This window comes from Lactuca virosa, chromosome 8 (assembly GCF_052849685.1).
Source record: "Lactuca virosa cultivar CGN04683 chromosome 8, Lactuca_virosa_CGN04683_v6, whole genome shotgun sequence".
NCBI classification, from domain to species: domain Eukaryota; kingdom Viridiplantae; phylum Streptophyta; class Magnoliopsida; order Asterales; family Asteraceae; genus Lactuca; species Lactuca virosa.
Window position 1 is genome coordinate 78,312,991 of NC_136433.1, and position 72,089 is coordinate 78,385,079.

The following is a 72,089-nucleotide window of genomic DNA, read 5'->3' on the forward strand; positions in this document are numbered from 1 at the left end:
CATGGTATATTCCTTGGCTTTTGCTCTTGAACATCCATTTTCCTAATTCACACTGCATTTTGCATCATAAAATTGTCACGTAAACTTTTATTTTCTATAGATCTCAGTGATCTTTTAATAAAATTAAATAAAAAATGAGTATTCACTATTCAGTAATATATTAAACCTCGACTATTCCAACCACACCGGCTTCTTCGAAGCACTCCCGTGAAGCAGCTTCTTCGACGGATTCATCGAGCTCCCAACCTCCCTGAAGTTGTCGTTATCGAGAGTGTCAGAATTTTTTATTATGGCAGAGAAAAGAAAAAATATAATAAAAAAAAAAACTTTTGAATAGTCTTCCGTTAATATTTATTCAAATCAAGTGGCTTTCGCTTTCTCTTTATATTTTGTATATGGTTTAAATATAAACTTATATAAAAAGAATTCACTAAATACCTTGGGAAACATCATAGCATGGCCTTTCTGCGAGCTGATAACGAGGACTTCAAGTTCACCATTTTCATTTTTATACCTATACGGAATACACCTGCAATAATTTTATAAAATATATATTAAATTATACTATCATAAATCTAATATGAGTTTAGCAGTTATAAATTGATTATTTCTTTTTCATTTGCATCTTTGTTCGAAACCCATGTTTCAATACACGAGATTTCTATTATTAATATTTATTTTTACTACTATTATTTTTTGAATTTTACGAGACTGATAAAAATACGAAATGCAAGTGAGTTTGAGTAGACAAATAAACACTAAAAACGTAAAATACCCGACAACAAGTCGACGACCCATGTCATAACGTTGCAATTCACGTCCGGATCTTGAAACTAAACACATCATCTTCAACTTTCAGTTTTTCGTGCTACTTGCGTTGAAGCGAAAAAATGATTTGAGGAGAAAAAAAAACAGTAAACTTGTGTATATATTTTGTTTGTTTGTTTTTTTTTTTTTTTTTTTTTTTTTAAATTTGAGTGGATAAGAGAGAGTTATGAAGGAGGAATGGAGGGTGTTGGGGGTTTATATAGGAAGAGGAAGGTGGGTAGTGATGTAAAAATGGAATATTTGAAGATGGTGGGCGGATGTCGTAATCAGAAAACACCTACGGGACACGGTTGCGTTACTGTAAATGGAATATTTTACAAACACATACGCACACACTAAACATTTACTCATGTTCCAACTGTATCATTTACACCTACAAAAATAACTATAATAGCCATTATTTTAAAGTTTTTTTTTATAAAATAACGAAAAAAATTAGAAAAACGACCAAAATAGCCAATAATTTTTAAAATCATATCTATGAAAATCTATGTGGTTTGCGAAAATATGTATTTCATTTTGAAAAAAGCAAAACCAAGTAGTTTTGTCATCTGGTAAAAATGACGTCACCTACGAAAAAATGACTTTATCTACAAAAAACTGTCAAAATAATGTATTTTCTAAAAAAATATGTATTGTCTTGTCATGTTACCTATGAAAATCAACAAGTCTTCATGATTCGATTCAACTTAGGTAAATATACTTTTAGAAACTATTTGCCTTTATTTAAGGATATATAATTACTTTTAAGCGTTAAATGATAATAATGCTTTTTTTTACAGGGGTAACATGGTGATCTTACACCATTTGCTAAGAGCACACTTCGTAAGAGGATGCAGAAGTGTCAAGCCTAACATGCAAGAGATGTCTATAGCTTCAACTATGAAGTTACAAATTCTTTGCAAACTACATTTGTACATCTTGTTCGCATGATTTATGGATGTAGAAAATGGGAAAAAAAAATGGTGTACTGTGTGGGCACATGGTAACAACGATGAGATCATTAACATGCCAAATATCTACCAATTTATTAACTATAACTTGATGTCGTGTATTGAGCAATATATCAAACTAAAACGGTGTATCCTCTACCACCTCCTGCTCCACAGGAATTACCAAACGATGTATTGGTGGTGTTACCCCCTTTTATAACTTCAATATTTACATGTCTTTCTTAAGTATATGTGTAATTTTATATGTTATCAACTAATATAGTATCTAACTAATGTGATCTATATAAAAAAAATTCTAAACATTGCAAACCATCCTAACTTGTAGCTTACAAAAATGAATTCCCAATATCCAAATACCAAATGTGATATGTCCATGGATAGCCCTTGTTATATATAACACAATGAGACTTTTTACCTCAAACAAAAGGAGGCGAGGCACATCTGTTATGAAGTAGAAGTTGAGAGTAAGAAAGATACTTGGCTAAGGTGAGTAAATCTGAGTATGTATCCTTATCAAATATATTTTGATAAATGTTTTGGTATAACTTATACTATAAATGTATATTACTTTCTATGTGGCCTCTTTGGTATACTTGTGCATTGCATTAAATGCTTATTTTAAAAATTTTATGCTTAGAAAATGGAAAGATTGGTTTACGTCTTGTTTAATCATTCTAATTGTGCATATAATGTTATGATGTATCGTTTTGAGAGTTCCAGTAACTTTACAGGATTAAAATTCTACAGTTTAATGGATATAATATTTTAGAGAAACTTGTGTCACATTAAGTTGTCTAAAGTCCTAACTAAATTGGTATAATGTTGATGAATAAATGTAAAGTCCTTTTTGGGTTGCCCTCACAACCAGAAAATGACTTGGATTGATCAAGGGGGAGAGATAAATGATTTGTTAATTTATTATATGAATAATAAATTAATTAGAAATAGATGGAATTAGTTAATTATTAATCAGAATTAATCTGGAATTAATTCAGGATTAATTAGAATTAATAATTATGCAAGGGGTGAATTGTAATTGCTCAATAGTTGAACAAAATAAACAATTCTAGAACCTTCATGAATATGGACGGTTTTAAGGAGTTTCTAAGGGTTTCTGCAAGGCTCCTGGTAGCAGATAAGGGAAAGATTTGAATTGAAATTAAATCTATTATTTAATCATTCAAATCTGACTTTTTCTTGAAGTTACTTAAACTATAAATAGGACCCTTAGAGCACTTAATTTCATGGCTTTTTCATACCTAAAGTTGGAGAACGAAATTCTCCTCATGCTCTCCCTTCTCTCCTCTAATCTTAGGGTTTCTTGAGTTTTGGGTGTGAACCATTAGAGGTTGTCATACTTTCGGAGCTAGTTTTTCAAGGAGACGACAAAGGGTATTTGATTAGCTTGTTTCGAATCAAGCAAAAGGTATATAGTTCTATTTATGAATTTGATTCATTGGGTTTATAGTTTTTGTTGCATAAGTATGTTTTTATTAATTGAGAAAAGACATAGATCCTTTTAGGTTTCATGTACCCTTAAGAGTTAAGTAAATTTTTGCATGTACAATGTAATTGTAACCTAAAAACCCCTTCAACTTGGTGGTCATTAAAGAAGCAATTTCAAGAGTTAAGCACAATATGTATGGATGAAATTTGCAACTCCATTGCATGGGAAGTATGTTGATAGTCACATGTCTTCTCTAAATGTTACTGCTAAGATTTTTTTCCTTGTTCATGACCTATTTGGTCATTTTTTACTTTTCATACTAAATAAATAGAAACGAATTGAAGTAGGTAGCTTCTACTATGAGAGGAACCTTATTTGGGAGTAGAGAACTTGGGTTAGGAATTAGAAGCACATGTACTTCATTGTTTTTTTATATGATTGTAGCTAACCTAAAATATTATGTTTAGAAATGACATGAAATAGTTTTGAGAGTTATGATAAATGTTTTGAATTGATTTTGAGAATTATAAGAACAGTTTAAATGTATTAGGAATTATGACCTAGGAATTGGGTTATTGAAATTATCGAATTCCATTCCATAGTGTAATTGTTGGATTAAGGTCTCTAACATCATAACTAAATTTGTATAAACTTGCAAATAGAAGCAAAGTCTTTTTTTGGTTGTCCTCATAACTATAAATAGCTAGAAATGATATTAGGAGAGAGAAACAGAGAGATGGGGAGAGAGAGATAGATAGATAGATAGAGATAGAGATAGAGAGAGAGAGAGAGAGAGAGAGAGAGAAATGATTTGTTAATATATTATGTGATTAATATATTAATTGGAAATAGATAATTGATCTGTTAATTTGTTATGTGATTAATAAATTAACATGAGATCAATAGTTAAATAATTAATTGATTAATTAATGAGAAATCAATAAGAATTAATTAATTTTTAATCAGAATTAATCTAAAATAAATTTGTGATTAATTTGAATTAATTAAAGGTGCAATTGATGAATTGTAATTGTTCAATACTTAAACAAAAGAAGTAATTATATAACCATCCATGGTATGGACGGTTTTGGTTTGATTCCTAGTGTTTCTGGAAGCCTCCTGGATGCAAATAAGGAAATGATTTGAATTGGGATTAAAAATATTATTTAATTAATTCAAATATGACTTTGCATGCAGGTTACCTAAACTATAAATAGGACCCCGGGACCAACACATTTCGTTTATACTTTTATCTACAACCTTAGGAACGAAATTTTTATCTCTCCTTTCTCTCTCTCTCTCTCTCTCTCTCTCTCTCTCTCTCCTCTTCATTCTAGGGTTTTGGGTGTGAGCCATTAGAGACATCATACTTTTGATGCTTGCTTTCTAAAGACACAAAGGAAAGGATCAAAAATTTAATTGCTATAATAAATCTAAAGGTATGTAAACCCTAATTCATGAATTTTGATTTTCATAGAGTTCCTTTAGGGTTCTTGAAGTTCATAGTATGTTGCTATCAGTTAGAGAAAACATAGATCATTTATAGGTCGCATGTGAACTTAAGTGTTAAGATTTTCCGCTTTACATGTTTTTGATAACCTATAAAACCCATGAGTTGTATCAGAGCTATTGTTTCTATTGACTAGTAGTGCATGAGATGAATTGGTCTTGATTAGTGTTTATCGAAAATAAACCCTTGTTATTTTAAATTCCAACTTTTGCTAGGGTTTCTTGAAACCCTAGCCTCCTTGCCCTTGTTTTCGAAAATACCTTAGGGTTTCATTAGGGTTTCAAGTTTCCTTAATTATTATTTTAGATGGATTAAATTTTGAATAACTAAAACTTGGTAGCCCTAACCCTAAATTTCAAAAATTAAAAGGATAGGGATTAAATTTGAATTAATTAATTCATAGTATAATTAAAGATAATTGTTTAATTACTAAATGTTTTAATTAATTTTATTAATTGTAATAAAAAAGATAAAGATAAATCATAATTGGTATAAAAATTAATTAAATAAATGTCTAATTCAGATAATTAATATTTAAACCTTGTGTTTTGAAAAGTTTACAATACACCTTTATATATATATATATATATATATATATATATATATATATATATATATATATATATATATATATATATATATATATTATTAAACATTATGTAACATCCCAAAAATTTCTTTTTAAAGCATTAATAAAACCATAAGTATTAAATAATTTCAACCATAACTAAAGGATTATAACACAACAGAGTATCATTTCAAAACACTTGTTCGTTTTATCAGAGTAAACATCCCAGGCTAAAACTCCCTTGGTGTGTGTGTCATGCGATCACCCCGAGCTCTTCCCTCCGCTACCGGAAGTACTTGAAACCAAAACTGAAAACCGTAAGCACGAAGCTTAGTGAGTTCTCCAACCTACCGCATACCATATACGCATAACCATGAATACATAACCACATACTGGGCCCCCGCCCGCTGCATCGGGCCTTGCCCGGCATCGGGCCCCGCCCGGCATCAGGCCCCGCCTGGCATCGAGCCCCGCTCGGTATACAGATATGTCTCCCTTAGGCCCCGCTTGACCCCCTGCCCTCACCCGCTGCACACATACATACAATCAAAAAACATATTAGAACATACATAAACATACTCCAACTGCACCCTGATCTAAGGCCTCGCCTAACTTGGGCCCCACCCATGGTCTGCTACTGAAGTAGTGGAACCCCATCCATACTCCTACTAGTAGTGAGGTACCGGCCCCCGCCCACACTCACATCCTTCCTATCACGGGCCTCGCCCCTACTCTGCTAATATCGAGATATGGAACCCCATCCATACTCAGCTAGTGATGAAATACGGGACTTCGCCCACATTCACCTCCCTACCAGGCACATACAAGTATCACGTAGACAAACAAGTATAATCTAACATATATCATAAGAATCTTCCTCGGGATTGCCCCGTCATCGTACCCCCTGTCCGGAGACATACTATTATCTTTGGGCTTACCCCGACACGTGCAAGAATCACAAAGACCTCTAGATTCCTATCATTCCGCGGGCCTCGTCCGGCATCAGGTCGTAACCCGGAACATATAACAATAAATGCCTAGGGCTAACCACCGGGTCTTTCTTCTATACATAACCATAAACATAAACATAATGGGACGACATTCTGGCCGTAGACCCATGCACACAGTGAGGAGACTCACCTCGCACTGCTGAAGACTAGCTGAACACTTCTGACTGCCAACCGACAACTTCTGAACTGCTGATACTTCGGCTTCCGGAACTATCAATACCCAAAATAACATTTAGACCACAATACTCTCAAAAGTCAAACTTGGTCAAAGTCATTGGTCAGAGTCAACGCTCCAAGTTGACTCAACTCGTCGAGTTGCCCCACCAACTCGTCGAGTCCCACAATCCACACAAAACTCTGGACTTCGATCCTACTCGTCGAGTTCTCTGTGAACTCGTCGAGTGCACCTTCAACACATCGGGACCCTCCTTCATCTGACTCGCCGAGTCCACCTTCATAAATTAAGGAGATTGCCTTGGACTCGCCGATTTCCTCCTTGAACTCGTCGAGTACGATGATCTCCAGGTCCACTATGAACCCAGACTGGCTGAGTCCCTTACCAACTCAACTCACACCTTCTAACAGAATGGTTTTGGGGAAAGAACAGCCTGACTCGCCGAGTCCCACAAGTGACTCGCCGAGTCCCTCTATGTCCAATTCTATTCAGATGATTTCAGTCAGGCACAAAGCATCCAGGACCCAGATCTAACCTTCTAGGGTCGAAATAACACGCAAAGCTACTGCCTTTACATCCAAGCATGGCTCTTTTTTTCTCAAAAGGCCAAAACAACCTCTCAAACTTTGCATGGGGAGTTCTAATGGCATAAAGTTTCCACCTTTATGCCTTAACTGCCCATAATACTCTCAGATCTGAAAGGATCTTGCTTGGGGACCTCCAAATCCCACAAACACCCATTCAAGGACCAAAATCTTCATAAAAGGGACTATAAAGAGATCTAATAAATCAAAAGCCAAGATGAAGACTTGATTACCAAGAAATGCAGCCACTGGAGTGTATCCTCTGGATCTACTTCCTCCTTCTTGATCCTCCAACTTCCTTCTTCTCCTTCTTCCTCTTCAAGAGCACACAAATCACACAAAGGTGGCTCAACCACTCACAAGATGCACTAGGGTTTCGTAGATGAGGGTTTGGGGTCTGGAGGCTGAAGATGAGGCTGAGGGAATGAGAATATGTTGCTTAAATAGGGCACCAAGTCCTAAAATTAGGGTTTCCCAACCCAGGCCAGACTCGCCGAGTCAGTTCCCCGACTCGCCGAGTCGGCCACTTAATCCGCGACACGGAACCCGCTCCTACTCGTCGAGTTCCTCCCTGGACTCGACGAGTAGACCTCTTGACTTGGGGTTTTTCTTCCCTTTTTGACCTTCTAAATTCGGGGTGTTACAACTCTCCCCCACTTAAACTAAACTTCGTCCTCGAAGTCCGCTCCGGCTCACAACCCCGCATCCACTCTCGGCATTCCTAATCGCCACATACCTGGCCTGCTTGGAACAACCCTTGAGCATATCATCCTGATATGATCCAAACACTCTAACCTTCGAGTACAACACTCTTACTCAACCGGTAACCCTACCGGTTCTTCCCGAGCACTTACACTTGACGTACATGGGGTTCACCTTTTACCCTGCGCTGTTATCGGCCTTCCCAAGGAGAGTTTCCAAAAGCATCAAACCCTTCCAAACTCCATCAAGGATAAACCTTTTGCTGGAACTGCAATCGCGGCCACTTCCCATGTCGGCCGTCACACCATTACCCACTGAATGATTCACTTACGATGCTCCAATACCGGGAGCTCAACCCAACGTGTGAATCAGATAATCCTTCGAGTAAGGATTCATCTCTGAAACGGTTAAGACTCAGACAAGAGCTGCGCAACAGAGTCAAATCAATCACTCTGAGATTATTTAATTCCGCCGTGAGCGACTTAGCATATCCTGATCAGCTCACTGCTCTACGCACAAAATCCCTTATCATCACTCCTGCCTGAAATCCTACTGACTCTCATTCGCCTTCCGGATGAACCGAGACCACCCTGGTCCCAACTGATCTACCATTACCCGAAATACCGGTCCCCTGCCGATTACCGAACGCAAGAATAATCCCTCAGTCGCTCTCAGCGACTTCTGAAGATACTACGACTACCTGAACTGCTCTACCAACCTTGCCACTCTGGCTCTAGGAGATCTGGGATCCTCGATCCCCTACCTTAACCCTAAGGTCTCTACCAGGTCCCACCTGCTGCTATAAGTACACGGGCCTCGCCCACAGGTCTCACCCAAACTATACTTCGGAGCGGCCTCTCCCGCAGGTCTCACCTACCCAGGGCTATGCAGGCCCACTCCTCCTCTAATCTCAACTTGCTATCCTTTCCTAACTCTTATTATGCTAAATCGGAAATATGGGCCCCCGACCACACTCCGCGAACTAGGAGGTACGGGCCCCCGCCCGCACTCCTCTAACCAAGCTGTTAATGAATGCTACGGCTTACCGGCAGTCTTACAACACTTCCCTCACTGACTTGCTGCTGGGGAATGCTGCGGCTATCCTGTAGTCTTATATCCTGACTATCTCGCACCTTACCGGAAGATCTTCGACCTGGTTTCCCAAACCAGTCATCGACTAATCGCGATTACACGAACTCAAGGTTGGAAAGTTTCCCCAAACTCACTATTCCCGTGCTCCTCAATCCAAGCAGCCACTTGAGCTGCTTTCTTCCTCACCAAGACTTCGAACCCACTCCAGTCTTGCACTTACTTCTGCCCTTGGCCACTCTGGTGTCTCTGCCCTACTTCGATTCAACTAGTTCCTCACAGCTCACAGCTTGGGAGAATTCCCAGTTCTCCCTATCATCCTCCGGCTACTCTATAGTCAACCCACAATTAACATAGCTGTTGATCTTTCCGATCTATTCCCAAATGATACCTTCCCCGAAAACTAGCAAGACACTACCGAGTCCCTCACATACATACTACAGTCACTGCATCCTAAGTAACCTGCTCTAAAGGAGACAACCTCCAACTATCATTCTAAAATCCAGGGTATGCAGATGGCATATAACTCAATCACAAGCAGGCCACACAAATTCCGAAATATCATTACCAATATTGATGCAGAACCATAACAATAGCATCATAAAATAAGCTGATTGAGAAATGAAAGATACGCACCTGACACATCGGGCTGCTCACGCCTCCTCTAAAACCAACTGATATGCCCTGCTCCTCGCTGCAGGCGCCTCCGCCCGGCCCTGACGGCCGTCGGTGATCCTCAAGGTTGCAGGGGCAGGTGCTATCACCTGTCCTTCTGAATGCAAACTCGGACATTGGGCCTTCTTGTGGCCCCTCTAACTATAATCAAAACATATCATGTCAGGTCCCTGGGTGGTGGTAGCAGTACAATCCCTGCTAAAATGACCGATCCGGCCACACTTGAAGCAACCATAATCACCACCGCTGCCACTCCTACACGCACCCTCGTGCGTCCTGCCGCACTTGCCATAAAGGCCCCGGTCCTAAGGACCTCTCAATCTAGAATCTGATATGTTGGGCCTCTTGCCCGATCCCATAGATATCTGAATCTCTGCCAACTTACTCTTTTTTTGTCTCAAGATCAATCTCTCTCTCTCTCTCTCTCTCTCTCTCTATCTATCTCTCTCTAGCCTGAGCGATCATATCTTCCAGCGTCTTGCAGCTGGACCGACTTACAAACTGACTGATGTCACTCCTCAACATCTCGTGGTACCGAGCCTTCTTCATTTCCTCGTCCGCCACATACTGCGGAACAAGAAGTGCCCTCTCCCTGAACTTGGCGGTGATTTCCGCCACTGTCTCTGTAGTCTGTCGCAGATCCTGGAACTCTCGGGCTAACTGTTGCACCTCAATCATCGGCACAAACTTGGCCTTGAACCTGGCCGAGAAATCGCTTCATGTCATCGCGTCCAATGTAGAATCATCCCCAATAGCATGACCAACCTCCTCCCACCAATCCCGCTCTCTGTCCTTCAGAAGACAGGAGGCAAGTCAAACCTTGTCCCCCTCGGGACACCGGCTAGAACGAAAAGCGTTGGCGACATCAGCCAACCATCTGCTGCTAGCAATGGGGTCCCTAGCCCCATGGTAATCTGGAGCTCCACAAGCTCTGAACTCCTGAAATGTCAATGTACGTGCTCCCATCATGGCCATCATCTCAGTGCGGAAGGCTCCAAGCCTCTCATCCAAAATCTCCAGTATGCCCTCCTTGACCGTGCCAAAGATCACAGGAGTTTGGTCTAGAATACTGCGCATAATCTCAGCTGATACAAACTCCCTCATCCGCTCCTCGAGTTGCTCAGTCCCTGAACCTGAGCCTGATCCCTCTCCGACACCTGACCCATACACTGGTCTCTCACGCAACGTCGCCATGCTGAAAACATACCATAACAATCATCAAAATACACATCACTGCTGAGGGATCACACACACTACAAGTTCCCTGGTTTTATCTCGGACCCTCTTGAATCGAGTACGGATCCTCTCCTTTCAATAGTACGGGCCCATACTACCTTCCACATCTATCCGTACTTTCCTCAAGAGTTGCCACGACTCCACCAAGTCCCTTTCGCCACTACTGCTGCTCCCCAACACTAAACTCGTCCTAGGTCTACCCTAGGGAAATCTCCGACCCAACCAAATCCTCAGCTGCTGAAGGTCTCCTCGTAATGCCAAGTAGCCATCACCTGAACACCATCACATGTACGGAGGCTCGGATAATCCTTCGAGTAAGGGACTCATCCCTACAACGGTTAGGACTTAAACAAGATCTGCGCAATAGGGTCAAATCCAGCACTCTAAGATTATTCCACCCTGATTACATGTGACTTAACGTATTCACCTAATGGCTAACTCCCATCACTCAGAGTCCCACAAAGCATGGAGCAAGCAACATTAAGACAAAAGGAAAATCTAACCATAACATATTCAAGCAATCATATTCACATATCAAGAATCTTGTACTAGCATTCGATGCTAAGCTCATATAATCAGGCAGAACCTAAACATGCTATCCTACTGCTATCTAACCAATACTAGCATGCAGTTCAACAAACACATATAATAGGCATATAAGGCATCCTCCTAGATCCTTATCCCTAAATCTAGCATGTTGATCACATAATCATATCATAACTTAAACTTGTATGGGTAATTTGGGAGAACTTACTTGAGCCCGACTGATTGCATGCACCACACCCGTTTCTCTTTTTTAAAGTTCTTATTCCTTTTTCGAGATCCTTTTTTTTCAAAGTTCTCTCTCTCTTTTTATAAAAACAATTTTCCTTTGAAAATTTCCTTACCAAGCCCTCAGTTTGAGTTCAGTCACACCTGAGAGTGTGCCCGAATCCCTCAAACCAAGGCTCTGATACCAACTTGTAACATCCCAAAAATCATGACCAAAAATTTCTTTTTAAAGCAATAATAAAACCATAAGTATTAAATCATTTCAACCATAACTAAAGGATTATAACACAACAGAGTATCATTTCAAAACAATTGTTCGTTTTATCAGAGTAAACATCCCTGGCTAAAACTCCTTTGGTGTGTGTGCCATGCAATCACCCCGAGCTCTTCCCTCCGCTACCGGAAGTACCTAAAACCGAAACTGAAAACCGTAAGCATGAAGCTTAGTGAGTTCCCCAACCTACCGCATACCATATACGCATAACCATGAATACATAACCACATACTGGGCCCCCGCCCGCTGCATCGGGCCTCACCCGGCATCAGGCCCCGCCAGGCATCAGGCCCCGCCTGGCATCGAGCCCTGCTCGGTATACATATCTGTCCCCCTTAGGCCCCGCCTGACCCCCGTGCCTCGCCCGCTACACACATACATACAATCAAATAACATATTAGAACATACATAAACATACTCCAACTGCACCCTGATCTAAGGCCTCGCCTAACTTGGGCCCCGCCCTTGGTATGCTACTGAAGTAGTGGAACCCCATCCATACTCCTACTAGTAGTGAGGTACGGGCCCCCGCCCACACTCACATCCTTCCTATCACGGGCCTCACCCCTACTTTGTTAATATCGAGATATGGAACCCCATCCATACTCAGCTAGTCATGAAATACGGGACCTCGCCCACACTCACCTCCCTACCAGGCACAAACAAGTATCACGTAGACAACAAGTATAATCTAACATATATCATAAGACTCTTCCTCAGGATTGCCCCGGCATCGGACCCCCTGTCCGGAGACATACTATTAAATTAGGGTTTCCCAACCCAGGCCAGACTCGCTGAGTCAGTTCCCCGACTCGCTGAGTCGGCCACTTAATCCGCGACACGGAACCCGCTCCTACTCGTCGAGTTCCTCCCTGGACTCGACGAGTAGACCTCTTGACTTGGGGTTTTTCCTTCCCTTTCTTGACCTTCTAAATTCAGGTGTTACACGTTAATTACTATATGTATAAGATAAAGTCAGTCGAATCGCTAGTAAGCCTCATTCACGAAGTCATGCAATAAGAGGGTATAAGGAAACAACCTATAAAATGACTGTTGAACGGATTCCTTTTCACCCACCGCTCTCCTATGTGATGGAGGGTTGTTAGCTGAACGGGTTCGATAGGAAATACTCAGATAAAAGGTATAATCTATAAAGTACTAGAACCTTCTTTTAAAATCTCACTCTAGTTACTTTAGAAAAATGTGAAACTGTATGCTAGTCCATGAAAACGCACATCATTTCTTTATGAGTCGTTAGTGGAGCGTGCATGGTTAACCAACACACTAATGTGGGACTATAAAGTTGAAATGATGGCACAACTTGAAAATCAATGTTGTTGAAGGAGCATGTATGGTTAACCGGCACATCAATGTGAGATTATAAATGACCTTGAGGTTGTCAATCAGGTTTGCATGGTTATTCACATCTCGTTTGTGATCCTCGGCATCCCAGTCACAAAAGTGAGAGCATGATCCGAGATTAAACATGTCATTGATAAGATTCAATGAATCTCAAAAAATATAGGAGTTTTATAAGATTGAAATTGGTAAAAGCCTTTCCTACCTAAAATAGATTCGCTATTTAATTATGACATCCCTCTTCAAAGTTTGAATAAAAAATATGGATCCTAGCCTTAATTTAAATTTTGGGTTAATAATTAAGGATTAAAATCAAATAACTTGAATTCTTTATTTTCCCACTTTTAGATGTCTTGTGAAGATAGAAAATGGTTTTCCTCGTTCTTATGGAAATGGTTTTCCTCAATCTTCTGGAGATCGTCTTCCACATTCAAGTAAAGGTGAAATTCTCTTCCCTTCCTTAGGTAATGGTGAAACTAGACATCATCTCTCTTCAACTCTTCCACCTCCTCGTATGACTCCCCCAACTTCACGTTTTCCTCAAGTTGAAAGATATGAAGCTACTCAAGCCCTATTAGCATGTAAACAAAAAGATGGAAATTATGTGTGTGCACATGTTCTGAAAATGAAATCATACATTGACAAACTAAGAAGAATGGGTATTGAATTTCTAAAGGAGCAAGCCAATAATTTGATTCTTATCTCGCTTCCTAAGTCATATGGTTAGTTTGTTGGAAACGTTCATATGAGGAATCTCAATGTGACCCTAAGTCGCTAACTGATCTAACCGAGATATTCATAAATGTAGAAGCATAAATGCTTAAGAGTACAACTAAAGCAGAAATGCTTGAAGGATCTAATCCCAAGAATTCATTGGATGTTGACAATGGTAAGCAAGCAAATGTTTCTCTTCCCAGTGAAAAGGGATCGGCCAATGTAAAACAGTTTGATCGTATGGTAAAGAGAAAGGTTTATTATGAGATCGTTCCATGTGTTGATCCCAATGGGTCTATTTGTTTCTACTGCCAATTAAAGGGACATTGGAAATGAAGCTGCCCAAAATACCTGAAAGATCTTAGAGATAGTAAAGTGAAGTTGTATGACTCTACTTCAGGTACATCCATTATCCGAATCCATTATTTTAAAAGTTCATATTCATAGACTCCTAATACATAATGTGATGATCAAATTTTGATGGTATTGCGGGATCTAAGAGAAATAAGGAAACTTGAGTAGAGTAAGATAAATCTGATCGTAAGAGATAGACTTTTGTCACATAGCTCGATGGTCATGATTTTAAGCTGGTACTAAGGAGTTAGGATAATTTAATAGATTGTTATTCAAAGATGTCTGGAAATATAGTTTTTCATTTTATGCATTGTAAGGACAAGTTCTATTTTTCGTTTTATTTCAAATAAAAGGTGAATTTTTGGATTTCTTAGTTGCCTCATTTTATTTCTTTGCAATGGCATAAATGAGTATGTTAATTATATTTATAGTAATAGAAATATTAATAGTGGATATTAAATCTTCTAAAACGTGCTTGTGGTATTGTCATATTTGACCAAGTGAAAGGAAATCTCGTCACCAAGTTTCAATTGGATAGAAACTTGGGGTCATGCAATTCGAATTGGACGATTCATGAGAGTCTTGTTCGTTGGAAAAATTATGACTAATTAATTGTTCACATATTTATGTGAGGCAAGTAAAGGACTAATGGACCTAGTACATGTTGATATCGACTCTTCAGGTCCAGCACAAACTACGATAACTCTGTTCGTCATGATTTATTGATTCTTCAGTAGCAGAAAGAATAGAAGAATATATCAGGTAGAAAGATAAAAAAAAATCTCTAATCGGAAAGGAAATGAGAGTACTTTAGTATCATGTTTTATGATCGTCTTAGTGATTGTGGAAATAAATCATAACTGATAACACCTCGTAATATGTGGAGTAAGAGTGCTTTCTCACTCAAGAATAATAAGAATTAGAGTTATGATGTTTTTCGACAGTCGAGAAAAAAATATTAACTGAATCCAATTCTGAAGAGTGTTATCATGTTGGGAATCTGCATGGACGTTTGCATATTTGTTTTAGCACATCAAGGAATGTTTCTTGAGAGAAAACTTATATGTCAAGAAGTCAATGGGAGTCGTATTGATCATGAGAGTTTCAAGAGTCAACCGACAATGACCCTTTTAGTTATCACTATCGTGCAACCTGAGGTTGAAAACCTGTTGTGTTTATTGACACATGCTTCTTACTGTGCACTTCCAGTTAAGTCGGTAATGCTTATGCGTTCTATTTTTTCATTTAACTTCAAAAGTAAAACATGTTGGTTTGTGAAGGTACATTGATCAATACGAGTGAGCTACTAATAACGGAAGCTCTTGTGGGCTTTGAGCTACCAGAAAGCAACAAATGAAGAATAAAAAATTTCAGTCCATGAAAGAGACCTAAATGCGATTTTGGTTTGTCCTAATCTTGTCTTATGACTGTAGGTTGAAAATAAAAGTTCTACATGGATGGTAACGTATGCACCTTCGAATCTTGGTGGCAATAGGTTTTGCTCTAATTCATGAAAATGGTTATCAGGAAACATTTTTGCTTGTAGATTTGAAGGATCTGATAAAGATCAATAAAAATATTGGTTGTATTAATTACATTCTCAAATTCACAATATGATTACGGCATCCCTCTTCATATTTTCAATTGTGAGGAATGGCAAGGAATTGTTTAAACATTCAAGAGATATGTTTATCACGTCTTGAAAGGGTCTGAGCACATACATTATCTAGATAAAGTGCATAAGCTTAAGAAGTCTAATTAAAGGCTTGAAAAAGCATCGTGAAATAGGAATCTCCGCTTCCATGAGAAAGTCAAAGGGTATTGATTTCTAGAAGTCCAGTTGATTTCTGAGTACATGTCTAACCTAGTGGGAGCATAATTGTTATGTTGGTATTGCATGTTGACAATACTATTAATAGAGAACAATGTCTCTACTTTGCAAGTTGTAAAAGTTGGAAACTGTTTTGCTATAGTGGAAATAAGGGAGACGACACTCATACTTCATTACGAATCTAAAGGTTTAGATCGTATGGCTTAATAGAACTTAGTCAAAATCATATATGAATAGTGTGTTGAAATGTTTCAATATAGAAGATACCATATGGAAATATTATAGCAAGAGATTAAACAGATAACAAATCCTTATAAGATATAAGTCGATTCCCGTATGCTTCGGATATAGGATCAATTACATATGCTATAATATTCGCTTATTCTAATTTTTCAAATGCTCTGAGCATTGTGAGAAAAAGGACTAGAATTTTAAGTGACTAGAGTTATTAAACAAACTGTCAAGAACATTTTGAGGTTTACTGAAGATTGGTTGCTTGTGGACAGTTACAAGTATATTATTTTTTGGAAGGACTAGAATTTTAATAATATGAGTTGACAATGTAATGTCAGAATATGGAAATGATTCCATAATAGGAGATAGCTATATGGAAATGTTTTCATAATAAGAGTTGGTTATAAAAAACTACATGTGAGTTTGAAACTTTAATGCAAAAGAAGTGTTCAATGAGTGTGCCTTGAATTTGAGACTTCGTAACCATGGAATTTTTCTGAGTAACAAGTTCCCGTGGAAAATTCTAAAATATCGATGGCTCGCTTTCTATGACTTTAGAACCTCAACATCTCATAAGGACAATGCATGTAAAGAAGAGATTCCACTACATCTTAGATAGCGATGAGAATTTGGAATTGTAAAATGAGCATCATTGGAGTAATGTCTAGTAGCTCTGTTCACAAATGAGGAACCATATAGAGGTATAGTATGCATGTTCATAACATGACATGACAAATGTTATTTTATCCAAGTGGTTGGTTGATTACACAAAACGATCTACAATGAATAAATTCATAATTATTATGGTGATTGAATAATAGATATTTATTTATATTCAAAGGTTTTATACCATAGTCTATTAGTGTATTGTTGTGTTTCAATTTGCATGTTTACTTCCTAAATAATTATATTATTCAAAATTTCGTAGTCGTTCATACTTTTAGAAGTAAGTAGTGAATTAAGACTAGCATGAATTGTTTGGATATTAGACATTGCATAGGGATTGCTGTAATATTCATGAGTACTTAGAAAATGGGATTTTTGAGTATTGAATAAACTCACGCTTAGAGATTACTTCATGGATTTAATCAAAACTAATTCTAAGATGATAATATTTACTATTCTTAAAGCAGAGATATATAGTTCATAGTTTACAAATCATTTGTGATTTGTCTTACTCAAACACATCTCGTAACTGCATGTTATAAAAGGTTATTCCATGTATGATTTGGTGAGTAAAAAGTATGACTATATAGTCATTGTAATTTGTTCCTTTTTCCTAAATAAGGAAAAACGATAACTTTGGGCCCCTCAGTGATTTGAGTTGATCTATAAGAACCAAGTCTGGTCCGGACTAAATTAATGTGTTAGATTTTGTAGTCTGAATTTGATCATTAAATCGGAGACCGGGAAACAAACAAATGAACCTAAGGTTGATCATTTAATGCATGACTTTTTTCATACGATATCTTGAAGAACGAAGGAATAGCTTATCTCTTATCTTAGGGTCGATGTTTGTTTTGAATCAGACTTCGACAGTGGCTTTGGAAAACACTCTTTGTTGTGTGGTTATACTTGTAATTTTAGTTATAGACTTATCCAAGTAGGAGACTGTTGGATTAAGGTGTCTAAGCTCATAAATAAATTGGTATAAACTTGAAAATAGAAGCAGAGTCCTTTTTGAGTTGTTCTCATAACCAGAAATACTTAGAAATGATATATATATATATATATATATATATATATATATATATGAGTAAATTACACGAATGGTCCCTATGGTTTGGGGTAATATCCACATTTGGTCCCTCACTTATTTTTTTAACTCGGAAGGTCCCTACTGTTTGTTTTTGTTGCACGCTTGGTCCCTGTCTTACCTAAAAAGACTATTTTGCCCTTGATTTTTTAATTTATTTAAATAAACACACCCCCAACCCCACTTCCACCACACATTACCTTACTTTATCTATCCCACCTTATTTAAATAAATTAAAAAAATCAAGGGAAAAATAGTCTTTTTAGGTAAAACAGGGACCAAGCGCGCAACAAAAACAAACAGTAGGGACCTTCCGAGTTAAAAAAATAAGTTAGGGACCAAATGTGCAAATTACCCCAAACCATAGGGACCATTCGTGTAATTTACTCTCTCTCTCTCTCTCTCTCTCTATATATATATATATATATATATATATATATATATATATATATATATATATATATATATAGAGAGAGAGAGAGAGAGAGAGAGAGAGAGAGAGAGATATATGATTCGTTAATATATTATGTGATTAATATATTAATTGGAAATAGATAATTGACCTGTTAATTTGTAATGTGATTAATAAATTAACATGAGATCAATAGTTAAATAATTGATTTACTAACTAATAAATTGATGAGAAATCAATAAGAATTAATTAATTGTTAATCATAATTAATCTGAAATTATTTTGGGATTAATCAGAATTAATTAAAGGTGCAAGGGGTGTATTGTAATTGTTCAATAGTTAAAAAAAGAATCAATTCTAGAACATTCATGGTATGGACGGTTTTGGATTGATTTCTAGGGTTTCTAGAAGCCTCCTGGATGCATATATGGAAATGATTTGAATTGGGATTAAATCTATTATTTAATTAGTTCAAATCTGTCTTTGCCTGAAAGTTACCTAAATTATAAATACCACCCCAAGACCAACAAATTTCGTTCATACATTTACCTACAAGCTTTGGAATGGAATTTCTATCCCTCTCCTCTTCATTCTAGGGTTTCCAGGGTTTTGGGTGTGAGTCATTAGAGGTATCATACTTTTGATGGTTACTTTCTAAAAACATAAAGGAAAGGATCAAAGATTTATTAGATATAATAAATCTATAGGTATGTAAACCCTAATTCATGAATTTCGATTTTCATAAGTTCCTTTAAGGGCCTTGAAGTTCATAGTATCTTGCTATCAGCTAGAGAAAACATAGATCATTTATAGGTTGCATGTGAACTTAAGTGTTAAGATTTTATACTTTGCATGTTTTTTATAACCTATAAAACCCATCACTAATTTCGGGTTTATTTATTAGGCATTCTTAGTGACTAACACATTATATTAATGTGTACATAGATTAGAAGATATTTCACATTAAAGATTAGCTTGGAAATTTAGAAACACAAATGTGTAGTAGTTTATTCTAAACTTTTGTTATGATATCTATGTGAACACTCTCATATTCAAAACTTTAGAGCTTGAAGTTATTACTTGAGTTTTTAGGACGAAATTATGCAACTACGAAAACACAAATATGTAGTCGTTCATTCTAAACTTTTGTTATGATATATAGTTGTCTCTCGTACTTAAAACTTACGAGCTTGAAGTTATTACTTGAGTTTTTCCGAGAAAATTATGCAACTATGCTTTCAAAAAAAGTCAAATGTTTTTAAAAGATATTGTTATTTCTTTTAGCCTGTATGCAGGGTGTTTCAGATTATCCTTATCAGAAATCATGTATGTGAAACGCCTACCATTATAGACATTTTTATGAGATGAGGTATGAAAATGAATTTTGTGGTAGGATTTATTATAATAGAAAAAGGAACCAAGGCTTTTTATATAGTGTCTTTACCGTATTAAAGTCCCCAAGTAATATAAATTAAGCATTAGAGTCAGAATTGATGTGAATTTCCAAGGAAGTACATAATCTTTTTTCCTATTAGGGTATTGGGGTCCATAAACATTTAAGAAACAATATAATTTCCCAGTTGGTGTCCATGTGCCTTTTCTTGCCAAAAAAACATTGCTTTTGACTAATTACTCTACTTTGAAATGGTTTGGATCCTACATGGAATACAACTTGCTTAATAGTCTAACTAGGTCTACCACCTTGCATTGGAAGGATGAAGAGCTCGAGATTTGACAAAACATCTTGCAACCTCAATTGATTTTGTTTCTAGAAGCCCGATAAAGATCATGTGATGTTTGCAGCTTATCTACTTTACATATATTCTTTTAACAACACGGATAATTCCATGAATATTAAGGGTCAACACATTCATTGGTCCACAATATAAACATCATTCCTTCTAACCATTTTCTTAATATGGTCTTCTTTACAATTTACTTTCAAAACCAATCTCTTTACCTATTTTGATGGTCTTTGAGATTTCTTTAAAATGGTACTCGAATAAGTAGCAAATGAAGAAGGATCATGGGACAAGTCGTACTGAGGCTTTATGTGATTGTCCAAGGATTTAGTTGGGCAAGGATGATTACCAATGGTAGTTTTGAGGTAGGAGAATAGGGGAAACTAAATTATTAACGATGGTTATGATTTGTCTACCATTGGTTTCCTCAATAAATGAGTCATGATCCTCAATAAATGAGTGATGATCATCTGAAGAAAGGGAAGTTGGTTTGGATGTTATTTTGTTTAGCTTAAGTGGCATGGTGGGCCATGAGAACTTGGAATCTGATTAAATTTGGGGATGGCCCAATAAATATGGACCATCGGGATATGTCGTTTACCTTTCAACCCAACAACTATAATTTGGTTATATGTTGTTACGTCTTGTGGTATTAGTTATTTACTATTGCAACTTATCATTATCATCATGAAAAGTGTAGTTACACTTTGCAAATTAATCCTCTAGATTTGTTGATGAATTTTCATGAAATGACGATGACCTTTCAATATCATCAACATTCTAACGGGATCTGACCGTAGAATTTTCTGGTGACTGATGATGTCTAAAGACTTATATCCTCATTCATCTTCAAATTTACCAATATCATAATTTTTTTCACCGGATTTCCATAATGGTCTTCTTCACGATGAGAAGTAGATGCGTAGAAGTTATTCGTGGCAAGGACTAGGTTAAGTATTTTAGGTTAAAAAACATCATTTATTACATTAATCTAGTATGTAGTATTATCAACCATGATTTTGATCGATGTGATGATCATTCTGGAGAAGTGGTGATTACGACCCTTTCAAAATCCATATTAGCTTTATATGTTTCACTCTTTTAGAATGATAACCATGGCCCAAGTCTCGGTGATCAATGGAAATGTTATTTCACACCACTTATCCCGAGGGACTCCATAAAAGATCAACGAGGTAAATTTTTCATAAAAATTAGCTTCTTTGGGCAATGGGATAGAGTCTTAAACCATGGTTTCCATAATTTTCCAACGTGAGTTAGAAATGAATTCTTTTCATCTTCATTTTTTAATCTAATTATCATTTTCTGAACCCATTCCGAAGATGGCATATTTCAATCACGGTGAAGCCTGCAACTTCCTTAAATTATTTTACATTCATGAGTGCTTGGAAACTTTCAGGTTAACCCACTAATGTTCTTAGTGAATTCCATAGTTTCTAGCGATGAAAGTAATGTAGGCTTGGGTTCCTATGTTTTGTCTGTGTTGGATAGAGTAATGCACTCACATCTTGAACTTAGGTCCAACATTCGTTCTATGAACTTGTTTGTGAGTAGCTGATGCCAACTTCCTAGGCTCTTGGGGTAAGGGTAAACCAAAATTCTTCTTATCATACTTGGCAATATTTGACCTTAAAATGAGTCGATTCATATATTGTTTAGATTTTTCTCAAACATTGTATCTCACTATCTTGTACCTTAAGAAATATTGTGAACCTAACTCTCTTATATAGAACATGCAACTTATTAGCAATGTAGACGTCCACCACACTTTCGTAAGCTTAAAGGTATTCCATAGTACTCTTTCATACCATGTATCTGGATAGTTTTAGAACAAGAACTCAATAGTTTTGCGATTGATAGAGTGATATGTGCATGTGCTTCTTTTCCATCGCTTTTGTTGTCTTCGATCTTCTTCTTCATGTCTCCTTGTTTTCTATGCCTCTTTCTTGAATAGTACTTTTTTGTTAAAAATTTAGCACCACCATCATACCAAGCCCGTGTTATATTGTTAGGGAGTTAGTTAGCCGATAGATGATAGTTGAAAGATATAAGGTGTAACTATATTTAGGGTTGAAGGTTATAACTTTTATTTATATATAAATGTTTGGCAAAGTAGCTATAAGATTTTGAAAGATATAAACTTACATAAAATGAAATATACATAGATTTTTTTAATGGCACTATAGTAATTTTGTTAGAATATGTATAAACTTTTGTTTAAAACTTACTTAAAGTAATTAATATTATAAACTTTTTGTTCTAAAATAAAATAGTTAAGTTCAAACATACAAACCAAGATGGAATAAAATAATATAAAAATTACAGTCTTATTAGAACAAAAAAGAATAAGATACGAATTATAGTCTTTTTCACCTAAAATTTGAAAAAAAAATAGGATAAAAAGTTGGTTCTCGCTGTTTTCACGTGTGCAAAAGAGGATGTTTTCACATGTGCAAAAGACATGTATGTTAAGTTGTGTAGTATGATATGCTCTTTGACATCATTGTCGTTACTGTGACTTAGCATTGGTGTTTTACAAAGGTTATGCGGTGACAATCGTGGCACTCAAAGCACATGTATGTGGTGCTCGAGCCAGTGTATGCAGTGCTCGGTTTTAAGGTGTGCAGTGTACACAGACTAAAAGGCATGCCAATATGGTGACGACTTGCGCTTATGGGCCATAACTCATTTATTATTATAAATAGATATTTATGTACCTTTTGTAACCTAAATGCAAAAAAATATGTATTACAAATGTAATTTCTACAAATCTAATACAATCACTATCTCCGGTTGTTAATAAGCACACTTATTTTGATGGTATAAACCACATTAGTTCTTGTATTCTAATTTTTATCCGCATCAATATTGTATGTATTTATCACATCTTATTCCTAAATATATGTTTTTTATATACTCATCAAACATAGCTCTAGATAATTACCGTTAATTTTTGCCCCTTACGGTTAGAGGTGGAAAAAATTGACACGAAACGAAACCGGACACGAACTCGACATGAAATAAACGGGTTTGGGTAAGATGTTTCAACTTGTTTAAATAAACAGGTTGACACGACTCGACACGGAAATTAAACATGTAAGGTTAGAGTTGATAATTTTAACTCGAATATGACTCGAAAATGAATCGTCTATTTATATGCAAGTTTTTTGAATTCTTTAAATAAACTAGAAAGATACAAAACCAAAATAATAAGTAAAAGAAAACATTTGGATTGAGTCGTTTCGTAATTTTGAAATGACTTAGACGTCTAGATCAAGACTTCATTTTCAGTTATTCGTTCTCTCCCAAACTACACAGTTCCTTTGACCACTCTCTCATCCTCATGATCTTGTCTTCCACCTCCACAACTTCTACTCTTTCAATTTTGTCATCTGAACTTGCTATGACATCATCTATTCTGCCTCTAAACTATTAGTTTTTCATATCCGTCTACCCAACTCATACTCTTTCAACATGCTCAATCTTTTAACCTCACATTACACGACATATTTCAAGGTATACCCCTAATACGAAACCCAACACGAAAATAAACGAGTTGACACGACACGACACGTTAAATGGATCGGGTTAGAGTCAAACACTTTCAACTCGTTTAGTGTTCGACACGACACGATTGTCACCTTACTTACGGTATAATAAAAGCAACCTAACTAATTTTTGGTCAAAAGATTTTTTTTGCACTAGTTATGATGATAATATATCAAGTACTTTTTAATTATTTGGATGGGCGTTTGTTATGATATTTGCTGCAAAATTTGAGTTCTAATAATTAATAATTACACATGAAGTATATGAAGACCTTGATTCCATTCCGAATAGGGACTAGGGTAAAGACGATAACTACATTACTTATCTTTTCAAACCTTTTGTCCTTGTGCAGCTTATTTTATTTTAATTATATTGTCGCCCTTAAAAAAAAGTTGCTTTTTGAAAAACAGGTTATTGCAACAATACTGCTTTTTGTTATCCTAATAAGATTTTGGGTTTTATTTTGTATTCGGTTTTATGATTGGACCTTTTCGCTAGGAAACCCTAAATAGCTTGTCTATATATTATGTCTTTCCTTTTCATTGTATTTGTACTTCTCTTTGATAATAATATGAAACCATAGCCGTTATATGTATTTCACTTGTTAGTTTACATGGTATCAGAGCTCGGTTGATTATCTGTAGTTTTTCGTTTTTTGGGGGCGAGTACTGTTCATCGGGGTTACTATTCACTGGAATTATTGTTCATCGGAGTTACTGTTCATCAATTACTGTTCATCGGCGATACTATTCACTGCGATTACTGTTCATCGGAGTTACTGTTCATCGATACTGTTCATCGCGATTACTGTTCATCGGCGTACTGTTCATCGGCGTTATTGTTCACCGACGCTACTGTTCACGGGTACTGTTCATCACGGCTACTATTCACGGTTACTGTTCATCACACTATTCATCGGTACTGTTCACGTGCACTGTTCATTGACACCATTTGCAATTTTGGGGTATGCCTTTTTTTGCTCGTTTCTGTATTTGGTTTGGTTTGATTTGTTCGTTTTTCGGTTTTGAGGGTTTCAGTTTCTTCTAGCTTTGTTAATTTCGAGATCTTTATCGTTTTTTGCTGCTACTCGTATTTACTATTTGACTGATATTGAAATATGGCCCCAAGAGATGATTCTCTTTAGTCCATTAATATTCAACTTGATGGCAAAAACTATGCCTATTGGACTTATGTTATAAAAAATTTCTTGCGGGGCAAGACTATGTGGGGGATTGTTACAGGTAACAAGAAGAAACCAACAAACGAGAAGATCGCTAATTATGAAACCTTACTAGATTCATGGGAGACTGATAACTCCAAGATCATTACTTGGATTAATAATTCTGTCATCCAGACTATTGGTACTCAGTTGGCGAAGTATGACACGGCAAAGGAGGTTTGGGATCACTTGGCTAGGTTGTATACTCAGTCTAACTTTACAAAGCAGTATCAGTCAGAGTTTGATATTCGAGCCCTCCAACAGAACAATCTTAGTGTTCAGGAATTTTATGCAGCTATGTCGGATTTGTGGGATCAGTTAGCTCTTACAGAACCTGATGTGTTGAAGGCTTTTAAGCCTTATATTGATAGAAGGGAATAGCAACGTTTGGTTCAGTTCTTGATGGCATTACGTTCAGATTTTGAAGGTCTGCGTGGATCAATCTTGCATCGTACACCTCTTCCCACTATTGATTCGGTTGTTCACGAGTTGATTGCTGAAGAAACTCGTATCAAGTCCCATGCTGACAAATCTCCCAAGACAACCACTCCTGTTGTCTTTGTTGTTTCACAACGACCCCAATCTTCAAACCAAAATCGTCCCAGAGTTGCATTTGATGAGTGTGCTTTCTGTAAGAAGAAGAACCATTGGAAGGCAAATTGTCCTTTGCTGACAAGCAAGGGAAATCAGCGGCAACAACAAACAAGATCACCAGCACACTCTCAGTCTTCACAGCAGAACAAGTCTTCTGGACAGTCACGTCCCTCTTTTTCATCTTTTAGGCCACCACAGTACGCTGCTGCTACACCTTCTGTTGAGAATGAAACAGATTTCACACCACCATCAGCCTTGGATCCACAGATTGTTGAGCAGTTCAGACAGTTCTTAGCTACCAATCCAACTGCCATGTCAGCTTCCATGTCTTATTCAGGTCTGTCTTCATCCAACACGTCAGGTATTCCTTCATCCTTGTGGATATTGGATTCTGGTGCATCTCATCACATGTCACCACATTTTTCATCTTTTGCTTCATTATCTTCTCGTACACCTGTCTCTGTTATGTCTGCTAGTGCTACACCCATGTCAGTACAGGGTGTTGGTTCTATTGTCACTCCTTATATATCTTTAACAGATGTGTATTACATTCCTACACTTGCTATTGAATCTTGCATCCGTCAGTCAGTTGTGTAAATCTGGTTGTTGGGTCTTCTTTTCTGATTCATTCTGCTGTGTACAGGACATTCGGTCTCGGTGGGTGATTGGGATAGGTCGTAGACTTGGGGAGCTTTATGTCTTGGAGCAGCTACATGTTGCTGATGTTGCTGCATCTAGTGTCAATTTGTCGTCTTTTCGTTTAAATCCTTCATCGTCTCCTTTTTATCTTTGGCATTCTCGTTTGGGACATGTTTCAGCGTCTCGTTTACAGTTTTTGGTTTCCACTGGTGTGTTAGGCTCTTTGAAATTTGATGATATTTCTGATTGTTGTGGTTGTAAACTGAGAAAATTTTCTGCTTTACCGTTTAATAAAAGTGTCACTCGTTCTGTTGCTCCCTTTGATATTGTGCATTCTGATGTGTGGGGTCCCTCTCCGATAACCTCCAAGTCAGGAGCTAACTATTATGTTTCATTCATTGATGATTACACTCATTATACGTGGGTTTATTTTATGAAGCGCAGGTCTGACTTTTTCACCATATATAGTGAATTTAGAGCTCTTGTCAAGACTCAACACTCTACTATCATAAAATGTTTTCGGTGTGATCTGGGAGGAGAATTTACCTCCAATGATTTTAAACAATTATTGGCATCTGATGGCACTATACATCAATCATCTTGTACAGACACTCCTCAACAGAATGGTGTTGCAGAAAGAAAACATCGACATCTCCTAGAAACTGCTAGATCCTTACTACTCTCTGCTCAAGTTCCCAATATGTTTTGGGGAGAAGCTGTTCATACCGCTACTTATGTTATTAATCGCATTCCTACTGCGTACACTTCGGGGAAGTCTCCTTATGAAATGTTGTTTGGACAACTCCCAGATTATTCTTCATTACGAGTGTTTGGGTGTACATGTTTTGTCTTGAAGCCTCATGTAGAGAGAGATAAGTTGTCTTCATAATCAGCTCTTTGTGTTTTTCTGGGATATGGTATTGGTCAGAAAGGTTATCGGTGCTATGATCCTTCAAATCAGAAACTGTATGTATCTCGCAATGTCACCTTTTTGGAGCATATTCCATTCTATAGCATTCCTGTTCAGTCACATGATGCAACCCGAGAGGAGCTTCGTACTATTGATCCGTTTAGCATTGACATTGATGATCCACCACATGTCACTGATCCACCACTTGCTGTTGATCCACCACATGTGGCTGATCCAGCACCTATCGTTGATCCTCTGCCTGCAAATCATCAAGACCCCCCTCCATCGAGACCTTATCGTAATAAGAAGTCCACAAAGCTTCCTGAATTTGTCTATTCCTCTTACTCACCGGCTTTTGCCTCTTTTATTGCTAATGTACATCGTCTCTCTGAGCCAACATCCTATAAAGAGGCCATTTCTGATCCCCTTTGGCAGACCGTTATGGCTGAGGAACTTGCAGCTCTTTATCAGACTCATACATGGGATCTGGTTCCGCTTCCACCTGGAAAACACACGATTGGTTGTCGTTGGGTTTATAAAATCAAAACAAAGTCTGATGGATCCGTTGAGCGTTATAAAGCCAGACTTGTTGCGAAAGGGTACGCGCAAAAGTATGGTATAGATTATGAGGAGACGTTTGCTCCTGTTGCAAAAATGACGACTGTTCGCACCTTGATTGCAATTTCTTCCATTCGCCAATGGAAGATTTATCAAATGGATGTCAAGAATGCTTTCTTGAATGGTGATCTTCATGAAGAAGTATACATGTCTCCTCCCCCTGGTATTGCTCACCGACCAGGTGAAGTTTGTCGACTTCGGAAGGCTCTATATGGCCTCAAACAAGCCCCTCGTGCTTGGTTTGAGAAATTTTCTACGGTGATTACTTCTCTTGGTTTTCAACCAAGTAACCATGATTCGGCTCTATTTAGTCGATGTACGAATGCAGGTCGGATTATTCTTTCCTTATATGTCGATGACATGATTATTACTGGTGATGATCATGATGGTATAGAGTCTTTAAAGCGTGATTTGGCTCACCGTTTTGCTATGAAAGACTTGGGATTACTTCATTATTTCTTGGGTATTGAAGTTGCTCAATCTCCAAAGGGTTATCTTTTATCTCAAACGAAGTATATTTCAGATTTGTTTGAACGTGCACGACTCACGGATAATCGAACAGTTGATACGCCTATAGAGAGTAATGCAAAGTACTCTCCAACTGATGGTGTCCCATTATCAGATCCAAGTCTTTATCGTACCATTGTTGGGAGTTTGGTTTACCTGACTGTCACTAGACCGGATATTGCTCATGCAGTTCATGTGGTTAGCCAGTTTGTCACTGCTCCTACTACTGTTCATTGGGGAGTTGTGTCACACCCCGGGACCGATGGCGGAAACGTTCCGGGGCGGAGGACGTCATGTGTAGTATCACAACCAATGCGCATAGTAAGCATAGTAAACACAACCATTACATTACATAGAAATGATTACATTCGTTTGAAAACAAAGTACTACAAGTTTCATAGATACATTAGTTAGAACAAAAGTAGAGACGAGACTTCTATACGCTCCGTCTTCTCCAAAAAGTTAGCAGGAGTACCTGTCTAATGAGAACCTGAGAATACAAGCAGTTTTAAAATATCAGCATAAAGCTGGTGAGTTCATAAGCGTATTTTGTTAAGGAAAAATCGTTTATTTAATCCAGTGATAAATAATTCATTTCCTTTTGTAAAGATTTACTGTAATATCGAAAAGCCATCGTTGCTGAGTTATGAAATACATAGGCATGTTTTTCCCAGAAAATCCCATATTTTCTAACATGTAAGTTGATTTGAATAAGATATGAAAACCATAAGTTATGACCCTGGAATTTACCATCCAGTACGAAAGTAGGTAGTTTTAATACATAAAACTATAAGTTTAGAACCCTGGAATACCATCCAGTACGAATGTAGGTAGTTTTAGTACACAGAACTATAAGTTTAGAACCCTGGAATACCATCCAGTACGAAGGTGGGTAGTTTTAATACATAAAACTATAGATTAGATCCCTGGAATACCATCCAGTACGTAGTAGGTAGTTTTAATACATAAAACTATAGTTGAAATAAAGCAAGAAAATCCGTGACCCAATTGGTTTGTTTAATACATATTGTGAGCCGTATAACCATACTGATATGACCCGTGACCTCCTTGACGTTCTTCAGGCGTCGTTCGATTTCCAAAATTTGTCACCCCAGGCGTGCCCGCCTAACTGTAGCTAGCAGTTTAGGTGTGGGATTGTCAGTCCCGAATAGATCTATCCACAAATTTCACGTTCTCCCTCCAGGAGACTCTGGTTATACTTCCGGAGAGGATTTATTGGTATCCCGAAGGATATAATGAAGACAAGTCTCACAAGCTAGTATTTACTATTTGACGGATGATTTAATCGTTTTCGAATTTTCGAATTTGTTTGGAACATAGTAGAGTATAAATAATTAAATACAACATAATTATTTAGCATGATACTCTAGATTAGACATGGATAAACTAAATCAGATATAGTTTATGTTTTTGACTTTGCATGAAATCGAATTCGTATGACAAGTGATAAAGATCCCAAATTATTCCCATAATAATTTGCACAGTTTGATAAGTTTTTCCCATTTAGATTGGAAAGGTTTGTTAAGTTTCATACAGTTTTAGGAAAACTATGTAATTATATTTAGAAAGTATCCCTTATGCTCTGCATATTACAAGAGGGATAAGGTATCATAAGTTCATCGGAGAATCGTATAATTACATCAGTTTTTAAGTTATGAAAACCTTTATGATTTTGCTTGTATTCCCCCCCTGAAAACATGAAAAACGTGGAAAAGGTGTAGGGGTATTAACTCACCTGACGAGAATGTGCTGAGTAGGATGCTAGAAGACAACTTAGGACTTGAACACACGCAAAGGTCCTAAGTAATATGAGGTGATACACAATTGTATCCAATTAGTTATTATACTACTAATTAAACAAGTAGACACACTCAATGCAAGAAAACACTTGGTTCCAAGTGTTAGGAATGATACGGGTTGCATTTAAGGAGTGTATGACCTAGTTAGGAGGGTTTACTCTTCAAGTGTAAATCCTTGGGGGAGTTTACGGTTTCTAGACCACATCCCCCATGAGTTTACGGCCGTAAACTCATGGGTGTGGTGGTTTGAGTGATCCAAGGTCTCATCTTGCACATAGGAAGGATCTAGGGTTGATTCGAGGGCTTAGGAAATGATCGGGACATGAAATGACCTAGGAATTAGGGTTTACGGTTCTTGGACCACCCTTGGGGAGTTTACGGTCGTAAACACATGGGTTTACGACCGTAAACCCATCCTTGTCCATGATTGTCCATTTTGCAAGTGTTTTGGTGGTTTGTAGGCCATTCATGCAAGTTCTAGACTCATATACAAGCCATGCAAGGTGTTTAGGGCATTAAAACACCCTTTGTAGGTGTTTACGGTTTTTGGGAGATGTTCCCAAACCGTAAACTCATGTTTACACTTCTTTGGACATGTTTTAGGGTTCTAAGATCATTCTAGCAAGTTTCAAGGCCATTAGACATGCATTGGAGGGGTTAAGGGGCATCAAAACCCCATTAAAGGGTGTTTACAGTTCTTGAACCTTCAAGAACCGTAAACTCATGTTCATCCTCAAAAAGACATGATTTTGTGGTTCAAACTCCATGCATGTAAGTATCTAAGCCTTAGAAGAGGTTTGGAAGGGTTTTGGGGCTTCAAAACCCCCATTGAAGGAGTTTACGGTTTTGGGAGGCTCCCCAAACCGTAAACACGAGTTTTTGATGGTTCTTGGGTAGTTTAAACATAGATTTGAATGCATGTTAGGATAAGCAACTAGTTAGGAAGGATCACTTACCAATTTGGAGCTTGAAAGTGAAGATTCTTGAGAGAGATCCGATTTTAGAGAGAGAGAGTAGAGAGAGAGAGTAGAGAGAGAAAGTTCAAGGTGGGAAAAAGGCTCAAAAGTGCCCACTCAACCTTTATATATGTCTAGAGTTAGTGGCCCGGTGGGAATACACCCAATACCGACATTAAACGGAGCTAAATATTTTACCCGGGTAAATAACCATTACCCGACTTAGTCGTAATTTAGAAATTTTCAAAAAGATTATTTAGAGTGTTTTCACTCAATTAATATTTCGTTTCGACACATACGAAATTATAATAATAATTCTAATTGAATTATTTAATTTGAAAGTTAACGGAAAACCCAAAATAAAATAAATTTTATTAACGGCATGGGTTACGTTAACGGACTATCTTTCGGGTTGTCACATTATCCCCCCGTTAGAGGAAATTTCGTCCCGAAATTTAGAATTTAGATACAAATCATGGAATTGGAAAGAGATGCGGGTATTTCGTTTTCATCGAGTCTTCGCGTTCCCAAGTGAATTCGGGACCCCGCTTCGCATTCCAGCGAACCTTCACTATCGGGATGCGGCTTTGTTTCGTTCGTTTGATCTCTCTATCTATGATTTCGATGGGTTCTTCCACAAAGTTTAGATTTTCGTTGATTTCGATCTCATGAAGAGGAATCACAAGGGTCTCATCAGAAAGACACTTTTTAAGGTTTGAGACGTGGAAGACAGGATGGATGTTGCTAAGTTCGTGAGGTAATTGGAGTTTGTAAGCTACGGGACCAATCCTGGCTAGGATTTCGAAAGGTCCTATGTACCTTGGGTTAAGTTTTCCGCGCTTTCCAAAGCGTATCATGCCCTTCCAGGGTGAGACTTTCAACAAGACACGGTCTCCAACCTGGAATTCCAAGGGTTTTCTTCGTTTATCGGTGTAGCTCTTTTGTCTGTCTCGGGAGGCCTTAAGTCATTCTCGGATTTGTACGATCTTTTTGGTGGTTTCGCGGATGATTTCTGGACCAGTGAGAGTGTTGTCAGGGACTTGTCCCTTGACTAGCTGCGTGTCGCCCACCTCAGCCCATCACAGAGGGGATCTGCACTTGCGGCCATAGAGGGCTTCGAAAGGCGCAGCCTTGATGCTGGTATGGTAGCTATTGTTATAAGAAAATTCAACCAATGGAAGATGAGTGTCCCAACATGCGCCAAAATCGATGACGCAGGCTCTCAACATATCTTCCAAGGTTTGGATGGTTCTCTCACTCTGTCCATCTGTTTGAGGATGGTAAGTTGTGCTCATATCTAACTTAGTTCCAAGAGCCTTCTGTAGTGACTGCCAGAACCTCGAAGTGAACCTGCTATCCCGATCAAAAATAATGGACACAGGTACACCGTGCAGTCGGACTACCTCTTGGATGTAGATTCGCGTGAGTCTCTCCATTTTGAAGTTTTCCTTGATGGGAAGGAAGTGAGCGGATTTGGTCAGTCGGTCGGCAATTACCCAAATGGTGTCGTACCCACTCGGAGATTTGGGTAATTTGGTAATGAAATCCATGGTAATCCTCTCCCACTTCCATTCAGGTATTTCGGGTTGATGAAGTAGACCGGAGGGTTTTCGATATTCGACCTTCACCTTGGCGCAAGTCAGGCACTTGCCCACGAAGGTAGGGATTTCGGCCTTCATATTTGGCCACCAGTACAGTTTCTTGAGATCCAGGTACATCTTATCCGAACCTGGGTGTACGGAGTATTTAGTATTATGAGCTTCGTTCATGACAACCTACCTGAAACCTCCGAACTTTGGGATCCAGATTCGGTCCATGAAACAATAGACTCCGTCACTTTTGATCTCGAGATTTTTATCCATCCCTCTCAGGGCTTCGCCTGGCATGTTCTCTGGTCTTAAGGCTTCCAGCTGAGCCTCTTTGATTTGCACGGATAAATGGGAATGGATAGTCATGGTCAATGCCTTCATTCTACGACCTGAGTACTCTTTACGGCTGAGGGCATCTGCCACCACATTGGCCTTGCCGGGATGGTAGCGGATTTCACACTCGTAGTCGTTGAGCAGTTCAACCCATCGTCGTTGTCTCATGTTCAGCTCCTTTTGGTCGAGGATGTGCTGTAAACTTTTATGGTCAGTGAAGATGGTGCACTTAGTTCCGTAGAGATAATGTCTCCATATTTTCAATGCGAAGACCACTGCTCCCAATTCTAGGTCGTGCGTCGTGTAGTTGGCTTCATGAGCTTTCAGTTGTCTCGAGGCATAAGCAATGACTTTTCCCCGTTTCATGAGCACACAACCTAGGCCCTGATTGGATGCATCACAGTAGACAACGAAGTCTTCCGTCCCATCGGGAGGGGACATGATAGGTGCGCTGCACAAGGCTCGCTTCAGTGTTTGGAACGCAGTATCTTGCTTTTCATTCCAACAAAAGGGTACACCTTTCTGAGTTAGAGTGGTTAAGGGTTTAGAAATTCTGGAGAAATTTTGGATAAATCTGCGATAGTAGCCAGCGAGACCCAAGAATTGCCGGATTTCGGTGGGTGTCTTCGGTGCCGACCAGTTCTCTATCGCTTTGATTTTGGACGGGTCCACGTGTATGCCTTCCTCGCTTACCACGTGACCAAGGAAGGTTATTTTCCGAATTCAAAATTCGCACTTGGAGAATTTCGCGTACAGTTTCTCCAGTCTAAGAGTTTCCAACACTAACCTCAAGTGTTGTTTGTGATCCTCTTCGCTTTTGGAATAGACTAGTATGTCGTCGATGAACACGATAACAAACTTGTCCAAAAAGGGACGACACACCCGGTTCATCAAATCCATGAACACTGTCGGTGCGTTGGTTAGACCGAAGGGCATAACTACGAATTCGTAATGACCATATCGAGTCCGAAAGGCTGTTTTGGGAACGTCACCCTCATGGACTCGTAGCTGATGGTACCCTGATCTTAAATGTATCTTCGAAAAGTAGCTAGCTCCTTGAAGTTGATCGAAGAGGTCGTCTATTCGAGGAAGAGGATAACGGTTTTTGATTGTGAGCTTATTCAGCTCCCGATAATCGATACACATTCGAAAAGATCCATCTTTTTTTTTCACAAACAGGATCGGGGCTCCCCATGGCAAGGAACTCGGTCTGATGAATCCTTTACTGAGCAGCTCATTGAGCTGACTAGATAACTCCTGCATTTCTGCCGGAGCTAATCGATAAGGAGATTTGGCTACGGGGGTAGCTCCGGGGATTAAGTCTATACGAAACTCAACTTGGCGTTCAGGAGGGATTCCTGGGAGATCTTCTGGAAAGACATCGGGAAAGTTGCAGACTTCGGAGATGCTCTCGAGGTCTTTAACTTCCTGCCTTTCGTTAACGACATGGGCTAAGAATGCATAACACTCCTTCCACAGGAGTTTCTGAGCTTTGGTGCACGAAATGATGCGAAGGTTTGAACTGAGTTTATCCCCGTAAATTACGAGAGTTTCATCCGAAGGAAGATTGAGACGGATAGCTTTTTCGAAACAAAGGATATCTGCATGATTGGGGCTCAACCAATCCATGCCAATGATGACATCAAAGCTTTTTATGGAGACTGGCATAAGGTCAATGAGAAATGAACGGTCGTTTAAGGACAGGGTACAACCTACGTATATCTCGTTAGTGCTCTCTTTCTCACCGTTAGCCATTTCGACGGTAAACTTTTCGGTTAATGGTTGAGGATTGTGTTTAAGAAGGTGTTTGAATGCGTGACTAACAAAACTCTTTTCAGCACCAGAATCGAAAAGAATGCATGCATATGAGTTGTCGAGGAGGAACGTACCCGTGACAACGGTGGGGTCAGCGACTGCCTCCTCTTGTCCCATGGATAGAACTCTCCCGGTGTTGTTGGTTGTTGCTGCTTTGGGGAAGTCCCTTTTGAAATGCCCAACCTCCCCACAGTTGTAGCAGGCTCGACCAACACCTGCTCCGGAGGTTTGAGTAGTTTGCTGAACTGGCTTTCTGCAGTCTCGAGCCAGATGGCCCTTTTTACCATAATTGTTACAGTGCTTTTCACGACAGGGCCCGGAAGCACGATGGTGGTAACTGCACTTATCGCACCAGGGAAGAGTACCGGTGTATGCACTAGTAGGGGTTTGGGTTGCAGGAGCGGCGGCAGGAGTTGTAGCAGCGTGAACTGCCACAGTTTGCTGTTTCTTCGAGGGTCCTTGCGAGCCCTGACCCTTTCGCTTGTTCCAGAATTTCTTCTTATTTTCACTACTCCCTTTAGCCGGCTCAGGAGTGGCTATCACTTCTTCGGGCTCGTCGCTATGATCAATCAGGGTTTGCGCCAAACACTTAGCGCTGTCGAAGGTTTTTGGCTTTGCCGCCAAAACATTTCCCTTGGTTGGCTGGGTCAGCCCCCAAATGAATCGTTCGATCTTTTTGCTTTCCGGGGATATCATTCCCGGACAAAGGAGTGCTAGGTCTTCAAACCTGGAAGTGTAGGAAGCAATGTCGGAACCCTTCATCTTCAGAGTCCAGAGTTCGTGTTCGAGTTTCTGTACCTCGCCCCGTGGGCAGTACTGGGCAACCATAAGTTCCTTTAGTTTGTCCCAACCCATGGCATTTGCCACCGGTAGGGTTAAGGACTTGATCCGGCCATTCCACCAGGTTAATGCCTTATTGAGGAAAGTGCAAGCGGCGTATTTCACTTTGTTGGCTTCGGAGACTGCGCAAATTTCGAATATGGACTCAATCTTTTCGAACCATTGAGTCAGAGCAATAACACCTCCCTTGCCATCGAAAGATGTGGGTTTTGCGTTCATGAAATCTTTATAAGAGCATTCTTTCTGGTGTCCCTGACCACCTTCCTGAAATTGAGGATGCATACCACCTCCCTGACCACCAGATCCACCGGGATTCATTTGTGACATCGCAGCAGCCACGGCAGCAGTAACAGCTACCTGAAACACGACAGGATCAAATTGGGGAGGAGGTGGTGGTGGTGGAGTGTCGTTGTTCCTCCTGATAGGTTTCTTTCGGGGAGGCATCTTGATCTGAAATGACCAAGAAAGAGGAGGATGGAATTTAGAGATATGAGACAAGGATATATCTCATAATAATTATTAGAGTGTTCTACTAAGCGATAGGACAGAAAGGTTACTTAAAGTAAGCAAACTATCGCTAAGGAAGGAATGAGTAGCAACACTTGGAACGGATTTCCATGAGGTATTTGGTTCGGACTAAAATACTCCCATAGTATTTTATGTTGAATGGATATTAGGTGAGTTTTAGAACTGCCGTACAGCACAGTCACTCCCAAGCACATGTTGGCCGTGTCTCGAATGAATATAGTTGATCAGGCTATATTGACCCTAGACATGACTACATAACTGCCCAGGTTTAACCACAGTGTACAACACCCAATTACTTATGTTTTGTTCTCTTCGCGATACGGATTCCGGTACTCGGGTATACTTGTATACTTTTATAAAAATACTTATATTTTAAAAGCATACTTTTAGTTTAGAGCACTTAGGCCCCTTAGTGTTTATAGTTGTATACCATGTAAGGTTCGGTATACTTAGTTCACTATAAACAAGGGCTCTGATACCAATCTGTCACACCCCGGGACCGATGGCGGAAACGTTCCGGGGCGGAGGACGTCATGTGTAGTATCAATACCAATGCGCATAGTAAGCATAGTAAACACAACCATTACATTACATAGAAATGATTACATTCGTTTGAAAACAAAGTACTACAAGTTTCATAGATACATTAGTTAGAACAAAAGTAGAGACGAGACTTCTATACGCTCCGTCTTCTCCAAAAAGTTAGCAGGAGTACCTGTCTAATGAGAACCTGAGAATACAAGCAGTTTTAAAATATCAGCATAAAGCTGGTGAGTTCATAAGCGTATTTTGTTAAGGAAAAATCGTTTATTTAATCCAGTGATAAATAATTCATTTCCTTTTGTAAAGATTTACTGTAATATCGAAAAGCCATCGTTGCTGAGTTATGAAATACATAGGCATGTTTTTCCCAGAAAATCCCATATTTTCTAACATGTAAGTTGATTTGAATAAGATATGAAAACCATAAGTTATGACCCTGGAATTTACCATCCAGTACGAAAGTAGGTAGTTTTAATACATAAAACTATAAGTTTAGAACCCTGGAATACCATCCAGTACGAATGTAGGTAGTTTTAGTACACATAACTATAAGTTTAGAACCCTGGAATACCATCCAGTACGAAGGTGGGTAGTTTTAATACATAAAACTATAGATTAGATCCCTGGAATACCATCCAGTACGTAGTAGGTAGTTTTAATACATAAAACTATAGTTGAAATAAAGCAAGAAAATCCGTGACCCAATTGGTTTGTTTAATACATATTGTGAGCCGTATAACCATACTGATATGACCCGTGACCTCCTTGACGTTCTTCAGGCGTCGTTCGATTTCCAAAATTTGTCACCCCAGGCGTGCCCGCCTAACTGTAGCTAGCAGTTTAGGTGTGGGATTGTCAGTCCCGAATAGATCTATCCACAAATTTCACGTTCTCCCTCCAGGAGACTCTGGTTATACTTCCGGAGAGGATTTATTGGTATCCCGAAGGATATAATGAAGACAAGTCTCACAAGCTAGTATTTACTATTTGACGGATGATTTAATCGTTTTCGAATTTTCGAATTTGTTTGGAACATAGTAGAGTATAAATAATTAAATACAACATAATTATTTAGCATGATACTCTAGATTAGACATGGATAAACTAAATCAGATATAGTTTATGTTTTTGACTTTGCATGAAATCGAATTCGTATGACAAGTGATAAAGATCCCAAATTATTCCCATAATAATTTGCACAGTTTGATAAGTTTTTCCCATTTAGATTGGAAAGGTTTGTTAAGTTTCATACAGTTTTAGGAAAACTATGTAATTATATTTAGAAAGTATCCCTTATGCTCTGCATATTACAAGAGGGATAAGGTATCATAAGTTCATCGGAGAATTGTATAATTACATCAGTTTTTAAGTTATGAAAACCTTTATGATTTTGCTTGTATTCCCCCCCTGAAAACATGAAAATCGTGGAAAAGGTGTAGGGGTATTAACTCACCTGACGAGAATGTGCTGAGTAGGATGCTAGAAGACAACTTAGGACTTGAACACACGCAAAGGTCCTAAGTAATATGAGGTGATACACAATTGTATCCAATTAGTTATTATACTACTAATTAAACAAGTAGACACACTCAATGCAAGAAAACACTTGGTTCCAAGTGTTAGGAATGATACGGGTTGCATTTAAGGAGTGTATGACCTAGTTAGGTAGGGTTTACTCTTCAAGTGTAAACCCTTGGGGGAGTTTACGGTTTCTAGACCACCTCCCCCATGAGTTTACGGCCGTAAACTCATGGGTGTGGTGGTTTGAGTGATCCAAGGTCTCATCTTGCACATAGGAAGGATCTAGGGTTGATTCGAGGGCTTAGGAAGTGATCGGGACATGAAATGACCTAGGAATTAGGGTTTACGGTTCTTGGACCACCCTTGGGGAGTTTACGGTCGTAAACACATGGGTTTACGGCCGTAAACCCATCCTTGTCCATGATTGTCCATTTTCCAAGTGTTTTGGTGGTTTGTAGGCCATTCATGCAAGTTCTAGACTCATATACAAGCCATACAAGGTGTTTAGGGCATTAAAACACCCTTTGTAGGTGTTTACGGTTTTTGGGAGATGTTCCCAAACCGTAAACTCATGTTTAAACTTCTTTGGACGTGTTTTAGGGTTCTAAGATCATTCTAGCAAGTTTCAAGGCCATTAGACATGCATTGGAGGGGTTAAGGGGCATCAAAACCCCATTAAAGGGTGTTTACGGTTCTTGAACCTTCAAGAACCGTAAACTCATGTTCATCCTCAAAAAGACATGATTTTGTGGTTCAAACTCCATGCATGTAAGTATCTAAGCCTTAGAAGAGGTTTGGAAGGGTTTTGGGGCTTCAAAACCCCCATTGAAGGAGTTTACGGTTTTGGGAGGCTCCCCAAACCGTAAACACGAGTTTTTGATGGTTCTTGGGTAGTTTAAACATAGATTTGAATGCATGTTAGGATAAGCAACTAGTTAGGAAGGATCACTTACCAATTTGGAGCTTGAAAGTGAAGATTCTTGAGAGAGATCCGATTTTAGAGAGAGAGAGTAGAGAGAGAGAGTAGAGAGAGAAAGTTCAAGGTGGGAAAAAGGCTCAAAAGTGCCCACTCAACCTTTATATATGTCTAGAGTTAGTGGCCCGGTGGGAATACACCCAATACCGACATTAAACGGAGCTAAATATTTTACCCGGGTAAATAACCATTACCCGACTTAGTCGTAATTTAGAAATTTTCAAAAAGATTATTTAGAGTGTTTTCACTCAATTAATATTTCGTTTCGACACATACGAAATTATAATAATAATTCTAATTGAATTATTTAATTTGAAAGTTAACGGAAAACCCAAAATAAAATAAATTTTATTAACGGCATGGGTTACGTTAACGGACTATCTTTCGGGTTGTCACAAGCTGTTCTTCGTATTTTGAGATATTTACGTGGTACTCAGTTCCGCACTCTTATGTTTCCTTCTTCATCCTCTCTTGAGTTGCGTGCCTATAGTGATGCAAATTGGGATAGTGATATTTATGATCGTAAGTCCACTACTGGGTATTGTGTTTTTCTTGGAGATTCATTGATATCATGGAAAAGCAAGAAACAAGATGTTGTTTCTCGATCTTCTACAGAATATGAATATCGAGCCATGGCTATCGCCACTTGTGAGATTGTTTGGTTGAGATGGCTTCTTGCAGATATGGGCGTTCACATCTCTCAGCCTACCCCTTTGTATTGTGATAACGAGAGTGCGATAATGATTGCCAAGAATTCAGTGTTTCATGAGCGCACAAAGCACATTGAGATTGACTGTCATTTCACACGTCATCATCTCCAGAAGGGCACTATCTCCCTTCCTTATGTTCCTTCCTCTTTGCAGATTGCTGATATTCTTACGAAGTTGTTGACTGCTCCTCGATTCCATTTTCTGTCTGACAAACTCTCAATGCTTATTGCTGTTGCATTGTGAGTTTGAAGGGGGATGTTAGCCTAATAAGATTTTGGGATTTATTTTGTATTGGATTTTATGATTGGGCCTTTTCGCTAGGAAACCCTAATTAGCTTGTCTATATATTATGTCTTTCCTTTTTATTGTATTTGTACTTCTCTTTGATAAAAATATGAAACCCTAGCCGTTATATGTATTTCACTTGTTAGTTTACACTTTTAAGTTGAGTCATAACTCATAAGTGTTATCAAAACCTAATTGTCCATAATTTTGATTATTTTGGTGTAACTAATCAAAAGAATTTCGTATATGTTCTTAATAAACATCAAAATATCATATTTGTCCGCCATAATCTCTTATATATGTTGGTGATTTTATATCACTAACGTTATTTAAGTGTAATGAGGTTAATTTGTTGATCAATGTCACTTTGACAATTATTGAACAAATCGGTATGGTGCGGAGTGCACATTTGTGTAATATTGTCTTTGTTGAAAGTACACTGCTATTTAGGGGCGAAGCCCCTGAACCGACAGGGGTCCTGGGGCAGCACCCCTGGGAGCGGGGTCCAAGGGGCGGCAGCCCCTGGCGGGGTCGAAGGGGCAGAGCCCCTGGCTGGTTTATGACGTTTTGGCAGTTTTAGCACATAAAACTGTCATGCGGCAGTTTGAAGACAGAAAGTTTTTCTGGTTATATGATCATATTCGAAATTTGTGGTTGGTACACTTCTTCTTCATAACATCTTGAACATTCTCTCTTCTGTTTTCTTAATTTTCTAAGTCTTATCCGATTAGAGATTGGGAGTACCACTAAAATACTTTAATCTGAAGGCGTTTAACACGATTCTCAGAATTTTCAACCCTTTCTGTACCCAAAATTTCTAACAATATACACCCCTCGTAAGCTTTCAAAATATCAATTTGCCCAAATCTTTTTTTTAAAGATTTTTAAACATTTTTATAATATTTTAAATCATTTTTTATCAAATAACTATTATACCCTTCTTATAAAGCTAACTATTTTTCATCCTTGTAGTTTGAAAGAGGGTAAGATCGAATGTCTATTAATTTTTAATTATCAATATGAAAAGTTAAAAATTTGCTTTCCTATCGTTAATGAATTTTAAAATTTTGATTTAAATAAAATGCATTACATATCAGCTGTTTAAACCATATTTCGACATTTCAAATTTATGACAATTTCTTGATCCATAACTCAACAGGCAGCATCACATACATAAATATGAAACTTGATAGTTAGAATCTGATGGTTACTAACCATTCATTTTTTTCCCTAAAACCAAGGTCCTAAACAGAAATAAGACTCCCACCAACCGGTTTAGAACCATTCTCGTATACGCACCTTGCAATTGTTAAATCCATGTATTTATTGTTTTAACTGATTAACTGACTAATCGAAGACAATCAATCCTATGTTACATTTTCGAATTCGTTTTAAGTAGAATATCAGACCAAAAAGATATTCATGAGCCCGTATTCCTACCTTACGACATATACCTCTCATGTTATTTTAATAAATTTATATCATGAAAATGCCTACTATACTTTAAAATTTGCTTTCCTATCGTTAATGAATTTTAAAATTTTGATTTAAATAAAATGCATTACATATAAGCTGTTTAAACCATATTTCGACATTTCAAATTTATGACCATTTCTTGATCCATAACTCAACAGGCAGCATCACATACATAAATATGAAACTTGATAGTTAGAATCTGATGGTTACTAACCATTCATTTTTTTCCCTAAAACCAAGGTCCTAAACAGAAATAAGACTCCCACCAACCGGTTTAGAACCATTCTCGTATACGTACCTTGCAATTGTTAAATGCATCGATTTATTGTTTTAACTGATTAACTAACTAATCGAAGACAATCAATCATATGTTACATTTTCGAATTCGTTTTAAGTAGAATATCAGACCAAAAAGATATTCATCAGCCCGTATTCCTACCTTACGACATATACCTCTCATGTTTTATTTTAATAAATTTATATCATGAAAATGCCTACTATACTTCGGAGCTAATCCAAGCGATTCTCATCAGTCAATCAGATAGATTCATACACAGGGTAGTAGTATGTGAAATTAATAATAATAATAATAATAATAATAATAAAGATATGTTTAAATTAACAAAAAAAAAAACAATTCAATTCCAAGCCTTCTTTTGGATTAGCTATTGATTGGATGGAAAACTTGTCTTTTGTAATCCTTTAATGTGTTTTTTGTTCTGGTTTTTGCTAGTTTTTAACGTGTCGCTCTTAAAAAGAAAGAAAAAAAAGGGTATTATGAATATTTTAGACTTCAAAATGATTTTAAATTACAATAAATGACTATAAAAATATTAAAAATAAAATTTAGACAAATATGATATTTTGAAAGATTGCGGTCGAGTTTGTAATACAAAGATTTTTCATTAGTTTTTGTTATATCATATTTAAAGAATTTTCTAATAATTTTATAAAATGTATAGTTATGTGTTGCAAACTAAAACTTTCATTAAACAAAAATACCATATATCTTGTATGTGATGGAACGTGACTTCTATTATCAAACGACAGTTCCCGTCATTGTCCTTGACTGGAATATATATTGATACCAATTCAATTTGCGGTATTGGCCCGATATGTCAATGCACGTGGTACGTTTTAACAGTTCCAATTTGAACTTGTCCTAAAAGGTAATGTACGTAATTTACAACTCTTATGTTGTAATATGCATGAATCGAAACCAAACGTGACTCATTCAACTTTCAAAGTATTTAGCCAAAACGAAACGTGACTCAATAAAATTTCAATTTAGCTCAGATTTTGTTTTTGAAGTTGTAATTACAAATTCAAATACAAAATAGAAATAGAAATAGAAAACGGGATATGCACGGATATATTGATTGGTGAGATTGCAAAACTTTGACTCTTGTCGTTAGTTGGATACGACAAACCGTCAAACCGAAGCCAAGTTCTTTATTTTTTTGTTGCTTCTCCACAAAGTCTTTTCTCTATATATTTCTTTAATGGAAGTTTAGTTATAAATTCATTAATTAGTTAATTCATTATCTAACAATATTACATTAAATGTTATTATTTTCATCTAAAATTCATTTTGTCTAATTATTTTCATCTGAAAATTTACAGTAATTTATGTGATGAATTTTATGTTTATTGAAAAAGATAATTCTTTAGGCAACTTTTAAGTTGGTAATTAGTGTCACTTAGAGCATCAAGATATGAAGAATAATAATGTGTGGTTTGGAATTTATGATCCGAATAAATAACCTGGCCGAAACAAAATGAAGAAAACTCAAATGATGTTTTCAAATGGATAAATGTTTGGAGTAGACTAAGGGTAGTTGGGCCTGCATGCAACCGTACATTAATTTACTTGTATATGAGTTCAACCCTATAGTTGTTAGGGTTTTACAGTTATAAGTACTTTTGAAATTGTTGAGTAATAAAAGGATTCTCATGTTCATGTTCGTGGACGTAGATCGCATCGACTGAACCATGTTAATTCATTGTGTTGTTTTATTGTTTTATTTCACTTTCTTGACAAGTAATATCAGAGTTACGGTTATATGAGCAAATGGATATGTAGGTTTAAGGTATGTTGTCTTAAAAGGTCGATGTAGAGAAGTTTAATAGATGTAATGATTTCATGTTGTGGAAGGTTAAGATGAAGGCTCTTCTAGTTCAACAAGGTTGTGCGGCGACATTAGAAAGAGAGGCAAAATTACTGAAAAAGGTAATAGTGAATGCGAAGGTAAATATTATGGCGAAAGCGCATAGCATGATTTTGTTATGTCTGACCGGTGAAGTGCTCCATGAGGTTGCAGATCAAAAGACTATTGCTAGGCTTAGGGAGAAATTCTACGAAAAGTATCATAATAATTCTCTCGCCAATCAACTGTATCAAAATCAACATTTGTATACTCCTCGGATGTGTGCAACTACTCAAGTAAAAGAACATCTTGATAACTCAATTGTATTATCCTGGATTTATAAGGTGTTGAAATAAAGATTAATGATGAAGATCAAGCTCTTATTTTTGTTATGTCCACTACGGAATGCCTATCATAATTTTGTTGATACCATGTACAGTAGAACAACGATCAATGTTAATGACATGAATGATTCTTTGATGTCTAAAGAATTGAAACAAAGGGTTTCTGCAAATGGAGATGCTTCTTGTTCAAGTTTGTTTGCAAGCAGGAGAAGAACAACAAAGATACATTATGGAAATTGAGGAAAGCCATGTTCCAAATATAGCACCTTAACTAAGATTAAATGTTACAAATGCAAAGAAAAGGGACACTACATAAGAAATTATTTATAGCGAGGTGAATTTCAAAAGCCGAATCAAGTAATAATGGCAATGCTATTTTTTCATGATGGTTCTGATGGAGGGGACAAAGGTGAACTTTTGACTATATACATGAGTAGTTTTGCAGATGTTTAGGGTCTTGTACTCAGGTGCATCTCACCATATGACCTATAATCGTGATTGGTTAGAATATTTTAAAGAATAGCATGGCACAATGAAGATGGGTGATAACAGGATGCCTTGTTACAAGGGAAATTACATAATGCATATTAAAATACATAATTGTATCATCAGAAAACTCGATTGTTGGTATGTTCCTGGCCTTTGGAAGAACTTGATTTCTCTTGCCACTCTAGCCAATCATGGTTTAAAGTATTTTAGTGAATACGATCATGTAAAAGTCTACAAATGTGCTCTTGTAGTTATTAAGGGAAGGTGCAACATGAAATTTATTTTCAGGAAGGCGGTTCAGTCAAAGGAACGGTGGTTGTATCCCAATCCTTGGAACATCATAATGACAATATTGAGTTATAGAATCATAGATGCACTAGAGTGAGAAAGTTATGTCAATATTGAGTCAATAGGGTTGTTTACTGAGAAATAAATGGAAAATTCAAATTTGTGAAGCTTGTGTCAACAGAAAGCAACGCATGGTGAAGTTCAATTTTGGTTAACACACTAGCAAGGAAATCATCGGATATTTTCAATCAGATTTATGTGGTATCTCTTTCGTGAAATCTCATGGTGAGTGCTCATATTTTGTGACTTTCATTGATTACTATTCAGTGAAGGTCTAGTCGTATTTTCTAAAGAAAAAGGATGAAGTGTTTGGAAAGTTCGAGGAGTGGAAGACTGTTGTTGAAAAATGGACAAGATAACAAGTAAATGTTGGGTTTTAGTATACTACAACATCCTATGGTGCACATACAACCCTAAATACCTTGGATCTATGTTTTCTCTATTATACATGCAAATGGTTTCCAAGGCATTAAACCTATAACTAGCATGCATTTGACATATACCATATAATATACTAGTTAGGGAAACATACCTTTTATGTGGCTTGAAGTCTTGATGTATTTGGCCTTAAGAGCTTAGCACCAATAGTATGAAATGCCTCAAATGGAATCACAACACACCTAGGACAAAGGTGGCTCTTGAGAGAGAATTCCATGCACCAAAACACCTCCATATTTCTCTAAGAAAAGAAGTGGTGATTCTGGCTATGGAGTAACCTATTTATATGTAGGATTCCAAGGGTCATGGGTATAACCCATAATCCATACCCATGGGTTTTATGATCCATGGTTCATGTGGCCCAACTCTTTATGTATCCATACATAAACTTGGTCCAACATGGATCATAAGCCCAACACATATAAATATAACTAGTTATCATAATTAGTCCCCATAGATTTAATTAGTCTCTTTTGATCACTAAATTAATTCCAAATTAATTCTTGATCGATACTAATTAAAACATATGATTTCATATTAATATATTATAACTTATAATATATTAATAAACCATAAATAACCTTCTCTCAAAAGTCCATCCTAACAAATTGTCCTGATGATATGCAACCCAAATGGACCATGCTACTCTCGGGTCAAGTACATACCAATAATAGTTATGGGCTTAGACATCTAATCCAACAGTCTCCTACTTGGATAAGTCTAAAACTATTATTGCAAGTACGACTTCATAACCCGACTAGCAATCGTAGCTCTTAAAGCCGCTGTCGAACTCTGAACAAATCAATGACGCGTCCATTAGATAAGGGATCATATATTCCTCCATTCTAGATATCATATGGACTGAGACATGGATTATAATCATTCTCTCTGTCCATTTGTTGTTTCCCGATTTTCGATTTATAATGACTGACTGATTGAACAAATCAAATCAGTCTTGGCTTGGCCAAGCACTCACATGTGTCATCGCTAAATCATCGAGGGGCCCACATATATCGCTTTTATCCCGAAGGTAAAAGGAATGGATAAACTTCGATTCATGTGGCTTGTTCTACTACTTGTTGAATCATACACAAAGGCACGTTTTATAACATTGAGTTACCAAATGCATTTTCGTGCAATCAATGTATAACCAACTCATATCTCTAGGTTTGAAGAATATAAGATATTATCGTCTCATGATCACTCGTGATAAAATCCATGAAGTGATTCCAATGAGCGCGGGTTGAATCCAATACTCAGAACTTATGAGCACTCATGAGTGTTGTAGCACCACTTTGTCCACCAACTTGGACCTCTACAAACCAACCCATGTCAGTCTTGATTCATATCTACTTCCAACATATGACCGACTGTGGATGGTTTGAATAACTTAATCATTCAGGAAGAGCGACTTAGTTATTCTGGAAGTCAAAACATGCAAAGTGAAACACAAGAATAAATGAATCAAATATGGTATCAAACTCTATGAATATAAATAAACACTTTTATTTATCACCATACTGATTACTCATTATTCATTGTTTCGGTTTTATCAACTTTATACTTGAATTAAAAACACTAGTTGTCCCATGCTCCAAGCATGTATACTATGTTTTTCTTAAACAATAGCTTTTCCATACACCAAGTATGCACTCTATGTTTGTCTATGATCCTTACTTTGTGAAATAAACCAATTGAACATAATTTCAATGATTCTAATTTCACACTCCCAAATCCTTATCGAAAAATGTGAGAATTTCAAATTCCTATCATTTATCGAAATCTGTTTAGATTTTAAACTTATATGCACTGACCCTCCTGTAATGAATATGTACAAAGTCACAAAGACTTGTCAACAGTCATTATAAGGTATTCCAATGGAGATCAACTCCATGGAAACTAAGTCTCATATTCAAAGTACATTGCTTTGGACATGCTTCTTGCATTAAGTTTTCTAATCTTACACAGATAACTCCACCTATGGAGACAACTCCATATTCTCATTTTGACTATCACTTCTGAATAAGAGATGCCTCTTTTCAGAATATGTCAATATGGTCCTTCCAAAATTAGCACTATACTTCCAACTGTCCCTGAGCAACCAATCTTTGGTAAACCTCAGATTGTCCTCGACAATTGCTTAATCATTTTAGTCATATCCAATTCTAGACCTTTTCCCTTCTTAATGCCTCTGGGCATTTGGAAAAATTTAGAAATGACAAATATTATAGCACATGCAATCGATCCTGTACCCAAAGCAAATGGTACACGATTCATGATGTCTCACATAAAGACATGATTCGAATTTTGACTATGAAGAGGGATGCCGTAATCATAATCGAATTTTGAGAACGCAATATATAGAATTTCCTTAAGTTGAATCAATCCAACATGAAATTCATATATATATTCTTGACTAAAGATGATTAAGGTCTCAATCTAAGCCTTTAGAACTGAAATGAAGTATATCCTCTCCCTTAATTATAGCAAAACAACTTTTTCAATCCCTGCAGCCTCACGAATTGAAACTTTTGTTTTCTATAATTAACATTGCTAACTTGCAACACTAACAATAATTATCATGCTCCCACTAACATGATGATTATTAGCATAACACTTATGCTCCCACTAGCTTTGACATGTACTCAGAATTCAGCTGGACTTCTAGAAATCAATACTTTATTGACTTTCTTACCAAAGTTCAGATTTCTGATACGAGATGCTTTGATAAAACTTTATCAAAATCATACACCTTTCCTTAGATAGCATGCATGTGTGTCTAAACAATTTCAGAACTATGAAAAGGGATGTCGTAATCATAGTCTCAATTGTTTAGACCTTTTGCATCTGCTTCAAATCTACTTGGTGGAAGTGTTTCCTCACCATCATTTTCATGAATCGGAGAGAAACCTTATGACCCTTAGATTTTATGGTGTATGTGTTCTTATCCATGTGAATCGTCAAAACCATAGTCACAAGACAAGGATAATGACAAATCCAAACTCATATGGACTGAACTTATGCAATCTTAACTTCTTGCCACCTGGCAGTACAGGGCTGCCATTGCTTCCAAGTTGTTATGCAACCAATTGAGAACTTTCAGAACTCCTATGCAAAGCCAACTTTAACTGGAATGGGCACAGAATATGTCAACACGATAGGTTATAAACCTCAAGTCGTGTGCTAGTGAAGAACCTCAGGTTTTATTCTTGATTAGTTCTTGAAATTCTTTTTAGGATCTTTAAGACTCCCACTATCCTCTTGACATATAAGACTGTATTGCCAAATATTCAAGAGATAGTGCGGATTCTTTATCAAATAGTCTTAACGAGCTTTGTGGTGGACATGACCAGTGCACAAGAATGTGTACTCGATCCCTTTAGTCCTTCACTTGACTCACACATCCATGTGAACAAGTAACTAGTCTTGATTTTCCAATGCTCGAAAGTTCTCATTCATCATACTATTCAACTTGCATGATTCCAAGTTTCGGTCCAATTGAAACTTGGGTGATGAGGAACTTTCCTGATTTGGTAAATTTAGACACTACCACAAATGAAAGAATCAAATCCATTTTCCAATATTGCTGTCAGTGGAATCATATAAGCAACAATTTTCCACAAATGCCATTGTAAGGATACTTCAAATAAACAAAATTAAACAATTTTCTTTTATTTTAAAACTTTGTGGAAAAACTTATCCTTACAATCCACATGGAAAATTGTTGTTATCTACTCCTTAGCAATATATCATAACTTCTTAAGCAACTGCTCAAAATTCTGATGCGATCGAAATCCACCTTCGGGATCAGAATCAGCATATACTTCCTTTAAGATTTCTCTCTATTCTTTGATTCTTAAAACATCAACATGTGACCCAGTCACATCATGTAATGAGGATCTCAGAATAGAACTTAACATAGTTAGATAATGGGCTCTACCTAATGTAGAGTCAAACTTATTGACTTTAACATCCTTAGGTAAATTTGGCAGCTTTGCAATCAACGCCCCTTCCTTTGGCAAAATAAACATATGGACCCTTTGGTAATGGGACTATCTCAGACTTAGCCTTTCTCTTTACCATTTGGTCAACCGGGTTGACTATGGCCAATCCCTTTCCATTGGGAAGATAATTTTTTTTCTGGATTTCCATTGTCACTGTCCATAATTTTTTTTTGGAAGTTGATCTTCTAATCAAATTTGTTTTACTATCGTTCCAAATCATTGTTGATTCAGCAACACCAAGCAAATAGATATGATCATTAAGGTTCATGTCATAGTCTGTTTCATAGTAGTCCCAAAGGAACTCACTATGTGACTTAGAAAGTGATTGAACATCCAACTTTCTCAAGACTTTGACACCCAACTCTCCCGGCTTGTCAATATGTGACTTCATCTCTAAGATGTGATCACACATAGACCTTGCTTGCCATTAGGGCTTGAGTGACCTTGAACTTGTGGGTTAGGGGGAATAATTGGAGGAGGTAGAGGAAGAGAAGTATGACTTCCATGAGCCAAACTCGGGAAGTCATATTCATTAGGAAAGCTTGGTTTGGGAAGATCATTGTTGTCTAAACCAGACATCAACAATGGGAGAAATTCACGTAAAGTTGATTTAAGTCCTTAATATAACACCCAATATGATATATTAAGGCTAGGACCCAACAAACTATTCTATAACTTGGAAGAGGGATGCCGTAATCCAAGCTATAAAATATTTGAAGGTAGGTGAATGACGATTCACCAATTTCCACCAAGATAAACGAAATGTATTATTAGGTTTTAATTGGTTTTGAAACTCCTAGATTCTTTTGAGATTCATTGAACTTTTCAATGACATGTTTCAATCTCGAGTGTGCCCTTCAGGTTTTGTGACTGGGATGTCGAGGATCACAAAACAAGGTGTGAAGTAACCATGCAAATATACTTGGTACCCTTAATATTTACCCCTCAATCGATGTGACGGTTAACCACACACGCTCCAACGATACTATGATAAACATTAAGTTACCCTTTGCCTACCTTGTTAAGTCCAGGTTAGTGTTCCGGTTAACCACACACGCTCCACTAACAGCTTAAACAAAGTGCAAAGTGTAATTTCATGGATTAGCACCTTATTCACATTTTCCTAAGTAACTAAGATTGGGAATTTATAAGTGTTTAGTTACTTAGTATTTATCATTATACTTATAATGAAGGGAGAATTATAGTCCTTGTCCTACCTGTTCGGCTAACGACCCTCCACCGGTCAAGGAAGCGGTGAGTGAGAGTGGACACCCATTAAACTGCCATTTTATAGGCAGTAACCTTATACCTCCCTTATAGACCGGCTTCGTGAATGAGGCCTACTAATGGTAAGACGACTTTATCTTATACATATCTATATAATTAAAATTATAATAATTGTATAAGGGTTGAATTTTAAACTTTTAAAATTCTAAGGTCTAGTTTGGAATTAAAGTATACATGGGGGGTAACTTTACAAATTCCAAAACTTGAGGACAAGTTTTGAAACCTTTCAAAACTCTTGGATTTTTAATAACTTATGAGTTTAATTAAGGTTTAATGAAAAAAAAATTCAAGTTCCATAACTTGAGGACAAGTTATGGAAGACATTAAATCATTTAATGATGACATTAAAAATAGTGACTCTTCTATTTTCATAACCTATGAGACTTAATGACACTTTAAAAAGAAAAACTCTTCACTTTCCATAACTTGAGGACAAGTTATGGAGTTCATAAAAACCATTAAGATCAAATATTCCAATTAACACAATAATCAAATAATTTTTCTATGATCTAGATTAAACTCATAAGTAAAGATAATTCACATCAACAATTTTCAAGAAATTAGATAATCATATAAACAAATACAAATCTTGAAACTTTGACAATTATCCTTTGAAGACTCTTGGAATTCATAACCTAAAGAGTTAATAAATGAGACATTTCACATCCATAACTTATGGAAGTTTCAAAACTCTTAAGATCATAACTTCAAAAAAAACTTTTGAGTTCCAAAATTTTATGACAAAATTTGTAACTCCTTAAAACCATTTAGATCAAACTTTTAAAACAAATAAAATAATCGTATCATTCTATCTTTTAATAAATTGACCTAATTCAACTCTTGTAGTAAAGTGACTCAAATTTTATAAATAATTAGTTTTTCATAAAATCAAGTAATTATCATAAAATTTGACAAACTTCATGTTTTTTTTTTCTTTTTTTTCCTTCAACTTGAAAAAAAAATACATTTGCATCAAATATAATAGAAAACAACCCATGGCTCTGATACCACTGTTGGGTTTTAGTATACTACAACATCCTATGGTGCACATACAACCCTAAATACTTTGGATCTATGTTTTCTCTATTGTACATGCAAATGGTTTCCAAGGCATTAAACCTATAACTAGCATGCATTTGACATAAACCATATAATATACTAGTTAGGGAAACATACCTTTTATGTGGCTTGAAGTCTTGATGTATTTGGCCTTAAGAGCTTAGCACCAATAGTATGAAATGCCTCAACTAGAATCACAACACACCTAGGACAAAGGTGGCTCTTGAGAGAGAATTCCATGCACCAAAACACCTCCATATTTCTCTAAGAAAAGAAGTGGTGATTTTGGCTATGGAGTAACCTATTTATATGTAGGATTCCAAGGGTCATGGGTATAACCCATAATCCATACCCATGGGTTTTATGATCCATGGTTCATGTGGCCCAACTCTTTATGTATCCATACATAAACTTGGTCCAACATGGATCATAAGCCCAACACATATAAATATAACTAATTATCATAATTAGTCCCCATAGATTTAATTAGTCTCTTTTGATCACTAAATTAATTCCAAATTAATTCTTGATCGATACTAATTAAAACATATGATTTCATATTAATATATTATAACTTATAATATATTAATAAACCATAAATAACCTTCTCTCAAAAGTCCATCCTAACAAATTGTCCTGATGATATGCAACCCAAATGGACCATGCTACTCTCGGGTCAAGTACATACCAATAATAGTTATGGGCTTAGACATCTAATCCAACAGTAAAGACACTCATAACGGATCATGGTTTAGAGTTTTGAAATGCATTGATGTGAATGCGAACCGAGATTTGAGTGATGGATGTGAAAAGGCTGATGGATGCGAAAACAATATTGGATGAGAAAGGGGTTGCTAGAAGAAAACAGATTGTGATCCGATGCGATTGGATGCGAACGATCGCAAGCCATCGCAGTCTAGAGTCTTTGAATGAGAACCATTTCGGAATGCGACTAGATGTGAATCTCGAAATCTTGGTTGCGAATCTCGGAATTCTAAGGGCTTTTTGGTGGAACTTTCATAGTTATTGATGTCGGCTAGAGCTGGAAGATTCTAGAGACGTTTTGACTTATTTTTAGCCTTTATTTAATAGTTTCATTTTTTATCAAGTGGTTTCTTTTATCAATTAGTTTCCTTTTATTTTGTAATCGTTGCTAGGCTATAAATAGCCTTTTTTATTGAACAGTTGAAGTATTGTTGAATGAATTGAATTTTGAGTTGCGTACTCGCCCCTTTGTCAATTCTAGGATGCGTTTTCTAGGTTGATTCGAACTCAAATCAATAGGTCTTCATTTTTTTCATCGATATTCAATCTATAAGTCTATATTGTTTATCAAAGCTATCTCTTTCTTGTTTTCTTGTCGAGCAAGTAATTCACCGTTCTTATTTTCTTGTCTTATTCTTGATTTTCTTTTGCATTAAAATTACTTGAAAAGATACCCCCTCGTACACGTATCATATGTGGTATCAAAGCTAAAATTCATGCCAAGTATGATTTCGATTTGTTGTTGAGAATTTTCAATGTCGATTTTTGCTGTCGTGTTAAAAGGAAAAAAAAGAAAAAAAATTGTTGTTTGTTTTTTTGGTGGAGTTTGATTTGCTGCTCTGATTTTCGTTTTGATTTTTTTTCGCCCAGATCTTGCTATTGGTGTTGTTGAAATCGCATCAGGTACAATGAATTTTGAAGATCCAAAATTCCCGAATGCCTTGCGAGAAGCCATGCGTGGGTTGCAAGAAGAAGAAAGGCAACATGTTAAGCATTGACCGTTAAGGATTATTGAAGATTACAATATAACCAAATTGTCCGAGTTCATTGGTGGAGCCGATCCAGGAGATTATTTGGAGTGGGAGAGAAAGATCAATCGAATTTTTGAGTACAAAGAATTGGACGATGAGAGGTGATGTAATTACATAATCTTGAAGTTGAGTGGAGGAGCCTCTCTTTGGTATGAAGGTTTGAAGACTAAGACAGTTCGTGAAAAGAAAGAAAAGATTACTTCAAGAGTATCTTTGAAGCGGAAACTTCGGAAGCGTTATGTGCCAGTTCACCATAGGATGACCACTTATAGGAAGATAGCGAATATGAAGCAAGGGAAGTTGAGTGTGGGGGAATATATTAACGAGTTTGAGAAGTTAATGATGTTGGGAGACCATAATGCACGAATATGAAGACGGCTTGTTTTCTTCGAGGGCTGAATTATAACATCTCTGGTACAGTGGAACTTTATCCTTTCTCTGATTTTGATACAGGTTGTATCATTTTTTTGAAGTTTAAAGCCCAGACAAAAAAAGGGTTATGAAGTGAATTCTAGCTTGGAGGTTGCAAACACCAAGACTGGCGCCTCTATTTCTGTAGATGTGAATGGGTCTTCGGTTGTGGGTGCAAAAGGTTCATCGTCGGTTCCTAAAACTACTATTCCAACCAAAGAGACGAAGGGGGTCAGCTTGTCAAAAGTCCGATGTTTCAAATGTCAAGGTTTCAGACATTATCAGAATGTTTGTCCAAACATAAGGGTGATAACGTTGAGAGATGTTGTTGAAGTTCGAGATGAGTTACTTATGGAAGAAGAAAGAGTCAATAATAATTTTGTAACTGAAGAAGCATGTGAAAGAAAAATAGAATAAGAGGAAAAGTATGTAGCTCTCAAATATGATACGATTTTGCTTCTTAGATCATTGCAAAAATAGGTGGTGCAAGTTGATAGCGATCAAAGAAACCAACTGTTTCATACTAAGTGGCGCGTGAACAACAAGTTGTGTAGGTTAATTATAGATGGTGGGAGTTGTGCAAACTTTGATTCTAGTGAGATGGTTGTGAAGTTGGGTTTAGTTGCTGCTGATCATCCTAAGCCATATGCACTTCATTGGCTAGATGATGAGGATAAAGTGAAAGTAACAAAACAGGTTTGGGTTGGTATAGCGATGAGATTGTATGAAGACGAAGTATTATGTGATGTGATTTTGATAGACGCTTGTCATATTCTTTTGGGACGCCCATGGAAATTTGATAACGATGTGATATATAGAGGATGAAGCAATGAATATGAGTTGAAACATAAATGTAATAATATTGTGTTATCACCTATGTCTTCCACTGATGTGGGATCGATGCTTAACAAAAAATCCAAGAAACCAAACCTCACCATGTTGGTTGGCAATGGGGAGGTGGAAAAAGTTTTTGAACAAGAAGATACGGTGAATAAGGAGGAGAAGGTGATTACGAAAGCAGAAGGTCCAGCTGTTGATGTGATCAGAGTTTCAACAAGAACCTAGGACTACTTCGAAGGTGATGACACAAAGAACGAAAAGGGTGATTCTCAGCCATTGCTTAAGATGAATGCTCAATCTGATGTTCGTTCAATGCCTAAAGATGTTGAAGAAATGTGAAGTCCCACTACGATTTTAAAGAATGATCTTAATCATATTAAATACGTTAATTCTTTGTTAGATGTTGAATTTGGTGTTGAAAATGATTTGGACTTGGAGAAAAAGATTGTTGATTTGTCCGAAAGTGGGATTAGGGTTGTAAAATATCGTTTTGAATTGAGGACAATTCCTTCCAAAATGGAGGGGGGATGATGTGAATGTGAAAGGAGATTTGAGTGATGGGTGCGAAAAGGATGATGGATGTGAAAACAATATTGGATGTGAAAGGGGTGTCGGATGTGAAAGGGATTGTGAGAAGAAAACAAGTTGCGATCCGATACAATTGGATGTGAACGATCTCAAGCCATCTCAATCTAGAATCTTTGGATGTGAACCATTTCGGAATGTGACTATATGTGAATGTCGGAACCTTGATTGTGAATCTCGGAGTTCTAAGGGATTTTTGGGAGGAACTTGCATGTCTATTGATGTCGGCTTGAGCTGGAAGATTCTAGAGACGCTTTGACTTATTTTTAGCCTTTATTTAATAGTTTCGTTTTTTATTAATAGGTTCCTTTTATCTATTAGTTTCCTTTTATTTTGTAATCGTTGCTAGGCTATAAATAGCCCTTTTTGTCAAACATTTGAAGTATTGTTAAATGAATTGAGTTTTGAGAACTTTGTTCTTTTGAGTTGCGTACTCACCTCTTTGTCAATTCTAGGACGCATTTTCTATGTTGATTCGAACTCAAATCAATAGGTCTTGATTTGTTTTCATCGATACTCAATCTATAGGTTTAGATTGTTTATCAAAGCTATCTTTTCTTGTTTTCTTGTCGAGCAAGCTATTCATCGTTCTTATTTTCGTGTCTTTGTAACATCCCAATTTTCAAGACCATAAATTTTATTTTTCATTAAGCAACACATAAAGCAGTTACTGAAAAACATCAATGATTCATATCATTTCATAAAACCTTAGTCACGTGACTCAAAAACCATAACATAAAATAGTAATAATGTCAGAGTACAATCCCATGGATCTCAAAATGCGGAAATCATATGTGTGCGATGCGCTGCTACCGCGCCGGCTCCTTCCCCTTCGCTGAAGAGGTACCTGAAACAAAACTAAAAACCGTAAGCACAAAGCTTAGTGAGTTCCCCCATCATACCACATACCATACAATAACATATCGGGCCAGGCATATCCTGGGTGTCGGCCTCCCCTTCGGTCTATTTCAACCGGATAACTGCCTCGCATACCTGGGTGCTGGCCTCCCCTTCGGTCTATTTCAACCGGATAACTGCCTAGCATATCTGAGTGCTGGCCTCCCCTTCGGTCTATTTCAACCTGATATCGGGGACTATTTCACCCCTACCACTACAACATAGAATCATAGCATACTGGCACATAGAACATAACAAATAGTGGCATACCAGACAATTATTACACAGACAATCGTCTAACTACAATCTTCTACTGGTGAGCCGGCATTGTGGCCTTAGACCCATTTCTACTGGAAGGTAACTCGCCTCAATGAAGTGAAGTGTCTGAACTGTCCTCGCTGCCGGTATCAACTCCTCTCAATTCCTACATGTAACAACCTTCCTTAATTTACCATTACATACTCTTAACCCATACAAGGGTTACTCAAGTCAAAGCCAAAGTCAAGGTCAACACCTTGGCCAACGTCAACTCTGGGTTAAAGTCAACGTCTGGTTGACTCGACTCGCCGATTTGACCCAATAACTCGCCGAGTCCCCAAATCCTTAAAACACTAAGACCTCGATTCTACTCGTCGAGTCTTGCACGTACTCGTCGAGTTCTACTTCTTACAAGATCGGGACCTTCTTCAACCGACTCATCGAGTTCATCCTTGAACTCGTCGAGTCCTTCTTCATGCAAGAAGACACATTTAGCCCTAGACTCGCCGAGTTCCTCCTGAACTCGTCGAGTACGTCCTCATACAGTTGGGACTTACCTTGAACTCGCCGAGTTCAATGATTTACAGGTCTAGATTCACATCTATCTTGTTGAGTCCTCTTCTAGACTCAACCAGTTCGATCAAAGCAGGAAAGGGTTGGGGAACCATACCCCGACTCGTCGAGTCCCATGAACGACTCTCCGAGTCCCCCAAGGTCCATGTCCATACAGTTGATTTCAGTCGGGTTTAACACATCCAAAACATAGATCTAGCCTCCTAGGGTCCATAATGCACGTAAAGTTACAAACTTGACGTTCATGCATGGGGGTATTTGGTTGAAATGGCCCTAAAATGGAGTCTACAAGATGCATGGGGCTCTTGTGGCCATAAAGTTGGCACCTTTATGCCATAGGAACCCTCAATGGTTCCAGATCTGAAGTCATACCCCTTGATAACCTCAAAATCCTGAATATGGCACTTCTAAAGTTTAGAAAAGGTATAAATGAACCCTAACTAGATATCTAAAAGATATATGGTCAAGGTTTCAGCTTTATACCTCAAATGAGTTGGAAATGTGCCAAGACCTCTGGATCTTCTTGCTTCCTCTTGATCTCTCAAGCTTCCTTCTTCTTCTCTAACTTCAAGAACACACAAAAGGCACCAAAAAGCTCAAGAACACTCAATAATTGATTAGGGTTTCGAATTAGGGCTTCTCTGGACTGGGAGGGACGATGGAGGCTGGGTTGGGACAAGATAAGGTCTTTAAATAGGGTGCAAACCCTAAATATTAGGGTTTCATCCAAACAGTCCTACTCGCCGAGTCAGCTCTCCAACTCGTCGAGTAGGTTACTTAAAATCCACGTCCAGCAGTCTAGTCAACTCGACGAGTTGGGCCTCCAACTCACCGAGTCCCAGTGTAAAAACATACAATTAATTAGGTTTAAATACGTACCAGGAACCAGGCGTTACAAATCTCCCCCACTTATTTCAGACTTCGTCCTCGAAGTCTGCTGCTGCATCCAGAAAAAGCTCGGGGTAGTGCTCTCTCATCTTGTCCTCCGGCTCCCATGTCCATTCTGAGCCCTTACGATGCTGCCATTGCACCTTCACCAGCTCGACCCTCTTGTTCCTCAAATTCTTCGACTTCCTGTTGAGGATAGCTACTGGTCGCTCGATTTAGTTCAGGCTGTCATCCACCTGAATGTCCTCTAGTGGTACCACCACTGAGTCTTCTACGAGGCACTTCCGTAGCTGGGAGATGTGGAAGGTGCTGTGAATCTGACTAAGTTCGGCTGGCAGATCCAGCCTGTACGCTACTTTGCCCCCTGGGCTGTTTGGTTTTGAGCATTCTAACACTCCTAAGTGTACATGCAACCCTAAATACCTTGGATCTATGTTTTCTCTATTATACATGCAAATATGAATATTCCAAGGTATCATCCTAACTAGCATACAAAACATTGATTCATATGGAATAATATAAGCTAGAAGACATACCTTTTGATGTAGCTTGATTCCATGGAGCTTAAGAGCCTAGTGCCCCAAGTGTGACACCTCAAATGGTTCACACAACACCAAATACACTTAGAATAACTTGATAGAAATGAGACACTTCATGAAATTGGCTAGCCCTCACCATTCCGTCATAGTTCACCATGGTGGCCGATTTTGGGAAGAATAAGATGCTTATATAGTGTATCACAATTAGGGTTACACCATGTAAACCCTAATTGTCATGGCCTTTCATTTCCATGATCCATGGGTACAAAAACACCATGGAGCACCCATGGAGCATCCTATGGGTTTTAGCCCAACTTGATAATCCATGGAGCATTAGCCCACTATACAAGTATGGATGATTTACACAATCAACCCATATATTTAACTAGTCTCCTTTTGATCACTTAATTAATTCCAAATTAATTATTGATCAATAATAATTAAATAATCTTATTAATATATTAGAACTTATAATATATTAATAAACCTTAAGTGTTATTTCTCTCATTTTAGTCTATCCAAATGCATGATGCCATGCAACCCAAATGGACCATGCCAATCGGGTCAAGTACATACCAAATATAGTTATGGACTTAGACACTAATCCAACACGGGCTGCAGCTCTGAAAGGACCGATGTATCTGGGGCCCAATTTGCCCCGCTTCCTGAAGTGGATGACACCTTTCCAAGGTGACACCTTCAGGAGGACCATATGCCCAACCTGGAACTCCAGGTCCGAACGACGCTTGTCGGTATAACTTTTCTACCGACTCTGAGCAGTCTGAAGCCTGCTCCGAACCTACTGGATCCTCTCTGTAGTCTTGAGTACCACTTCGATACTCCCCATGACTCTTTGCCCAACCTACCCCCAACATATCGGGGTCCTGCACTTCCTCCCGTACAACATCTCGAAGGGAGGACGATCAATACTCGCGTGGTAGCTGTTTTTGTAGGAGAACTCAGCCAATGGGAGATAGGTATCCCAGCTACCACCGAAATCCAAGACACACGCCCGCAACATATCCTCCAAGGTCTGGATGGTCCGCTCGCTCTGACCATCCGCCTGTGGGTGAAACGCGGTGCTAAAGTGCAGATGAGTACCCAACTCGTCATGAAACTTCTTCCAACATCTGGAAGTGAACCGTACGTCTCTGTCTGAAATCACGGAGACTGGCACTCCGTGCCAAGCTACCACCTCACGGATGTAGATATCGGCTAGCTTCTCGGCCGAGATGCTCTGCTGGATTGGTATGAAATGGGCACTCTTGGTCAACCGATCCACGATGACCCATATGGAATCCACTCCCCGTGCGGTCCCGAGAAGCTTGGTGATGAAATCCATAGTAATATCTTCCCATTTCCACACGGGGATATCCAACGGCTGCGTCTTGTCGTGAGGCCGTTAGTGCTCCGCCTTGACCTTCCTGCAAGTCAGGCATCTCTCAACATACCAGACTACATCCCGCTTCATGTAGGGCCACCAGTAATCAGGACGAAGATCTCTGTACATCTTCGTCGCCCCGGGATGAATAGAAAACCTAGAATTGTGCGTCTCCTCCATTAACACCTGGCGCACACATCCATTATACGGGACCCACACCCTACGGTGTAGTGTCAACAACCCACGACTATCATAGTCAAAGGAGGAAACCTGCCCCACGATACGCTCGCTCTTCCGATGTTCCTCCTTCATAGCCTCTTTTTGGGCCTCTCGGATCTGCTCTAACAGTGGGGTCACTACTGTCATCCGCAGGTAAATATCTCTGATCGCGGTAGCCTTGCGGCTAAGAGCATCGGCCACCACATTGGGCTTCCCCGGGTGGTAGAGGATCTCACAATCGTAATCCTTCGCCACATCTAGCCGACGTTGCCTCATGTTCAGATTTGTCTTATCCATGAGGTACCTCAAACTCTTGTGGTCCATGTAAATGGTACATCGGACCCCATACAGGTAGTGTCGCCAGATCTTGAGGGCGAAGACAACCACCCCCAACTCCAAATCGTGTGTCGGGTAGTTCGCCTCGTGAGGCTTTAATTGCCTCGAAGCGTAAGCGATAACATGCCCTCTCTACATCAATACCGCACCCAACCCTGAGATGGACGCATCACAGTATACCACAATATCCTCCACGCCATCTAGCAGGGCGAGGATCGGCGTCTTGCATAGCCTCTGTCTCAAAGTCTCGAACGTTGACTGCTGCTCAGGCCCCCAACAAAAAACAACGACTTTCTTCGTCAGTCGGGTCAGGGGTACGACTATCTTGGAGAAATCCTGAATGAATCTCCGGTAATAGCTTGCCAATCCCAGGAAACTCCAAATCTCAGATGGAAACTTCGGAACCTCCTATCTCATCACGGCCTCTACTTTGGCCGGATCGACCAAAATTCCATTCTGGTTGACAAGGTGCCCTAGAAACTGCACCTCGCGCAACCAGAACTCACACTTGGAGAACTTGGCATACAAGCTCTCCCTTCTCAGGGTTTCCAACACCTCCTGCAAGTGCTCCTCATGCTGCTCCTGCGTCTTGGAGTAAACCAAGATGTCATCGATCAAAACTATCACAAACCAATCCAACGTCGGTCTGCATACGCGGTTCATGAGGTCCATGAACACGGCAGGAGCATTGGTGAGACCGAAGGGCATCACCACGAACTCGTAGTGGCCATAGCGAGCCCGGAACGCAGTCTTCTGTACATCCTCGTCTCTGACCCTCATCTGATGGTAGCCTGAACGTAAATCTATCTTGAAGAACCAAGATGCCCCCTATAGCTGGTCAAAGAGATCATCAATCCTAGGGAGTGGGTAACGATTCTTTACTGTTACCTTGTTCAGCTCCCGGTAATCTATACACATCCGATGTGACCCGTCCTTCTTCTTCACGAACAAAATCTGGGCTCCCCAGAGTGAGGTGCTCGGTCGGATGAATCGCTTGTCTAACAGCTCCTGCAGCTGTGTAGACAACTCCTACATCTCGGGAGGGGCCAACCGATACTGTGCCTTGGCTATCGGGGCCGCACCAGGAACTAGGTCGATTCTAAACTCCACCTGTCTCATTGGGCGTATCCCAGGCAACTCCTCTAGAAACACATTCGGATACTCTCTCACCACCGGCACATCACTCACAGTCGCCTTACCCTCCTCCCGGGTATCCATGGCATATGTGACATATCCGGCGCAACCCTGCTGAAGGTAGCGCCTAGCCCTCGCTACTGAGCATAAAGTTGGTCCACGTTGTGCCCTCTCGCCCTGAATCACCAACTCTCCCCCACTTGGGGTCCTGACACGTACCAACTGCTGCGCGCAGTCAATCACAGCCCCATTAGGGCTCAACCAGTCCATACCGATGATAACCTTGTTCCCATGCAATGGTATGGGAACCAAGTCTACCAGGTAGCGCTCCTCGAACAGCCTCAAAACACAATCTCTGAAAACCTCTGATGCTCGAACTGATCGGTCGTCAGCAATCTCGACCTCTAATGGGAAATCCAACATGCCCGAAGACTCAGGGAACCTCTTGCTAAGTGCAAGAGAGTCAAATGACCGGGTAGCACCCGAATCGAACAACATCTGAACTGGAATACCGTTCACATGGAATGATCCTAAACAAAACACATAACATGGCACATAAATATCATAACCAACATATAATAAAAGCTAGGGAGAAGAAATCATACCCGTCACCACATCGGGTGCGGCGCGTGCCTCCTCGGTAGTCAACTGGAAGGCTCGACTCGTCACCACTGGAGCCTCTGTCTTGCCTTGCAGGCCATCAGTGATCCGCAGGGTCGCTGGAGCTGGCGCCACAACTGGCGCTGCTGCTGCTACTGTCAATCTCGGGCAATCGGCCTTCTTGTGGCCCTTCTGATTGCAATGGAAGCAAATTAGTTCTGATGTCTGGAATGTGGGGGTAGGGGCTGTACAATCCTTGCTGAAATGCCTATACTTGCCTCATTTGTAATAGCCTGATCCCCCTTTCCTATAGGGCCCCTCATGTGACTTGCCGCACTTCCCACAGCGGCCCCGGCCCTGTTGGCCCTTCGACCTAGCGTCGAATCCCTTGGGTTTATTCCCAGAAACCCCAGTCACCAGCTCAGTCTCCGCCTTCCTCTTCCTGAGGTGCTCTATATCGATCTCCCTCTCCCTCGGCCTCCCAATCATGGAATCCAATGTCGGGCAGGCTGAGTAGCTGACATGCTCCCGGATGTCAGCCCTCAACATGTCATGGTACCGGGTCTTCTTCATCTCCTCGTTGCCCGCGTATTGAGGTACCAATAAAGCCCTCTCCCTAAACTTGGCGGTAATCTCCGCCACCGACTCAGTAGTCTGTCTCATATCAAGAAACTCCCTGACCAGCTGTTGAAGCTCCACAGCCGGTACAAACTCAGCCCTAAACCTGGTCACAAAATCAGACCAGGTCATAGCCTTAATGGCTGGGGCTCCCAAGGAATCACTAACTGACTCCCACCAATCTCTAGCCCTGTCCCTTAAACATCCTGCAGCGTACCGAACCTTCGACCCCTCAGGGCAGAAACTAGTCAACTGAGCAGACTCCATGTCTGCAATCCACCTCCTGGAAACAATGGGGTCCTTCACCCCGTGGAAGTCCGACGCACCACATCCCCTGAAGTCCTTAAAGGACAGTGTGCGTGCCCCTGACTGGCTAGACGCCCAGTCACTTTTAAATTCCCTGAGGCGATCCTCCATCAGCTCCATAATCCCTTCCTTGATCGACCCGAAAATCACCGGGGTCGACTCAAGGAAGCCTCTATTGATCTCAGAAGCAATGAACTCACGTATTCCCTCATCAACTGGCTCGGCACCTGATCCCGAACCTGATCCTGAACCTGACCCTCCTCCGTGTCATGTAATCATCACCATTCTGAAACAAAACACATAATCGTCAGGGTCATACATAACCTCAGGAGGTCTCACATACTACAAGTTCCCTGGTTCTATCTCGGCCCTCCTTAACTCGAGTACAAATCCTCTGCTTCGAGTAGTACGGGCCCATACTACCTTTCACATCTATCCGTACTTTCCTCAAGGACTGCCTTGAGTTCACCAAGTCCCTTCTACTACTACTGCTCTCTACACTAATCACATCCTAGGCTTACCCTAGGGTAACTCTCCGACCTACTTTCCGCCATCAACTGCATAAGGAAACCCTGCTACCTTTACCTAACTAGCGGGCGAATACCATTACATATCACTAAGACCAGATAATTCTTCAAATGAGAGGTCCTACCCTACAACGGTTAGACTCAAACAAGAGCCGCGCAATAGGGCTAGACCCAACCTTCTGAAATTATCTAGTCCTCACAATATGCAACTTATCGTATTCGTTTACTAGCTAATTAAAGATAACTGGAACTACCAAAAGCACAAAGCAAGCATCATTCGGGCGTCGAGTAACCATACCAAGCATATCCTATTCAGGCCATCGTATTACTGACTAATCAGTTCTAGCATGTAACTCAATAGGCACATATAATAGGCACATAAGGCATCTTCTTAGATCCTTAGCCCTAATCTAGCATACAGTTCTACTAATCACATCACATCATAACATAACATGTATGGGTATCTTGGGGAAAACTTACTTGAGCTCGGCCGGTTGCACGCATCATACACCTTGTTCTTTCTTAAAACTCCTTATTTTAAATTTTTAGTAAACTATTTTCTTGTAAAAATATTTCATATCCTCGATTTGAGTTCAGACACCCCCTAAGGTGTGTCCGGATCCCTCAAACCAAGGCTCTGATACCAACTTGTAACATCCCAATTTTCAAGACCAAAAATTTTATTTTTAATTAAGCAACTCATAAAGCAGTTTACTGAAAAACATCAATGATTCATATCATTTCATCAAACCTTAGTCATGTGACTCAAAAAACATAACATAAAATAATAATAATGTCAGAGTACAATCCCATAGATCTCAAAATGCAGAAATCATATGTGTGCGATGCGCTGCTACCACGCCGGCTCCTTCCCCTTCGCTGAAGAGGTACCTGAAACAAAACTGAAAACTGTAAGCACAAAGATTAGTGAGTTCCCCCATCATACCACATACCATACAATAACATATCGAGCCAGGCATATCTGGGTGCCGGCCTCCCCTTCGGTCTATTTCAACCGGATAACTACCTAGCATACCTGGGTGTTGGCCTCCCCTTTGGTCTATTTCAACTGGATAACTGCCTAACATACATGGGTGCTGGCCTCTCCTTCGGTCTATTTCAACCGGATAACTGCCTAGCATATCTGGGTGCTGGCCTCCCCTTCGGTCTATTTCAACCGGATACCAGGGACTATTTCACCCACTACCACTACCACATAGAATCATAGCATACTGGCACATAGAACACAACAAATACTAGCATACCAGACAGTTATCACACAGACAATCGTCTAACTACAATCTTCTACTGGTGGGTCGGCATTGTGGCCTTAGACCCACTTCTACTGGAAGGTAACTCACCTCAATGTCGTGTTGTCTAAACTGTCCTCGCTGTCGGGATCAACTCCTCTCAATTCCTACATGTAACAACCTTCCTTAATTTACCATTACATACTCTTAACCCCTACAAGGGTTACTCAAGCCAAAGCCAAAGTCAAGGTCAACACATCGGTCAAAGTCAACACTGGTTCAAAGTCAACGTCTTGTTGACTCGACTCGCCGAGTTGACCCAATAACTCGCCGAGTCCCCAAATCCATAAAACACTAAGACCTCGATTCTACTCGTCGAGTCTTGCACGTACTCGTCGAGTTCTACTTCTTACAAGATCGGGACCTTCTTCAACCGACTCGTCGAGTTCATCCTTGAACTCGTCGAGTCCTTCTTCATGCAAGAAGACACATTTAGCCCTAGACTCGCCGAGTTCCTCCTGAACTCGTCGAGTACGTCCTCATGTAGTTGGGACTTGCCTTGAACTCGCCGAGTTCAATGATTTCCAGGTCCATATTCACATCTATCTTGTTGAGTCCTCTTCTAGACTCAACCAGTTCGATCAAAGAAGAAAAGGGTTGGGGAACCATACCCCGACTCGTCGAGTCCCATGAACGACTCACCGAGCCCCCCAAGGTCCATGTCCATAAAGTTGATTTCAGTTGAGTTTAACACATCCAAAACATAGATTTAGCCTCCTAGGGTCCATAATGCACGTAAAGTTACAAACTTGACGTTCATGCATGGGGGTATTTGGTTGAAATGGCCCTAAAATGGAGTCTACAAGATGCATGGGGCTCTTGTGGCCATAAAGTTGGCACCTTTATGCCATAGGAACCCTTAATGGATCCAGATCTGAAGTCATACCCCTTGATAACCTTAAAATCCCGAATATGGCACTTCTAAAGTTTAGAAAAGGTAGAAATGAACCCTAACTAGAGATCTAAAAGACAGATGGTCAAGGTTTCAGCTTTATACCTCAAATGAGTTGGAAATGTGCCAAAACCTCTGGATCTTCTTGCTTCCTCTTGATCTCTCAATCTTCCTTCTTCTTCTCTAACTTCAAGAACACACAAAAGGCACCAAAAAGCTCAATAACACTCAATAATTGATTAGGGTTTCGAATTAGGGCTTCTCTGGACTAGGAGGGACGATGGAGGCTGGGTTGGGACAAGATAAGGTCTTTAAATAGGGTGCAAACCCTAAATATTAGGGTTTCATCCAGACAGTCCTACTCACCGAGTCGCCTCTCCGACTCGTCGAGTAGGTTACTTAAAACCCGCGTCCAGCAGTCTAGTCTACTCGACGAATTGGGCCTCTAACTCGCCGAGTCCCGGTGTAAAAACATACAATTAATTAAGTTTAAATACGTACCAGGAACCGGGTGTTACAATCTTATTCTTTATTTTTCCGTTGCATTAAAATTACTTGAAAAGAAACCCTCTCGTAGACGTATCATGCACCGTTTGAGAAATTCTGTGAAACAAAAGGTATAGTGAGGTATTATATTGTACGATACACACCAAAGTAAAATGGAGTGGAAAAAAAAGATGAATCAAACACTAATGCATGATGCTAGGTATTTGTGTTTATTTGTTGATTTATTGAATCAATTTCACAAAGAAGTAGTGCACAATTCTTGCTACCTAGTAAATAGATCCCTATGAACTGCAATTGAATTCAAGGCTCATCGGTATGTATGGTCTAGTAGACCCTCTGACTATTCTGGCTAACATATATTTGGTTGTCCTGCTTATGCTCATGTCAGTGATGGTAAACCAGAATTAATGGCTATGAACTGCATTTTTCTAGGTTATAAGACTGGAGTAATGTAACAACTCGTTTACAATAAATAAATAAATAAATAAATAAGATAAATAAATAAATAATGAACCCTAAAACCCTGAGATGTATTTTTATATTTTATATTAGCCCTAAATCCGTAATAATTTATCAGAGTATTAGTGCAAGAAGTTAAATGTTATAAATTTTGGAAATTAGGGGTTAAAGTGTAACTTTCGGACTTGAATTGAAAGGATTTTTGGAAGCAGGGGCTATAGAGTAAATTATGGACTTCATTTGAAAAAGAATGGGGAAGGAGGAACTGAAGGTGTTAAAATGGAATTAAGTCTGACAGGAGAGGCTGGACTAAAACCCGTCACCCCTCCCCTGCCCTCGTCTCTTATACGCCCCTAAACCCTAACCCTAGAAATCGTTGCAGCCGCCACCTTATCACTCCACTCCTCCAGCCGCCGCCACCACCTTGTCACTGCCTTGCACCACCAAGCCGATACCGCCGCTGCTGTTGCCGACGAAAGCGAAGAGCGATGAGAATTGCGAGCCAACGTCGTGTCAGTCGGGGAGATCTGAAGAACGAAGTACGGGGCTGTCGTTGCTGCTGTTCTCGGTTAGAGGTAGCACATATTTCTCTTCACCGCCTCTTTTCTGTCGCGTGTTGCCTCCATTGCTCCGACTTCCGCACGCCAACACGAGGGTTGCTGAGATTGGGTGTGTTTTCAGTCTTGGATCTCGTGTTTCGTGTGTGTTGCTGCTACAAGTCGTGAAGTATGTGTGTGGGTGCATCTTGGCTGACCGGAAAACAAAGAGAACTACCATGACAGCCAACCATGGTGGTTGCCGCCCTTGCTGCCTTTTTCTGCCACCACCAGCCACCGTGTGAGGTGGTTGTGTGCATGTAATGTGGTGTGTGTATGTGTGTGTTTCTGAGTGGTTGTTCTAGTGGGAATTTGTGACAACCCGAAATTTCTATCTTGTACAAACCATTCACTTCATTCAAAGCCAGACTTGTTTCTGCTAACTTTTAGCACTGTTTAGAGTCTGTTTGAGCATTCCGAGCCTAGTGCACCAAAGGAATGAGTGAAAGGAAGTGCCAATTGAAGTTGTAACCTACCAAACAAGCCATAAACCCTCAAATGAGGAGTTTACGGCCAGGGACCATGAGTTTACGGCCATAAACTCATGGTGGCCGTAAACTCCATACTATATATATGGTCCTTAGTCATTTTCAATCACTTTTCACATTTCAAGCCTAGAAATCGGATTTTCTCTCAAGTATCTTAAGAACTTTCATCGAAATCTTCAATCTAGTAAGTAATCTTTTCAATTTCAACTTGATATCCTTCCATATCTAGTGAATATACATGATTTCATCCATGAAATCTCTTCTTTTGGTTAGATCATCAAGTGTTCTTCATTTCACCAAGAATACCAAGAACACACTAGTGTTTTTGGACCTTAATCACCCTTTCAAGCTTCTATATCATAAGTACTCTCTCCTTAGCTTGTTGTATACTTGTAATACTTGAAGAACACTTAGAAAACATCCATTCGACAAGAACAAAGGGAGTTTACGGCCAACACCATCTCCCTTGGTCGTAAACCCTTAAAATGGTGCCATATTGACCCTAAACTCTTCTATGAGCTAAACTTGTGAACTAGAATACTTCTTGGAAGACCATTAGACCTTGAAAGCATCTAGAATTCAAGAACAAAAGGGAGTTTATGGCCAAGAGAATCTCCCTTGGCCGTAAACCCTAATTAGTGTGGCATAATGACCATAACTTCTTCCTAAGGCTTAGACAAGAGACTAGAACACTTCCTTCATGATTGTAAGACCTTAACACACAAAAATGGTACAAATTACCATGAGTTTACGGCCGTAAACTCATTGGGCCGTAAACCCATGGGCCGTGAACTCATGGGGGTATTACCATTTGGGCCGTAAACTCCTATGTGAGGCCCTACATCCCTTATATGCAACCCTGTGTGGTTTAACACTTCATTACAAGTGTTTCCTAGTCCCTAAGGTTGTTCCATTTCATGATTAGATGATATAAACACTAATTAGATACATATATGTGTCTTTATATGCTAAATAGGATCCGTGTGTGCTCAAGCCTTCACTTGACACTTAGCAATCCTTATCGATCTTTCATTTGCATCACTCAATACAGGTGAGTTCGTACCTCTTAACTTATCTTTTAAATGATTTTAAATGCTTTTATGGGGGGGGGGGGGAATACAAGTAGAAAACATATAAGTTATATAATCAATCACATGTGATTAATAACTGTGTTTCAAACAAAGGATTTCATATACTTCAAACTGTGTTTCAAACAAAGGATTTCTTATACTTTAAAACTGTATTATCAAACAAAATGCTTTTAAATCGTTTTATAAACTGACATCAAGTCATTAATATTTATTGTTAAACTCTTTAAATGTATTACAAAACCTCTTTTAAACGTATATATTGTCAAAAGCATGTCTATATATGTATAGTTATATAAATAGTGTTTAAAGGACTTAGGACTGCTAACTCGCCTTATTTCCTTTTCCTTGTTTGGATGTGGACTTAGGGTATCGGTTATTTGTCCGAAGGTCGTCTAAATATTATATATATATATATTATGTATACATATGTAGATATAAAAGTACTATCAATCAGTTCAGTACCTTTGGGTAGCAAGGGTATACATTCAGTCATTTATTCAATTACAGAAATCACTAGTAAACTATAATAGGTATAGTTTAGGAGAATACTATCATATACAAGTACTATAACAGAGAATACTATAACAGATAATACTACAACAGAGAATACTATAACAGAGAATACCAGACAGAGAATACTATACAAAGGATACTATACAGAGAATACTATACATAGAATACTATTACTATAACAAGTATACTATAACAAGGTTCAGAATTAACATAATGTGAGATACTACTTCATGACACAGCGACCATTTCGTTGTGGCACGTTTTGTAACCAGAATCTCCTGGAGGGAGAGCGTGAGTTTACGTATAGATCTATATTGGATTGACTATCCTACACCTAGCTGTTCGCTACAGTGGGACTTGCAAGTCTATGGGTGCCAAATGTCTTTTCTTCCGACGTCTTTCATCGTCTTATTATAGTCGGTTTAGTATGGTAACAACCTCATCACATTTTACCTTATATAAGCCATTTGGTTTAAGGTAGTTATTACTATAGTAGTTACTACATGTAATACTACAGTACACATACAGTTTCCCATTATATTCAAATTGTGATCTTCTCACATAAAGGGTAATATAAAACTATATTTTGGTAATGATAGTCATATTTGGGAAAAGCATCCACTTTTACAGAGAAACAAACATACAAAACAGTCGGGTCTTGGTAGAAGACTACTTTTTTATACTAGTAGAAAATATAGGATTTTCTAGGAGTTTTCAAACATATACAAACATTTACATTGAACATTTACAAACATTTTCAGTAAACTTATACAAACATTGACACTAAACACTTATGAACTCACCAGCTTTAATGCTGATCTACGCTTTCAAAATAACTTGTATTCTCAGGTCATCAGTAGACAGGTACAGTCGACCAGGTTTTGAGAAGACGGAGCATGTTCAAGACTCGTCTTTTATTTTGATTATTCATTTTGGTGTCTTACTACTTTCAAAGAACACAATTGTATTAAATTATACTATTAATGCAATGGATGATGTTGTTGCTTGGTTACTACTTTGCATTGTTACGATATTGTACATGACGTCCTCCGCCCCCGAATGTTTCCGCCGTTCCGGTTTTGGGGTGTGACAGATTGGTATCAGAGCATTGTTTATAGTGAATCGAGTATATCAACCCATAAAAGATATACAAACTATAAACACAAACGGGATTAAAATACTCTGACCAAGAGTTTATACTTTTAAATAATAAAATATTTAACTAAGTATACCTACCTGCATTCATACTAAGAATGTTTGTGACGTTGCAACAAGTCTAGAAACTTACCAACACTACTACAATGATAACATTAGAACAGAACATAAACCTAAAATACTATAGGAGTATTTTGTGTTACTATAATTACTTATTTGAGAACTAAAAAGGTCTTTACTAGTAGGTTAATAGTTGCTAAGTGGATACACTGAGGTTATATGAGACTAAGGTGTCATAGACTTAGAATTTGTGATCTTTGCTTTACTTCCTGTTCCTTGTTTGGTTGTGGATTTGGAGTTAGGGTCACTTATTCGAAGGTCTATCCTGTTTTGATTTCATATAACTGGTATGCACTATGCAAGTATTGAAGTAACTGGTAAGGATCATCTTATAATTATCTTAAGTAGTAAGTCTATTTATATAAGATTCTTATACCCCTTTTCTCGCGTAGATATCATGGTTGGATTCCATATCCCCGGAGACCCGTACTTCCCAAATCAAGGCAATTCTGGATGGCTTGAAGAAGAGCCAGAAGATGATCATCCAATCCCTTTGGATGATCACCACGCAGAAGGTTTTTCGAATGATTCTGACTCCGAACCAGAAGTCAACAACCTACCTCAAGGGGTTCAAGTCCCAAATCTCAACCCCCGACCAGCATTTCAAGGCCCCACACCCTTGTGGGCGACAAACTTGAACCGTTGGAGTGATGAACAGGGTCAACCATTACCCTTCAATGGAGACTGAAGCTTTTACAATCTAGACGAGGGAGGCTCAGCTGACCGAGTCCTGCCCATTATGGTCCGCAGGATTGCTCGAAATGATGAGCAAGGTCGGGCAGCCATCGACCGAGTTATCGAAGTTGACGCCAATTCGGGTGTTAACACAATCCGCATTCGCCATCTCGAAGAGGCTATGGAAGGGACTAAGAGAGCCAATAGGGCTCTGCAGAAACAGCTAGCTGCATCCCGAGCAGAAGTCATAGAACTTCGAGTGCGTCAAAGGGCACATGAGCGACATCTTCAAAACGTAGTACATCAACTGGCTGAACTAAGGTTTCGCCCGAGGAGTACCCGTCGCCAGTAGAAGATGTATGGCTCATCTTTTCTTTTGGGTTAAGGAATAGCTTTCTTATCTGTTCTCTATGAAGCACTTTCCTGTAAAACAATCCTGTCTTTCAAGTACTATAACTAGACTCCATTGCTGTCAAAAATTTTCTATTTCTGATATGATGTAAGACCTACCCTTAGGTCAATTTTCCCAAACTTACTATATCCTTAATATCAATGGTATTGGCAGTCAACTAATCTTCTGTGGAAATCT

General features: G+C 38.7%; 2 protein-coding genes across 2 annotated transcripts in view; one reads left to right on the forward strand and one right to left on the reverse strand.

Annotated features, from left to right (window-relative positions):
* Positions 1-980, reverse strand: part of LOC145128558 (nudix hydrolase 17, mitochondrial-like) — a 1,643-nt gene extending 663 nt beyond the window's left edge. The window contains exons 1-4 of the mRNA XM_079063366.1: positions 776-980; positions 439-529; positions 167-250; positions 1-52 (exon numbers count right to left, since the gene is read on the reverse strand). The exon at positions 1-52 is cut by the window's left edge and continues 77 nt beyond it. Of these exons, the coding sequence (XP_078919492.1) occupies positions 1-52; positions 167-250; positions 439-529; positions 776-846 (298 nt within the window). The 5' untranslated portion in view covers positions 847-980. The remainder of the gene's footprint in view (positions 53-166; positions 251-438; positions 530-775) is intronic.
* A 24,033-nt stretch (positions 981-25,013) lies between these two features.
* LOC145130520 (uncharacterized) lies at positions 25,014-25,391 on the forward strand. Its single transcript, XM_079065305.1, has one exon. The coding sequence runs from the start codon at positions 25,014-25,016 to the stop codon at positions 25,389-25,391; it is 378 nt and encodes a 125-aa protein (XP_078921431.1).
* Positions 25,392-72,089: the final 46,698 nt, after the last annotated feature.

Bases quoted from the DNA above. Each gene is read 5' to 3' on its own strand.
- LOC145130520 (XM_079065305.1), top strand. From the start codon at position 25,014: ATGTGGGGGATTGTTACAGGTAACAAGAAGAAACCAACAAACGAGAAG.